At 38.2% G+C, this 72,089-nt stretch overlaps 1 long non-coding RNA gene and 1 pseudogene across 1 annotated transcript; both read left to right on the top strand.

The window, feature by feature from the left end:
• Positions 1-7,069: 7,069 nt before the first annotated feature.
• LOC112418244 (uncharacterized) lies at positions 7,070-11,118 on the top strand. The gene is made up of 3 exons (XR_005643648.1): positions 7,070-7,206; positions 9,630-9,734; positions 10,203-11,118. It is a non-coding gene; the product is annotated as an uncharacterized lncRNA (long non-coding RNA).
• A 27,357-nt stretch (positions 11,119-38,475) lies between these two features.
• LOC120577488 (uncharacterized) lies at positions 38,476-60,631 on the top strand (annotated as a pseudogene).
• The last annotated feature ends 11,458 nt before the right edge of the window (positions 60,632-72,089 follow it).

Genomic DNA, 72,089 nt, shown 5'->3' with positions numbered 1-72,089 from the left:
CTTGAAAATGTTGCTTTTCGTATGAGTAATTTGCAGGTGATCGAGCTTAGAGTGGCGTGTTGCTGTCGTGAGTGACGTGTTCCTCACTGAGTCGTTTTGGTTGCTCTAATACGTAACGGGATGGGGTTTTTGAATGCATGCTTCATTTCCTTACGTATTTGACTATGATATTTATGCTTAAGTTGTTTAACTGAGATATTATGATGAGGCCTGCGTGCCAAACTTATTTATGGTTGATGACATAATTTCGCTGCTATTTTGTTGAAAGTTAAATTGTTATTTGACTATTTACAATTATGTTTAAATGTGATATCCCGTTTATGATGTTTACTCTGATAATTGTTAAGAAATTTTTATGTTGGAAAAACGGGGTGTTACAGTCGTTGGATATAAATATCCTACTTATGAATGCATGAACATATGACTCAATAATGCATACGTTCATACAACAAATCACCAACATAAACACCTTCATTTTTTTATACATGCAGTCACCATCAATTCACCGTCATTTTTGCATGTAAGAATTCACCATCATTAATAAATCATCATCATTAAAATCATCAACATGATCATCATCAACAACTTTCACCTCAATGAAACAACAAAGTTTCAAAATCACATTTTGCATAATAGACAGAATACGATCCACATAATGACATTCAACATATTAGACACCCAATCATCATTGATTCATTCTTACTCTATCATATCATCATAAGCACAAAGCCAATTGCAAGTTATCCAGTTATAAAACCTCATTTCAACAAAGTTCATCTATTTTCACAACTTTCATTATTTTCTAAGTAATTCACCAAAGTCAAGACATACATGTTCAAACACCTCAACAAAGCATATCCACACATCACCTATAATCACAGTGGCATATGCATATCCACTTTACAAGCCAATTCCAAGTAATTCAAAAAATTTCACTAAGTTCATCTCACTTTATCATTTTCCAAAAGAAAACCATTTTTCAAAACAAGACCAAGTTATAGCTCATGTATATCGTTCAAAACCATTTTAAAAATCCTTGTTACACTAAAAAATCCTAACCCTACCCTTTTCCCTTGAGAAAAAAGAGTTTCAGAAAATTTGATGTTCGAACATTTTTCAAAATAATTTCAATTTGATTCACAAAACCAATCCCAATCCAATTTATTTGATGTTTCCAAAGGTTTAGAAAGCATAGCAACAATTGAATACATCAAAAAATCATTTAGGAAAGTCCGGATCGACTTCTAAGTGCCCAAAACGCCCAAAACATGGGTGTTGTCACTGAGAAACTCTCCACTAGCTAGCCATGAGCTCGCTTGGCGAGTTGCACCAGAATAGGGAACCTAGATTTTGGGTTTCTTCACAGGAACCCATCAAATTTTCATCCTTAAAACCCCAATTTTGATCCCATTTGACCTAAATTCGTTCCCCAAATTTGTTTATTAGTTAACTTACATAAAAAGGCAATCAAAACACGTATAAACATGGAATCACAACATTAATTCATGTCAAAATCATCTAGTTCATTTTCACCGATAGTTCATATTTTTTAATTTTCATCCAAACTTCACATAAAACCACACCAATTCAAACCCCAACAACATACCAACATATATAATCATTTATGAAGTGAATTTAAACATGTTCCGACAACAATCACTCATCAATTCATGATTTACACTTAAATAAGCAAAAATCATCAAAACAACTTATCACCAACAACAACTATGAATTTAAGCACATAAACATATCAATTCTATGAAGTTTAACATAGCCATAATTACACACAAATTAAAAGCAAAAAATTCATCATAAAAAATCACAACAAATCATAATTCACAATAATCACTTATGACCCATAATTGAAAAGATGAAGTTATTTTTTAATTGAAAAAAGGAATCTATTTCCCTTACCTCTAGGTCTTGAATCAACTACCTTAAGCTTCAATCTCCCCTTTTTCTCTCAAACCCCAAGCTTTCTTTAGCTTCCTCTTCTTTCCCCTTCTTGAAGTTTGTGATATCCTTTCTCTCTCTACCTCTTAAGTTTGTGAAATTAGATAATGAATGGTTTAACCTAGTTTTTCTCATAAGAGTTAAGTATATATACCACCTTCTAATTGGACTAGGTTTCTAATTGTCTTAATGAGCTTAACATTCTTACCAACTAATTCTCAAAAGTTACTACTCACTTAATCCGCTAAAATACCAAATAATTACAATCTCTAAATAATTACCTCAACTCACTAGTAAATTAGTAAAAATAAGGGTTAATGGTGTTTTACCCCCTGTAATATAGGTCATTTTTTGTTTTCCCCCTGTAAAATATTTTTTTTGATTTACCCCCTGTAATTTATTTTTTTTGTAATACCCCCTAATAGGTCATAAAAAAACGACTTTTTTGCAGAATTTTTTCGTTTTTTTATGACCTATTAGGGGGGTATTCCAAAAAAAAAGTATTTTACAGGGGGTAAATCAAAAAAAATATTTTACATGGGTGAAAATAAAAAATGACCTATATTACAGGGGGGCAAAGCACTATTAACCCTAAAAATAATCATCATCACTAAAACGTCAAAAATAACTTCTTAATAAAAATGACTAATTGACCCCTACTCACCAAATGATCAAAATACCACTTAGTCTAAAAATGACTAAAATACCCGTCTGAGACAAAACTCCACTAATCCCAAATTAAATACACACAAGGACTATTAAGCATACTTAAACACACATAAACACATATAATAAATAATTAAAATAATTATAGCAAAAAACAGGCTCTTATAGAGTTATATATCGTCTTTTATGTAAAATTGTGGTTTGTGAGACGATTGTATTTTAGTTATGGTGAATGAATGTTGATGTTGAATATGTTGATGACTCTTGTTGAATTGTATGGATGTAAATACTTGATGATGCAATGGTGGATTCTTGATGATGCAATGATGGTTTGAGCACTTAGAGAAAAGACATCAACATACAATCATCAAGTCTTGGTGGGAACATAACCAGATGGAGTTATGTTACTACGTAGTTGGAGGGGATTACGTAGTGGATTCAATACGGTAAAATTATCTCCGGAATCCAGTTGGTACCACATGCAGGTAGAAGTGTCTAAGAACATTACATGCACTTGAATTTGGTGAGATGTGTCATAATTGAATATGTGACTTGATGAATATGTGCATTGGTGAAATTTGATGAATGTTGTGATGATGTGAATTGTGGTCTTGTATATGTTGATTGAAATACTATATTGATGATGTGATGATGATTATGTGGAGCTAATATTTTAAGAACGTTGAATATGCACATGTATATGTATTTGGAGATTTGATGCTTTATTTGATTATGTTTATTATGTGGATTAATATCTAACCCCAGTGGTCGTTTGGTTGATCGCCTGCCTATTTGTATGAATGGGTAAATGGCTTGCAGGATTAGTTGCTTTGCTTTGCTTGTGAGTCCACTTGAGGCTATCTTTGGAGCTACCTCATCTCTTTGCTTTGGAGTCTTAGTCTAGGGCTCTGATCAGGGTGTCGGTCTTTTGTCGTTTATTTTCATGTTTTGATGAGATTATCACTTAGTATGTTAAGATTTGAGATTTATTTTTGGTGATATATTATGATACATGTGACATGGCTATTTTGGATATTTTATTATCTGTTGATGATATATTATGATATTATTCCGCTGCGATGTTTTAAAAAATTATTTTTGCATGTTTTGGATTAATTGAAGTTGTAGCATCTAAATCCTTTATATGACTGTATTATTCGTGTGAATCGTATCAACAAAAGTCTCTGACTTGGGGCGAATCGTTTCACGAGTTTTTGAATCTTATCACACTTAATCGATTCAAAATAGCTTGAATCGTACCATGGCAACTCTCTAAATTGTGTTCAATTGATTCAAATGAGTTTGAATTGTTTCAACCTTCATCCTGGGTATTATGATTCAATTCAAAGACTGTCTGATACATATCAATCTTCATAACATCTTGATAGTTCATCTGGCTTGTCTTTTAGCTCATGAATCGATTCACTATGTTGTTTTTGGCCGAAATTTTACACTTTCCATCCTTTCCTATATACGTCACTTCCTCATAACATCCAAAATATTGAATCATTTGCATTTATTATCTCTAGAGTCTCCAAATATCATTATTCATACATTCTTTAAGACTAAACATTTTTTCTTCGAATCATTTTGATCTTTGAGTCATAGATTGCTAGAGTGCTATAAGGATTGTATGTTGATTCATTCCAGGAAATTGATTGGAAAATCAAGGTTCTAAAGTGAAATGAATAGTCTCATTCCACCTCTATGAAGGAAAATCGTATTACATAAATAGGTAGCGGAATAAAATTTTCGATTTTCTTTCCTTGGATCATCACAAATTTGATATGAATCAGTGAATGAATGTTACCTCAAAGTGCAACAAAAGTGAATTACGATCACAAATAAGCAAGCAACAGAGGTTATACTAGTCCACACGAACGGTGCTTCTCCAAGCCCCGGTGCTAGCCAAGCGATCAGAGGTTTGAGAGAATTAGGGTTTCAAAACGTGTAACAAATACTTCAGCACAAGGGTTCTATTTATAGAAATTCTAGTGTGCTCTGCAAGTCAGAGTCACTATTGGGCTTCCGTAAGCCGAATAACGAGTTTAGTCTTTTGCAAACTAATTAGCATTGTTTACTAAACACACCCATCATATAAGTCTTAATTATATTTCTCTTTTGACCATTCTTTTGTGTGTGACCCCATAGGTTTTAGTCACGTTGGCAATAATATTAAATATAATATTTAATATTATAAACAATGAGAGGTATCTAGCAACACATCATTGCTAACCAAGTGACAAGAGTGTCAATTGATTTGAGAGAGTCTTTTCTAGGATAATACTCATGTGTATAATTACTCCTTTGTCTTCATATCTATATTGATCACAAGGCATAGATTTTTTCACCCTTGTATAAATCAATATTTATATTTCTTGATCCCGAAATATACTGAATAACGAATAAGTCAAATATCTCATATTGACTTAGTTCGGCATGACCATGCAACTTTACAGTCATATTTCATCAAGAGGTCTAAAGATATATCTTCTGTTATGAGGAGGGACAAATCTCATCTAGGACACTAATGTCCCTCAACATGATTCATCGAGTACCCATTATCCAACGTTATGGTTATCCTTTTACAGACAACATTAAAATGACAATAAAGCACTCGAGTCCACATATAGGGATCATAGTGGTTTCAGGTCTAAGAGTGATATACACTATTATCACTGTGAGAATATCTTATGACATTTTCATAACATACTATATAGTATTCTCAAGGTGGGTCAATCCAGTATAAATATTACTCCTAATATTTATACCTATGTATAGACTCTTTATTATTATCCCAATTTATATTAAATCTTGTCTACTGATACATTTAAGAATAACGTTCTTTATTATAATGTAATCTCATGATTAAGTCACACTTAATATACGATTACACGAACTATCTATTCTAGGGACTTTATTAACATTACAACGAATATAATAAAGAGTGCCATATATTATTTAATAATAAAATTAAGTTCTTGGGGATTACACCAACACTCCAAGGGTATCGAGGGTTCTTTCTAAAGTTCTTGTGTTCAAGGGGTCCAATTGTCGGACGGAGTATAAAAGAGTTCGAGTGAAGAACTTCAAGGGTTGAACGGGTGATTGAGGATTCAAAGACATCAAGAAGCACCGATTTCAAAGGTTATTTGAAGATTGGTGGAGTGATTGCATAAGAATGGAAGAACTAGGGTAGTTTCAAGGAGTTCTAGTAATCACATTGTAATCAAACATTCATATTCTAGTGGAAGTCCTTGGTGGAGACATTTTCCATCAAGAAGAGTAGACGTAGCCCGAAGCGAGGACGAAAGGGCGAACCACTATAAATCTCAGTGTCTTTTCTCTTCTCTATCCTCTTTAATGATTAATTGTGTATTTGATTGCTTGATAAGTTTCTAGTGTAGAAATTGAGTGTGATCTAGGTTTAAACCGTTAAACTTGAATTTGTTATTTGAATTGGCTTTACCTATCTTTACTATAGATCACACTTAGTTTCAATCTGTTGTCAATTTATCAAACAGTTACACAATTGTGTTCATTGATTAATTGCTCTTAGGTTTGGTTTAAGATTGAACTTGTTTTGTAACTTGTGTGAAATTTATTAATAATAGATTGTGTTAAGATTTTACTTAGAATATCTAAATTCCAAATGAATCTTATTATTTGTGCATAGTCTTAATAAGTTTGTCATAGCCATTGAACCTTGCATAAATCCAATACGTCGTAAATCGTTTTCTTCAAATTGCTTTTGCTACAAACTCGATAAAATTTTCAAACGTTATTCACCCCCTCTAGAAGATATTACCTTGCCATATCGACCAATATTACGTCGATTGAGAATCTTCTTTTATAAGTCACCTCATACCTAATGAACTTTATGTGATGTGACATTTGCTATATTTGGTAAGATTTATCTTTCTACTCGTTGTGAATTAGGGTAACGTAGTACCATGTATTTTGCGTAATTAGCTTGATGACAACGTTTGTGTAGGGGGTGTGTAACAACCCGATTTTCACTAGAATTATTTTAATTATTTATTATGTGTTTTTATATGTGCTTGTATGTGATTAATTGTCTGTGTGTGTATTTTATCCGGGATTAGTAGATTTTGGCTTAAGGAGGGTATTTTAGTCATTTAGGATTCAAGGGTAATTTGGTCATTTGATGAGCAAGGGTAAAATGATCTTTTGGTTGTGAGAATTATTTTTAGTGTTTTGGATGACAATATATATTTTTACTAAGTTACTAGTGAGTTGGGGTAATTAAATAAGATACGGTAACTATTCGTTAATTTTTTATCGGTTAGGCGAGTAGAAACTTGGTGAATTAGTTAGAGAAAACTTTAAGCCCATTAAGACAATTGAGGGTTGAGCCCATTTGTGTAGAGCCTGTATAAACTCTAGTCTTAAGAGAAATTAGGTCTTTTCATACTCATTCATCCATTTTCATAAAATATTGAGGGAGGTAGAGAGAGAAAGAACTAGAGAAAAGGGTTTCGGTAGAAGAAGAGCTTGGAGAGGAAGAAGAGGCTAGAGATTAAAGGAGAAAAAGTGAATCCAAGGCTAAGATTGTGCTTAGTTGAGGTAAGGGGGATGGTGCTCATTCATAATTTAAGCTATAATCACTTTTTCTACTTAATTTCATAAGTGCTTATTTGTGAAATGTGATCTTTGGGAATTTTAATGATGATTTTAGTGCTCCTACTTTGATGCTAAGTTTGGATATGTGAAATTGATGCTAAATAAGTTGTTGTTGTTGAAGTTACATGCTTGAGATGTATTGATATGGGTACTTTGTTGTTTTTGTTCAATTTGGTGGAATATGATGTTGTTGTTGAATTGTGAATGAACTCATGATTATAGGTTATGAATGTTGCTAGGTGTTTTTGATAATGTAAATTCATGGATTAGGTGTTGATAAGTTGAGTTGTTGTTGTTGATTGTGTTGATTTTGAAAGAGGTGAAATGTTGTTGTTGAAATTTTGGTGTTTTAAGAAAAATCATTTCAATTGTTACATAAGTCAAGTGTCGAGAAAAGCGCTTCTTTGATTTGTTTGAGCCTTGGGTTAAGCCTTTAATCACTTTGGGTGAATGGGGGATCTAAACAAGAACTTATGGGAGAAAATTGGCGAGAACCCGTGGCCGAAACACACCAAAAACACAATTTTTGCAGCGCTGCGCCTGAGGTAGGGCGCTAGGCGCCCACTTACAAGGAGCTAATGCTAGGCGCTACACTCCTGGCGCCAAGCGCCCAGACAGGGACAACACCATGTGTTGTTCCGCGTTCGGGTGCTTGGGGGCTGACGTATAGGGGTCCTATGAACTTGTTTAAATGTGTTATTTTGCTGTTTTCAATAATATACTTGCTGAAACATGATTTGCTTGCTCTCACTTTGGATTTCTTAAATGATAAGAGACTTGAATTGAGACGAAATCGGTTTTCGGAAATAATCGAAAAATGGACTTTTTGTGAACAAAGATGATTACATGATTGGTCTACAGTTCTAATGGACTTAGATGAAACATGTAGGTTTGGTGCATAGCCATAATAGCATGAAACTTGGTTTTTGGTAAAAAGGCGGAATAGACGGAACTTAGGATTTTCACAAATGAACTTTGGTGAAAATTTGAACTAAGACTTGATAGTTTGTAAGTAGCCTATGTTCATGATTATATGATAGATTATGATTTAATTGAAGGTTTACATACTTGAAATAAGAGGTCTTGATTGAAAATGTCAAAATGATCGTTTTTGTAAAAATGAGACGAACTTGGCGTGACTTTGTAATTTCTTGGAATTGGTCTAGGATACTTGTATGCTAAAGTTACTATGAACATATGTGAGTAGTGCATATTCTTTGTTGAGGTAATTGGACATGTTTGCTTAATTTTGGTTGAATTTCTATAAATGTTTTAAAGTTGTGAACAATAGATGAACTTGTCGAAAAATGGTGTTTTACGGTTGAGTAACCATAGTAGGCTTTGAATTTATGTTTATATGATGGAATGTGAGTGAATAGTTGATGTTTGGATGTTTTACATGGTGAATGCCATAATGAAGATTGGTGTCCGTTCTTTAGGTGAATTATGAACTTGAAACTTTATTCGTTCTCGAGGTTCTAAATGTTGATGATGACTATGTTAATGTTTGATATTCGTATGATGACTCTTGTTTGAATTATGACTTGTTAGTTATGTGGATTGTAAAACTTGATAGTGCCTATGGTGTTGATTTATGAAGAAATGTAGTTGGAGGTGTACTTTTACATTTATTTGGTGGTTATGTTGTTGGTGTTAGGCGCATTGTCGAGTCTCACTTGTATGTTCATGCATCATAGTCATATTGAGTCATATTGAGTCATGTCGAGTCTCACTTGATGACTCTTGAATGCATTTACTTTCAACTATGTTCTTTTCATAATTCATCGCAAGAGATGCGTCATGTAATATTTCCTCCCCCACTCATAAACCTTATATTTGAAATATCCATTGTTCATATCTCCATGTGCCTCCAAATTAACACTAGGCGTTACATTAATTTTCCCTTCTCTATCATGAAGGGCTAGGAGAGACATAATAAATTATAATTAAAATATTAGTGAACTTTGATTGTCATCAAGTTTTCATATGAAATGTTTTCTAAGGTTTTATATACCCATTAATTCATCATAGAGACATTTAACAAAAATTTCAATTTTGTATTTTCTTTCTTGCAGATCGATAATGCGAAGATATATTTAATTGTAGTTAAAAAACCGTATAACATTTACTTATAAAGTTTTTAAACAATTTTAAATTTATTACATTCAAAGGAGAAACAATATGGTTCAAAATCTTAAATTTGCTTATGCTTTGATAATAGTTCTTTCTTTATTTCTTGTTGAATTCGATTGGAGTAAGTCATATTTTCACACCATTTTCAAATTTTCTTGTATCACCTTTTACTAACAATTATTTATTGTTCTTTCAAAAAAAAAAAACTAACAATTATTTATTGTTGTTACTAGCCTACACACATGTGCAATGTAGAAAAAACGCTGATTGTCCAAAATATTTGTGTATGCTCCCACTAAAACCGAAGTGCAAAGAAACTTTCTGGTGTACGTGCATAGGTAAAAAATAATTATATGTTACTTTTTTTTTGGTTACACTTTTATATATATGTTACTTTTAAGCCTACAGTTTTATTTTTATTCAAAAAAAAAGCCTAAAGTTTTATTTATATGTAACAGTGTTTGTATTTTCTAAAATTTCCCTCACAATTTAGTTTAGGTTGAAGTAACAATTAAAATGAAAAAAGATGTTGGATTTCAAATTTTTATTTACATTATCTCTAGTCTTTGATCTATTTTAGTGTTAGGTTTTGAGTTTTTGACAAAAGGACTAAATTATAAAACTTACAAATTTCAAGAAAAGTTGATTTTAACTTATTGTTTTTATTTAATGCAAGTTGTTAAGACTTTTTTAACTTTGAATTTATTTTTATGAAGAACAACTGAAAAAGAGAATAGTATTCATTGCCTTTGAATACTCAAAGTATTGTCACGAATTAACATGGTTTTCTTTTGCCGATTTTTCAGAAAAAGAGCGGCTATGATGAACATGGATTTTTGTTCAGCCTTGGATTTTTGATGTTCAATCTATCTATCTATATCTATATCTATCAATGTATTTTATTTTTTTACAATAAAAAATCGAATATATTACGACCAAATGAGACTCCTTAAAAGCACAAGTTGCGCGAGAAAGGAGCTCAAAAGTTTACATATATACAACCGATCAAGTAGTAAGGAAACAACAACAAAACAAATTAGTCAATGCTCATACAAACAAACAGGTGACCACTGATGACAGATCATCTTACGATATTCTTACGATGTTTTTCAGTTAATTTCAGTAGGTTTTAGCAGCAAAAAGGATGAGTAGTAGAACAATTGCTTATGATTTCGGGACTTTTGTAATGTTTTCTATATTTGAGTATACAATTCTAGTTTTCCCAAAGCATAGCAATTTTAGGAGGTTTTTGAAGTAATTCACAAAGAAATCATGCAAATTGGAAAGACCAAGAATGAAGATACAAGAGGCCTCAGGAGACTTTACAGTGGGAGGAATTTTGTTCCCAAGTTCTGAGGCAAGTTATTTGAAGACGAAGACCTAAAAACAACGAAAATCGGAGAAACTGGGACAAAGGAGCATAACCATGCACCTTGGGAACATGGGATGCGCCTTGGGCATGGCAAAAACATGCCATGCGCCCGAGCATTTGAAATACGAAGGGCGCATGCGTAATTTTATGCTTTTTTGTGGGTAAAGCCCGCGTTTTTAGCCCAAACTCAGTCAGAAACTCTCACTATAAATACTAGCCTTCCTCATTTATAATTTTTCGTTCAGAACTGTGGCAGTTCAAGAGGAAGGTGTAACACCCCGTTTTCCCAACTTAAAAATTTCACATATAAATCAGTGTATTTCAACATAAACGGAATGTCACACTTCTTTTCATAAAATCATAAACAGAATAAAACAACCATTTATCCTTCAAATTCAACAACATATCAATTATTACATCGCAACGAAATTTATTCAACTTCTAAACATCTTTGGCACCAAGGCCTCAACATAAAATCTCTTAAAGTTATCCCAACAACATGTTCATGAAAGTTCATAAAATAATACGTAAGGAATAGGAAGCAACAACAAAATTCTCATCCCGTTACGTATCAAAGCACCTAAGACACACGTGAGAGAATCGACTCACTTCACAGCTAATCTCGATTACCTGCAAGTTACCAAATTGTGAGGGCAACATTTCCAAGCAGAAGGGGTGAGATTTCACATTCAATAATAATAAGCATATAATTCATCAAAAACATTTAACAACTTAAACTTTATCAATTAATAAAATTAATTCTTCTTATAATACTTCATTAATAACTCAACCAACTTCTAATCATCATTAACTTCATATTCATCACATTATATGCAACATCATATAACACTTAATAATTAGATCATAAACATCATCATGAACATCATCTTATAACAACATAGACAACACATCATAAACATCATCTTATAACAACATAGACAACACATCATAAACATCATCTTATAAAAACATAAACAACACATCATAAACATCATCTTCTAACAACATAAACAACACATCATAATCAATATCATAAACAACATCATAAACAACATAACAACATCATAATCAATATCATAAACAACATCATATAATCTTCATAAGCACTTCATTAACGACACGTGGATAGAAGACAACTCAACAACTTAACAACTCATGGATGACAACTCATCAACAACTTAACAACTCATGGATGACAACTCATCAACAATGACTTTCACTCGACAATGCAACTTCGACTTCTTAATGATGCATGTGGTACCAATCCAGGGCATCAAGCCCCCAACATATTGAGCATAAATACACTCCCAGGGCATCAAGCCCTCAACTTAAAGAGCAAAAGCTCACAGGGCATCAAGCCCTCAACGTATTGAGCATAAATACACTCCTAGGGTATCAAACCCTCAACTTAAAGAGCAAAAGCTCACAGGGCATCAAGCCCTCAACGTAAATGAGTATGCATGGACTCAACAACTAATGCAACGACAACCAACAACTTCAACGACATCGACAACAACTTACAGCTTTAATGACATTGACAACAACTTACAACTTTAACAACTTGACCAACATATGCAACTTAATGATTTAATAATCAATACAGCAGAGACAAGAACATACAACAACTTCACAACATAGCATCATTAATAATAACAACTTGAATGATATAACAACATTATTTTCTATATTATACCTTTTCCACATAAATATATGTAACTCAAATTATTCAACAACAACATTCACATAATATATGTTTCAAATTATCCAACAAAGATATTCACGTCAAACCAAATTAGATCCATCACAACATAGGTTAAATACTCTTAAACACCCTAGTTGAACTCATAGTACTTTTAGTTTTGAGGTTTGAAATTATTCCTTAAGTTTTGGATTAACTTAAAAATGGTTGTGCTGAATTTTCATAAAATTTCACTAAGACCTCCTTGGAGTATTTTCAACATATCTCAGGAACCAAAAATCATTTTCACGTCAAACCAAAACCACTGGAAATCTAACTCAATTATCTACAACTTTCATGTTTACACCAAAGGCCAATTAAAAACAGAATCGTGTGAAAAAGATGCAAGAACATGAAACAGGACGTGCTGTCAGAGAGCAGCTCGCGAAAAACCCACTTTTCACCCCAAAATCCCAATTTTAACTTCCCTATGCCCAAATTTGATCCAAAAACTTGTCTAACAATTTCTATACATGCTAAGGCACTCAAAAGCATATAAAACATTGCACTAAGAATAATCCATGATCTGAACATCAATAATTCTATACAAATTCAACGGATTTTCTACTCTATTAACAACCAATTACAACTTCAAAACCTAATTCCCAAATTCCCATAACTACAACCTAAAACATGCTAAACTCAATTTCAGAATTATACAACTTAGAATTAGAGAAAGTTATTCCCACCCTTACCTTGGATTAGATGATCGGACTCTACAAGATTCTACCGCTTTCTCTTCTCTGACTCTTCTCTTCTCTTGACTTCTCACTTTCTCCCTTTTCTCCCAAAAGCAATTTCACGTAATCCTCTATTCTAATTCTAACTCTCCCTTTTATATAAATCTTTAACCTACTTATTTTCTCTTATTTCCAAATCTGCCTTCCAAGTCTCAATATTCTATTCTAATATATATATATATATATATATATATATATATATATATATAATATAAAATATTTCTATAACAAATAACAAATATATTTCTATAACATATATATTTCTAAACCAGATAAAATATATATTTCTACACCAAATAACATATATTTCTACACCAAATAACAAATATATTTCTACACCACATAACATATATATTGCCACACCAAATAACATAATATTTCAACACCAAATAACGTAATATTTCAACACCAAATAACGTAATATTTTATACTAATATACACCAACATATAACATAACAAAATATCACTCATCAAAATAAATCGACTAAATTATAAAAAGACATCTAAACTCAATTAAAGTAAATAAATAATAAAATAGGGCGTTACAGAAGGCAACTTTGGATCTTCAGGAGAGTTTCTATCTTCTCCTTGATTTTCTAGGGTATGTTTTTATCATTAGTAATTTGTTTTTATTTACAATGCATAACTAATTTTGTTTAAGTTAGAGTTCTAAGATGAACCTCTATTAATTTTTGTTGGATATTTATTTAATTTAATGTCGTTTTTATTTTATTTAACTTTTATTCGGCATTAAGTTTTATTTGGGAATTATTTATTTCAAAGGATCGTAGCCCTAGATTAGGTACTTAGGTTGTGACAAGGCCTAACATTGTTATTACTATTTGGATGCTTATATCTTGATATTTATGTCCTTATATTAATAACTATCTGCTTATGAAGTAATTAGTTAGTAACTAACGAAAGATACCAAAAACGAGTCGACCATAGTAGTAAGTACTTAGGAGGTGACATTATTAATTGTAATGCCCTATTTTAATATTTATTTATTTTATTGAGTTAAGAGACTATTTTTATGACTTATGTGATTTATTTGATTTTTGTTTTATTAAGTGGCTTATTTTATTATTTAATAGAATAAGATTTGAAAATAAAAAAAGATTAAGCTGTGGGGGCTGTTTTGGAAATTAGAAGAGTTTAGTGGAATAAGTGGAAATATTATGTTATTTATTGTAGAATATATGTTATTTGGTGTAGAAATATATGTTATTTGTTGTAGAAATATATGTTATTTGGTGTAGAAATATATTTGTTATAGAGATATAATTTGATATATGTTATAGAGATATATTTGTTATTCGTTATAGAAATATTATATATTATATATATATATATATATATATATATATATATATATATATATATATATATATTAGAATACAATATTGAGACTTGGAGGGCAGATTTGGAAATAAGAGAAAATAAGTAGGTTAAGGATTTATATAAAAGGGGAGAGTTAGAATTAGAAAATAAGGATTTCGTGCAAACTGCTTTTGGGAGATAAAGGGAGAAAGTGAGAAGTCAGAAAAGAGCAAGAGGAAAGAAGAACCAAGAGAGGCTGCCCGATCGATTTGTTAAGGTAAGGGTGGGACAAACTTTCTCTAATTCTAAGTTGTATAATTCTGAAATTAAGTTTAGCATGTTGTAGGTTGTAGTTATGGGAATTTGGGAATTAGGTTTGAAGTCGTACTTGGTTGTTAATAGAGTAGAAAATCCGTTGAATTTGTGTACAATTGATGTTCAGATCATGGGTTATTTTTAGTGCAATGTTTTATATGGTTTTGAGTGCCTTAACATGTATAGAAATGGTTAGACAAGTTTTTAGATCAAATTTGGGCATAGGGAAGTTAAAATTGGGATTTTGGGGTGAAAAGTGGGTTTTTCCCGAATTGCTCTCTCTAACAACACGTCCTGTTTCATGTTCTTGCGTCTTTTTCACACATTTTTGTTTTGAATTGGCCTTTGGTGTAAACATGAAAGTTGTAGATAATTGAGTTAGCTTTCTAGTGGCTTTGGTTTGACGTGAAAATGATTGGTTCTTGAGATATGATGAAAATACTCCAAGCAGGTCTTAGTGAAATTTTATGAAAATTCAGCATAACCGTTTCTAAGTTAATCCAAAACTTATAGAATAATTCCAAACCTCAAAACTAGAAGTACTAGGAGTTTAATTAAGGGGTTTAAGAGTATTTAACCTATGTGGTGATGGATCTAATTTGGTTTGATGTGAATATCCTTGTTGGATGATTTAATATCTATATGAATGTATATGTTGATGAATATGATGTTATATGATGTTTTTAACGCCCACTTTCGTTTAATTAATTATTTACTCGAGTTTATGCCATTATATTATATTTTTATAATATATATGTGAATTTTGTTGAATTAAGAAGATTTAAGTTGATTTGAAAGATTTGACGTGTTTTGACGATTTGATAAGATTATGAGACTTATTTTATTGTTAAATAAAATAAGATTTCAAAAAAAAATAAAAATATTTAGTTGAGGGCTGTTTTGATATTTTAGATAGTTTGGGGGAGGATAGTGAGATAAGAAATAGGAAGAGTTATATAAGATAAAGACCTAGTTTTAGAAAAGTTAGTACGTACGACTGTTTTTGGAAAAAAGGGAGAAAAAGCTAAGAGAAGAGAGAACCAAGAGAAGGGCTGCGATTTTCTTCATACAAGGTAAGGGTGAGACTAATAATTCAGTAATGTTAGTTGTTGTAATTCTGATGATTAATTGATAAAGTTAGGATTGATTTAGAAAAGTTTTGGAATTAGGTCAAAACCCTAAAATTGATGATCAAACGGTAAAACTGTGTTAGATTGATGTAGAAACCGTCCTATAACCTTAGAATATGTTTAGGACGAATTCTGAGATTGAAATTAGACTTAGAACCTTGTTAGATGATGATTTTCGTGTAGAAAGTGCATCATGTCCGAGCCTAAATTCATCGCTCGCCATGGCGAGCTATGAATCTCGCCTCGCGAGTGATGAACTTCATCGCTCGCCATGCGAGCCTTTCCCCTTCGCCTCGCGAGTCCTTTTGGTACAGCTCGCCATAGCGAGTATGACCAGAGAGCATGTTGATTTTCGAGTTTTTGACTTTTGAGTTGAACCTTAGATGCCTTTGAGTACCTTTAGGTGCCTACTAATGATTAGGGAACGAATGGGAATGAGATTGAACCTGGAACAACCTTAGTTGGAAAGTTGGCTTGTACTCGCCATGGCGAGCAGATGCTCTCGCCTCGCGAGCACTTCCAGAATTGAGTGTTTTAGTGGATTGTGAGACCTGAGTTGTTTGGATTGGTTAGAAAGGAACCTTAGGTACATAGTGTGACCTATTAAAGATAATGATCATGAACTATAAAGCTTTATGAATTGTTAAATGATTATGAAGTGAATTATGGATTGAATTATACTTACTAGAATTGTTGTTGAATGATCAAGAAACTATTGAGAATGATTTGTTATTTAACTTGATGTGATTTGATTATGTTGCAATTGTTATTTAACTAAGTTGCATGATTATGAATAAGTTGATGATGAACTCCAAATTATTGGAATTATAAGTGATAAGTTGATTAAGGTGTTTTGTTGTTAAAGTCCATGCATTAGCATTCATTGAGCTTTGTCCTCACCATGATTAGGAGCTTTGTCCTCCGCACGTTTAGGAGCTTTGTCCTCCGCACGATGAAAGTATATTAATACTTATGATGACGATTGATAGCACATGCATATAAAGTCTAAGTTGCATTGTCGCATTGTTGAGTTTAAAGCTGTTTATGCCATTGATGAAGATTGAAGTTATGATTATGTGATAAATGTTTATCAACTATGTTATGTTGGTTAAGACTGATTAAGATGTTGATTATGAATTGAAATTACATTGATTAATGTTATTGTATTATGAAATCTCACCCCTTCTTCTTGAAAATGTTGCTCTTCGTATGAGTAACTTGCAGGTGATCGTGCTTAAGTGTGCAGTTTGCTGTTGTGAGTGGCCTTGCCTCACTGTGTCGTCTAGGTCGCTCTAATACGTAACGGGATGGGGTTTTATGTTATGCATGCTTCATTCTCTTACGTGACTATTATGTTATTTTTATAATATTATGGATTATGATTTGAAATATTTTGATGGGGCCTGCGTGCCAAAACGTTTTATGGATTATGACATAATTTCCGCTGCAATGTTAAGTTATTTGGTTAAATTGTTATTTAACTGGTTTTGATTAAGCTTAATGTGATATCCCGTTTGTTTATGCTGTTTACTCTGATAACTGTTTAAGGAATTTTTATATTGGGAAAACGGGGTGTTACAATGTTGTTCATGGTTGATGAATTATTATATCAATGTATATATTGATGAGTATGATGTTATATGATGTTGTTCATGATTGATGAATTATTATACGAATGTATATGTTGATGAATATGATTTGATGTTGTTAGTAATGTGATATATTTGTATATGCATTATGTGAATTATATAAGATGCTTAAGTTGATGATTGATTATTATTTGACATTGTTATATCTTGATGTTTATGTGCTGCCTATGTTGCTGTTGTATATTAATTAAACTGCATGAGTCGGTCTAAGATGAAAGATGTTGTTTTAAATTATTGGATTTATATAAGAGGTCGATGTTTCTAAGTTGTAAGATGTTGAGTCCATGCATACTCATTCAAGTTGAGGGTTTGATGCCCTGTAAGTTGAGGGCTTGATGCCCTGTGAGCCTATATACGCTTAATACGTTGAGGGCTTGATGCCCTGTAAGTTGAGGGCTTGATGCCCTGTGAGCCTATTTACGCTCAATACGTTGTGGGCTTGATGCCCTGGTTGGTACCACATGCATGATTAAGAGGCCGTAGTTGCATTTTGTCTAGATGGTTTAAGATGTCTAAGTTGCATTGCCGAGTCAAAGTCGTTGTTGATGAGTTGTCATCCATGAGTTGTCTTCTATCCATGTGTTGTTAATGAAGTGCTTATGAAGATTATATGATATTATTTATGATATTAATTATGATGTTGTTATGTTGTTCACGATGTTGTTTATGATATTGATTATGATGTTATGATGTTGTTTATGATGTGTTGTTAATGTTATTATAAGATGATGTATATGATGTGTGATTATGTTGTTACAAAATGATGTTTATGTTGTGAAGTATATGATGTTATAAGATGATGTTTATGATGTGATGTTTATGTTGCTGTATGACATTATGTATAATGTAATGAATATGAAGTTAATGATGATTAGAAGTTGATTGATTTATTAATGAAGTATTATAATAAGAGTAATGTTATTAATTGATGAAGTATAAGTTGTTAAATGCTTTTGATGAATTATATGCTTATTATTATTGAATGTGAAATCTCACCCCTTCTGCTTGGAAATGTTTCCCTTCGTATGGGTAACTTGCAAGTGATCTAGAATAGTTGCAGACGTGAGTGGATCTTCTCTCACGTGTGTCTTAGGTGCTTGATACGTAACGAGATGAAAATTTTGTTGTTGCTTTCTATTCCTTACGTTTTATTTTATGAACTTTGATGAACATGTTGTTGGAATAATTTTATGAGAATTTACATTGAGGCCTTTGTGCCAAGGTTGTTTTAAACGTTGAAATAATTTCCGCTGCGATGTAATAAATGATATGTTCTTGAATTTGAAAGATAAATACTTATTTTATTCTGTTTATGATTTTATGAAAAGAAGTGTGACATTCCGTTTATGTTGAAATACTCTGATTAATATATGAAATTTTCAAGTTGGGAAAACGGGGTGTTACAATTGGTATCAGAGCAGGTTGGTCCGTCCGGCCAAGTAGTTGAGTCGTTTGTGCCGTGTGATAGTTGAATATTGTCGTTGTGTTTTTCTAATTAATGGTTATGTTTTATTATGTGATCATGTTTGACTGACTAACTTTAATGATTATAGTTTAAGATATTTAAGCAATAACTCAATTCATTTTTCTCTTGTGATTTGAATTTTGAGGATGAAATTCTGTTAAGGGGGGTAGAGTTGTAATGCCCTATTTTAATATTTATTTATTTTATTGAGTTTAGAGTCTATTTTTATGACTTATGTGATTTATATGATTTTTGTTTTATTAAGTGGCTTATTTTATTATTTAATTTAATAAGATTTGAAAATAAAATAAGATTAAGTTGTGGGGGCTGTTTTGGAAATTAGAAGAGTTTAGTGGAATAAGTGGAAATATATGTTATTTGGTGTAGAAATATATGTTATTTGTTGTAGAAATATTATGTTATTTGTTGTAGAAATATATGTTATTTGGTGCAGAAATATATTTGTTATAGAGATATAATTGTTATATGTTATAGAAATATATTTGTTATAGAGATATATTTGTTATTCGTTATAGAAATATTTTATATTATATATATTAGAATAGAATATTGAGACTTGGAGGGCAGAGTTGAAAATAAGAGAAAATAAGTAGGTTAAGGATTTATATAAAAGGGGAGAGTTAGAATTAGAAAATAAGGATTTCGTGCAAACTGTTTTTGGGAGATAAAGGGAGAAAGTGAGAAGTCAGAAAAGAGCAAGAGGAGAGAAGAACCAAGAGAGGCTGCCAAATCGATTTGTTACGGTAAGGGTGGGACTAACTTTCTCTAATTCTAAGTTGTATAATTCTGAAATTAAGTTTAGCATGTTGTAGGTTGTAGTTATGGGAATTTGGGAATTAGGTTTTGAAGTCGTAATTGGTTGTTAATAGAGTAGAAAATCCTTTGAATTTGTGTAGAATTGATGTTCAGATCGTGGGTTATTTTTAGTGCAATGTTTTATATGGTTTTGAGTGCCTTAACATGTATAGAAATGGTAAGACAAGTTTTTGGATCAAATTTTGGCATAGGGAAGTTAAAATTGGGATTTTGGGGTGAAAAGTGGGTTTTTCCCGAATTGCTCTCTGACAGCACGTCTTGTTCCTGTTCCATGTTCTTGTTATGTTGTTCATGATGTTGTTTATGTTATTGATTATGATGTTATGATGTTGTTTATGATGTGTTGTTTATGTTATTATAAGATGATGTATATGATGTGTGGTTATTGTGTTACAAAATGATGTTTAAGTATATGATGTTATAAGATGATGTTTATGATGTGATGTTTATGTTGTTGTATGACGTTGTGTATAATGTAATGAATATGAAGTTAATGATGATTAGAAGTTGATTGAGTTATTAATGAAGTATTATAAGAAGAGTGATGTTATTAATTGATGAAGTATAAGTTGTTAAATGCTTTTGATGAATTATATGCTTAATATTATTGAATGTGAAAACTCAACCCTTCTGCTTGGAAATGTTGCCCTTCGTATGGGTAACTTGCAAATGATCTACAATAGTTGCAGTCGTGAGTGGATCTTCTTTCACGTGGGTCTTAGGTGCTCTGATACGTAACGGGATGGAAATTTTGTTGTTGCTTTCTATTCCTTACGTATTATTTTATGAACTTTCATGAACATGTTGTTGGAATAATTTTATGAGAATTTACATTGAGGCCTTTGTGCCAAGGTTGTTTTAAACGTTGAAATAATTTTCGCTGCGATGTAATAAATGATATGTTCTTGAATTTGAAAGATAAATAGTTATTTTATTTTGTTTATGATTTTCTGAAAAGAAGTGTGACATTCCGTTTATGTTGAAATACTCTAATTTATATATGAAATTTTCAAGTTGGGAAAACGGGGTGTTACACTAATACTGAGTAAAATTTGCTGAACCTAGGAGGTAACTAGTGAGTAATTAAGGAAACAAGCGACTTAGGGGAATAAACTTAATAGAACCATTCTCTTTAATCCTTGGTAAGGTAGACGAGATAGGGTTGCCTGTTTGTGGAACTACTAAGTACAAGAGAGAGTGTGTTATGAGTGTCCTAAAATTCATAGATGGGTGGACCTACTAGAACCCTGGCCTTCATTTTCTTGGAAAATCTTGGAAAGACAATATAAAGTCTATGCTTTCAATTACCTTTGAGACGGTGAGACCCTATACATAAGGATCACCGTGTGATCAACAGGTGCAACCAGACTTAGGAGGGATATACCAAGTTAACCGAGATTTATAGACCCCACATATAAGGATCACCGTGTGGGGATCAGCAGGTGCAGTTTTCAACCTTCTAGGTTAGTCACGTCCCAACAACCTCATCACTTGTATAGGGGGATTGGAAGAATCCTAACCGCAGCTTACTTTTCTGCAAACAAAAATAGGTAAACTTTCTATGTTGCGAGCAGATAAAAATTGCAACTCTCTAACCCTTATATTTTATTCCAAAACACAAGCTCTCAACAAATCTTCCAAAGATTTAATTGTCCTCTTGGTTTGACCATCAGTCTGAGGATGATAAGCAAAACTCAGCCTCAACTTAGTTCCCAAAGCTGCTTGCAAACTCTCCCAAAACTTTAAAGTAAACCTCGGATCTCTATCTGACACAATGCTAGATGGAATACCATGCAATCTGACAAGCTTCTCAATATAGATCTCTGTCAACCTCGCCACAGACATACCATTCTTGATAGGAATAAAATGTGCCGACTTCGTCAATAGAAAAACAATCATCCAAATCGAATTACTTGCCTTCACAGTCTTCGGGAATTCTCCAACAAAATCCATATATATACTATCCTACTTCCACTCCGGCACAAACAACGGTTGTGTAACAACCCGTTTTTACCTTGAATTATATTAATTATATGTATTTATGTGGGTTTATATGTGCTTATCTGTCTTTGTGAGTATTTGGATTGGGATCAGTAAATTTTTAGCCTATAAGGGTAATTTAGTTATTTTTAGACTAAGGGTATATTAGTAACTTTATTGGCAAGGTTATTTTTAGTGTTTTGGTGATACTAGTTGATTGTATCTAATCAGAAGGTGATTGTCGGTGCTTTAAATGCAATGGTTTGAGGGGTGGTAGAATGTGTCAAGAGTGCTTCTTGGAACGAGGGGTGTACCTGCAGGCGCTCCGACGCTCAAGTAAGTAGAGATTAGAGAGTGAGGGCTTCGAGAAAGAGTTAGATTCTACCTTCGGGACTGTTATGAGTCCCTATATATAGAGGTGGAGAGCTGCAGAGCTGTTGTAATGGCACACCAGGCTCTGGCGGTTACGAAATCGTGGGAAGTGTAACCGCTAGAGAGATTATTACTGGAACGTGCAGAGAGACATTGTGTTTCGTTTGAACCGGTCTTGTTCGCTCCGTGCACCCCCCCCTCGCAGAGAAGGGTTGTGTAGCAAGTAATGTTGCCAAAGATGGTGTTTGGGCTTTGAATTGTATTAGGCCTATGTAAATGGGCCAAAGCTCCTTTTGGTCGGTCCAAAACAGTAGCCCCCCAAGTCGTTGCTCTTGATGAAGAGTAATGACTTAAGGGCGGGCATGTTTGCTGCTCGTAAACGGTCAAGGAAGAGAAGTTTGCTTCTGGAAAGTCGAGCTGTTCGAGGCGTGTGAGAATGCCTCACATTCTGAAATCGTTTGTCTTGGGTAGCTATAATACTGAAGAGAATTTGGACGAGTGCGTGTAGGGACGTGCTCGTTATTCCTTAAAGCATTTTTGTTTCATAGCCGGACAGATTCGCCAATTGAAATGCTTTGTGTTTGGCAAGCGAGTGCTCGACTATTTCTTGGTTAGATGGAAAGATTCCCTCGTCAAGAAGTTTGGTCGATTATCATTCCACAATTAATGACCATTTCTCGAGGGATAGGTTGAGGAGACATGAACTTTGGTTTCTGAGTGACACGTGTAAAGGCTACAATGGTACTTCAGTACCTAGTGCCTGGAGTGAATTCTTGGTTTGTGTTTCCAAGGTGTCATCAGTACCGTTGATTTGATCCTGACGTTTGAGGAACCACTATTTTTAATCAGGGCCCTTAGATGGGTGATTTGATTTGATCTGGATCGTGGGTAAGCCACTTGAGTGGAGAGTCATATGCGAATGGCTGCACTGGATTGCAGCTTCGTGGCCTTTGAAAGGTTTGTGAAGTGGGTATAAATAGTTCAAATGCTTGTTTGGAACTTTTTATCACTCCATATCTCAGAAACTCAGAGAATTTCTAAGAGCTCTTTCAGAGACGAAGCATATTCGAGCTTTGAACTTCTCATTTGAAGTCTAATTTTCCATCCCTCGTAACATGTAATGTTTTGATGATTCTTCTTCCCTTTATTTTAATGTTTGACTTCTTTAGTTTCCTGTTTAAGGAACCGTCGAAATGCATGTTTTAAGGGTAAAAGTTACTCTGACGCGGTGGTTTCTGCCGTTTGTGACAATGGTTCCCACTGCGTGTAGGGAGACTTAGGAGTTTTGCTGTCTGTTTTCTGCATTTAGAGAGAAACATTGGCGACAGGCTGTAGTTTAACTCACAAGCTGCAGTCCTGTTGCCTTAGAACGGATTCTCCGACGTCAGAGGTGTAGTCCTGCCGTCGGTTTCTTTCTTTCGCTTGATAGGAGCTCCTGTCGAGTTGGTGACCCTTTTGCGTTTTTTCTTTCTGGGTTTTAACGGTGATGTTCGATCCCTTCCTCGCCGTGGTTGATCTGATGGGTGAAGGAATGGTTAATCTGAATGTTGGGTTCACTTTTGCCTTGCTCTTTCAGGTTTTCCATGGTGGAAGAAGAAATTGTCGTGCCTGCCCTTACTTGGCCGGGAGAGGATCCCCTGGAGACAGAATCGTCGTTCGCCTTGGACGGAACGGGAGAAATCCCTTTTACCTCTGTTGGTAAAATCGAAGATTTGGCGGTTGTAGTTCCGAGCACTTCTGATAGAGTGTGTTCGGAATATGACAACCATGTCTTTCCCGTGTATGAAGTGGTTTTCGAGGACATGGGTTTTCAACTCCCCTTTTTTGATTTTCAACGAGAGGCTCTCCGTTGGACCAAGCTATCTCCATCTCAAATTAACCCCCAACTCCAATACTTTCATGATTATGTTTGAACTGGTGTGCCAATATCTCAGGATTCCTCCTCTAAAAAACATCTTTTACACCATCTTCACCGTCCAACGGGGCGCCGACTGGGTTTATGAACTAAAGGATTTCTGTTGGACCATTCCTAGTTTGATGGAAGAGAAAATAGACGTGCACCAGGTACTTTGGGCGTTTGTTTAGTCTTTCTCGCGGAAGATGATCTCCGACAAACGGGGAAACCTATTGATGAATGCGGACAGGACGCTAGTAACAGAGCCCCACTTCATCAATACCCATGAGTTGGTGGTGTCTCAAGACCTAAATGACTGTCTTGGTAGCTGCATTCTTCTTTGTTTTTTTTTTCATTCTTGTTTTTGTGTATTATCTTCCATGTTTGATAAGTTTTCTCTGCTTTTTGTGCTTGCAGGAAAAATGAAATATCTACATGCCCTTGTGAATGAAGCGAACAAGAAGGTCGCCGCCAAGAAACAGGGTAAGAACTTTCAATCCCTATACCATCTCATAGCTGGATTTGGTATTGGCTTAACCTCTGGTCCTATGGCGTACTTGGAAGGTGATGGCCGTCCTGATGAGCTTGTGCAGGAATCTGTGAAGAGGAGGAAGGTGGAGACACCTTCAAAAGAGCCCACCACGCCTATTAGGGTTGTTCCCCTTCGTTCTGAAAGTGGGGATTTCCTCCAGCTTCTCAGAGTATGGTCCGAGCCTGATCGTTGTGGCCCTCATTCGACCCTTTTCTTGGATGTTATACCTTGTTTTTGGACCTAAAAATACTGGGCCCAATTTCATTTCAAACTTTGTCAATTATCAAATTTTCAACTGCACAGTTCAAATTGTCTCTGCTACGCAGTGTTTTCAATCACAATTTTACCTATGTTTTTTTTGCATAAAATCTTTCGAAATGTCTTTACTTGTCTTGTAAGTCATTCAAAAGTGTCTCTGAATCGTTACATTGCTTTTACCACAGTTTATTTCAAAATTTGCAAGAAAGTCATACAGAAGGGTATTTTGGTCATTTCCTGCAGCGGGACCCATTTTCATCCTTGTGACTGTCTCTGAGTCTTTTCAAATTCATTTTTAACATTTCATCTCAAGTTTGCATCTGAGTCAGTGTCAGAGTCTGTTTGAGTCAGTTTAGGTCATTTTTAGCCCTAGGGGCATTTTGGTCATTTCACCCAAAATTTTGGCATAGAGAGGTTACTTTGAAGTACCTCATTTAGGCCATTGGTTCGTTTTAGTCCGTTTGTTGATTTTATTTTAGGTTCACTTTACGTTTGGTCAAAATTACAAATTTTAATTCATTTTATTTTTACTTTGCATTTTAGTCCCTTAATTTTGTTAAAATTGCATTTAAGTCCAAATTGTCCAATTTTTATATTTTTTAGTTCTGTTTTTAAAATTGCAGTCCAGTTCCATATTTTACAAAATTGCAGGGAGGTCCTCAAAGTCCAAAATTACAAGGCAGCGCCCAAATCACAAGTCCAGGACATGTGTCAGTTTTCCATTGGCCAGACAGTACACTTGTCAGCTATAAAAGCAACACAGTGGCAATGAATTTCACAGGTTTTCCATTCACCAAGCGCCAACTCACCAAAACAGAATCCAACTTTCTCTCTCTTTTCTGTTAGATCAAAACAGAATCAACAAAAAAGCTTCAAAGGTTCATCAATGGCAGAAACCCTAACCACCTCAATCCACCATTGATTTCCACCGAATCAACACAAAAACACCAAATTCAACAGAATTCAACAAAGTTTCTTTGATTACTCATTGATTCTCAGAGATTCAATACGGAATCATCATCACAGAACCAATTTCCTCGCAATTCAAAGTGCGAGTTCATCACTGAAACGCGACGAACTCAAGCACTGATCACGAGGAAGCAGTGAAGAGAAAGAAGAGGGAAGAAGCTAGGTTTAAACCGGGGAAGAAGATGAAGATTCGCGTGCAAAAATACTGATTTATTTTCAGTGGCTCAACAACAAAAATCATCAAAAACGCAGCAAGCAGATCACGGTTTTCTGAAGAAAATCAACCAAAATCTCCATTAAAACCTCAGGTATAACTTCAAACATCTCGTTTTCCTCATAAAGAAGTTCAATCACTGGAGAACGATGTAGAGCTTAGTGATAAAAAATGTTTTGGTTTAAGAAAATTCGAAAACCAAAAAACACCTTTGAAACCGAAACTGAAATCAATAAGATCTACATCGTAAAAAACGTTTCCTCTCAGTTTTTCTTCATCAAGAACAGTGGCGAGGCCAATGTGATGTGGATTTGTACGAATCAAAACATTTCAATTCGAAAAAGATGAAAAAAACCTCAAAACAGTTTCACATCGCGTCAAAGTTCTAGATCCACATCGCTTAGAGCCTCTGTTCACTTCATCTCTTTCGAAAAACATCAATCCAAGTGAATCAACGAAGATCTGTGCCAAATCCATAGAATCTTATCAAGAAAAAAAAACGAAAACCCAACCTTCCGAAGCCGTAAAAGAAAACATCAGATCTGCGTTGATTCACGATTCGAATACAAAAACAGATTATGGATTCATGTTTAGAAGAAGAAGGCGAAGGATTTGATGCAATTTTCGTTGGTTTCTGGGCACTGGTTCACCGGAGAAGATGAAGCTTCCGGCGAACCACTTAGGTTTCCGCCGTGGCTTCATCAACTCCGGTGAGGAGGCCTGATGAGAGAAGAGAGGAGGTTTTGTGTGAAGAGGGAGAAGGGAACCAGTAAAATGAAAATAAACCGGTGTGGAACATATTTATAGACAGGGTGAACCAGAGCCGTTTATTTCGGTTTTACTCTGGATGAATATGAGCCCTTGGATCTAGGGTTTCAGCACTTTGGATCAATCCAAGGGCTCCTGTGCATCCAGACCCCTTTGTGTGTTTGGGCCTTGGTTTGGGCCTCGTTCAGTTTATTTTCTTGTTTTTTTTGCTACTTGCACCATACTTGCCTGCTGTTTGCACCCTTTGTTCATGTTAATTTTTATCAATAAATTCCAAGAAATTTACCATGTCATTTTACTATTTTTCTTGATAATTTTCAGTGGTATTTTGCTTGGAAAAGTTGGTAAAAATTTTAGTGTTGTTTTGTCAAGGGTTTTTACTATTTTAAGTCACTTTTCTCGCATTTTTACCTGTTACTTCATGTGCATAATGTTCGTGTTCGTCATGTTTGATTTGCATACTATTCCATATGAATTTTGCTACTGTTTGCTATGCATATGTCACTGTTTTGATGTGTTGAGTTTTGTTCTTGCATCATGTGCATTATTCATTACATGTTTCCGGCTTATTTTCATCGTCACTTTACCGTTTTATGCCGTACTTTCTTCCATCGCTTCATGCCATATTCTTTCTTTTTTTTTACCATTTTCTACTAACATTCCCTTTCATATTGATCACTTCATAGCACTTCACCATCTTCACTATTGTCTCCATTAGTTTAGTTTTCTTTTTTTTGCAAATTGTAATTCATCCGGTGATGTAATATTTTACCATTGGTTTGTAGCTTGGCAAAGGGGCCATAGAATGTATTTAGGGAATTTTTGTAATATGGACTATGGACACTATGACGCACCGGCACGCACACACTCACCTTAGATGTATGCATAGGATTGTATGGTTAGATAAGCGCTTAGGCTTAAACACTTAGAAAAAAATCAACTTTTCCAAGACATGCAAATAACCTCACTTGAAAACTTTTTAAAAAATAAAATGGAGTCAAAACTCCTTATTTCCCTTTATTTTCTTAAGTAAATTTTTCAATAAATCTTAATCCTCCTTGGACTTTATTTTTGCAAGATGACTAATTCCACCTCACACTTTCCAAATCTTATGCCCTTGAGGCCTCTCATCTCCTTTCTTCAAAATCTCTTTTCAAACTTAAAATCAACCAACGAAAACAAAAACTATTTTTTTGAGAATGAACTACGATCGGTTTTGATCCCTTAAAAGGGTACGTAGGCAATGAGTCAAAACTCCTCCAAGCCGAAATAAAAATCAAATTCTACTTCTTCTCACCCCCTATTCTTAACTAATCACACCTTCCTTTTTTACAAATAAGCAATAAAACTAAAGCGTAGAAATCAACTTAGGAGAGCGGCTCTTATGGAGTACCATAATCGCTCCGGGTGCCTAACACCTTCCCGTAGCGAAAACGACCCCCGAACTTAGAATCTAAGGGTTTTTCTCAATTTTGCCCTTCCCAAGAAAAAATAGAGAATATCAACGGTCAAAAGGTTCAAGTCCAATTAATGGCTTGGCACCCATAAACCATGATAACAGAAATGGCGACTTCACTGGGGATTTTTTTAGCGGGTCGCGCCTAGTTTTCCTTAGTTTATATTTACACTTTGTTTTATTGCTTACATATGTGAATACTTGTTTACTTTCATTTAACGTGTGGGGTGAGAATATCAAAAGTCCTACACCCGGGCTGAGTGAACTTATGTTTAGGTAGAGATATAATCGACAATTCGATCCGGGGGTTGCCTCGTGTATTGGATTATGCGATCAATCTCACATAGCTGAGGCATTTTGAAGGTGATATTGTCGGCGTGTGTTGTCATGCTTAGGCACTTCACTTTCAATTGTTCGACGAAGCTATGAACCGTAGTTACCAAACCCATCCTAGCCTTTTTAGGACGTAGTGCGGTGGCTAAATTGAGTGTTGTCTCAAACTTTAGTCGTCACACGATACTACACTCAAACCAGACCTTCTCACAAATAATCATGGAACAGGTGTCGTCCTGTACTACCATGATATATGTGAGAGAGGTTGCAGTTTGGGAACTGTGTTAGAACCTTGGTTACTACTATCCAAAGCCTTAGTTCACCGGACGCCGTGTCCATCCATGGCCCTGTTACTTTGAAACTCAACCCACCTTGTAACTAAACAACACAAATCATGCATACATGCATTCATGCATAAACATTTTTCATGCATTCATCGAAGGGTTTAAACAAATGGAAATTCTTGTAAATAATCACAGGTATGAAGAAGACTAAGTGCTACAAGTTCAAGGAAGTGGATTTGGTTAGTTTGAGAGAGTTGGCACTCAAGGTCAAGAGTCAAACAGGGTTCCGACTCCGGTATGGGGGATTGCTTACTTTGCTCCGAACTGATGTGGACGAGAAGCTAGTGCACACTCTAGTGCAATTTTATGATCCGAGCTTCCGTTGTTTCACTTTCCCGGACTTCCAGTTGGTTCCTACTCTCGAGGCTTACTCCAATCTAGTGGGTTTACCTATAGCCGAGAAGACACCTTTCACCGGTCCCGGAACTTCTCTTACTCCTCTGGTTATTGCTAAGGATCTCTACCTCAAGACTTCCGACGTCTCCAACCATCTTATTACCAAGTCTCACATCCGGGGGTTCACTTCGAAGTATCTTCTTGATCAGGCTAATCTCAGTACTACTCGTCAGGATACACTCGAGGCTATTCTTGCTTTGCTTATCTACGGGCTCATTCTCTTTCCGAACCTCGACAACTTCGTGGACATGAATGCTATTGAGATCTTCCATTCCAAGAATCCGGTTCCTACTTTGCTAGCGGATACCTACCACGCCATTCATGACAGGACTCTCAAGGGCCGTGGGTATATTCTTTGCTGCATATCTCTTTTGTATAGGTGGTTTATTTCGCACCTTCCGAGTTCCTTCCATGACAACTCGGAGAATTGGTCCTACTCGCAGCGGATTATGGCCCTCACTCCTAATGAGGTGGTTTGGATCACTCCCGCCGCTCAAGCCAAAGAAATTATTATGGGTTGTGGAGACTTTCTCAATGTACCTCTTCTTGGTACCCGTGGAGGAATCAACTACAATCCCGAGCTTGCTATGAGACAGTTTGGGTTCCCTATGAAGTCGAAGCCCATCAATCTTGCTACATCTCCAGAGTTCTTCTTCTACACGAATGCTCCTATCGGACAAAGGAAAGCTTTCATGGATGCTTGGTCCAAGGTTCGAAGGAAAAGTGTGAAGCATCTAGGTGTGAGATCCGGTGTCGCTCATGAGGCCTATACTCAGTGGGTGATAGATCGAGCTGAGGAGATTGGTATGCCTTATCCAGCTATGAGATACGTGTCTTCATCCGCTCCATCTATGCCTCTACCTCTACTCCCCACGACTCAGGATATGTATCAGGAGCATCTAGCTATGGAGAGTCGTGAGAAGCAAGTATGGAAAGCTCGGTACAATCAAGCTGAGAATCTAATCATGACTTTGGATGGTAGAGATGAGCAGAAGACTCATGAGAATCTGATGTTGAAGAAAGAACTAGCTAAGGCCCGGAGGGAATTGGAAGAGAAAGACGAGCTGCTTATGAGGGACTCCAAGAAAGCTCGAGGACGACGAGATTTCTTTGCCAGATACTGTGATTCAGATTCCGAGTCCGATGATCCTCCGACTACTTCCTATGCTTGAGGGCTTCATTTGTTTATCTTGTTGAAATTTCAAAGTCTTCCTTTTGAAAATGCTATGTAGTTTAGATTATTTGCAAGATTTCTAATTTGTTTAAAAACCCTTCGATGAAAAATAAGTCTTTCGCATTTGCATTTGCATATCATGCATCATATGCATCATGCATCGGTCACAAAGGCTTCCAAGTGCTTACCACCTCCTGGTTTCTCTGCCTCAGTGTGAAAAGTGGCTCGTACTCAGAGGGTCTACGAACCTGATAGAATTGATCGAACCAGAGAATACAGAAGAAAGAAAAGGGCTATGGAAGAAGAGAACACACAGCTCCGTACCGAATTGGCAGCTCTAAAGGAGGAATTGGCCAAAGCTCATGATGCTATGACTGCTCTGTTGGCTGCTCAGGAACAACCAGTTCCTGTAGTTTCTGCAGCTGCAAATGTGACTCCTACCGTAACAACTGATCCCCGCTTTATCATGCCATCTGGGTATCCTTACGGACTTCCGCCGTACTATACTACTAATACAGGGGCAGGCACCTCTGGTACTACCAACAGTGGCCCAATCTCAGGGGCAAACTTAACTCCTGTTAGTACCGCCTTGACTCAAGCTGCAACAACTGTTACCGAACCCATTGTGAATACGGTGCCTCATTTTGTCCATGCTAATGCGCACCGCGGGAGTATTGCCACAACCGGAACTATGGAAGAGAGAATGGAAGAACTTGCCAAAGAGCTCCGACGGGAACTTAAGGCCAACAGGGGAAACGGAGACTCCATTAAAACCCAGGATCTTTGCTTGGTATCGAAGGTAGATGTTCCAAAAAAGTTCAAAGTCCCGGAGTTCGACAAGTATAACGGGCTGACTTGTCCTCAAAATCATATTGTCAAATATGTCCGGAAGATGGGCAACTACAAGGACATTGATTCCCTTATGATCCATTACTTCCAAGACAGTCTGATGGAAGATGCCGCAGAGTGGTATACTAGTCTGAGCAAAGATGATGTCCATACTTTTGATGAACTAGCCGCTGCTTTCAAGAGCCACTACGGGTTTAACACTCGATTGAAGCCGAACAGGGAGTTCCTCAGGTCCCTATCTCAGAAAAAGGAGGAAAGTTTCCGTGAATATGCGCAAAGGTGGAGAGGGGCAGCTGCCCGTATCACTCCTGCTTTAGATGAAGAAGAAATGACCCAGACGTTCTTAAAGACCTTGAAAAAAGATTATGTTGAGAGGATGATCATCGCTGCCCCGAACAACTTTTCGGAGATGGTCACCATGGGAACCCGTCTTGAGGAAGCCGTCAGGGATGGAATCATTGTGTTTGAGAAAGCTGAATCTTCTACGAGTGCACCGAAGAGATATGGTAATGGACACCACAAGAAGAAAGAAACGGAAGTGGGGATGGTGTCAGCGGGAGCCGGTCAATCCATGGCCACTGTTGCTCCTATCAGTGCAGCTCAAATGCCTCCGTCATACCCATATATGCCGTATTCTCAGCATCCTTTCTTTCCGCCATTTTACCATCAGTACCCCCTGCCACCGGGTCAACCTCCAGTGCCCGTCAATGCAGTTGCTCAACAGATGAAACAACAGTTGCCGGTCCAACAACAACAACAAAATCAGCAAGCTAGACCAACTTTTCCTCCTATACCGATGTTATATGCTGAGTTGCTTCCAACTTTACTCCAGAGAGGACATTGTACAACTAGGCAGGGCAAGCCCCCACCTGACCCGTTGCCTCCAAGGTTCAGGTCTGATCTCAAATGTGATTTTCATCAAGGTGCCTTAGGTCATGATGTCGAGGGGTGTTATGCTTTGAAGTACATCGTGAAGAAGCTCATTGATCAAGGGAAGCTGACTTTTGAGAATAATGTTCCACATGTCCTCGACAATCCGCTACCAAATCATGCCGCTGTAAATATGATCGAAGTGTGTGAGGAAGCTCCTAGACTTGATGTCCGCAATGTTGCCACTCCTCTGGTGCCTCTACACATCAAGCTGTGCAAAGCTTCTCTGTTCAGCCATGATCATGCCAAGTGTCTAGGATGCCTTTGTAATCCCTTGGGTTGCCATACTGTTCAGGACGACATCCAAAGCTTGATGAATGATAATCTTCTGACTGTCAGTGATGTTTGCGTGATTGTGCCAGTTTTTCACGATCCGCCTGTCAAGAGTGTACCTTTGAAGAAGTGTGCTGAGCCTTTGGTGATAAGGTTGCCAGGACCAATTCCTTATGTTTCGGACAAGGCTGTTCCATACAAATACAATGCTACCATGATAGAAAATGGAGTAGAGGTGCCTCTAGCCTCCTTTGCCACAATAAGCAATATTGCCGAAGGGACTTCTGCAGCGCTAAGAAGCGGGAAAGTCCGTCCGCCGTTATTTCAGAAGAAGGTAGCTACGCCGACCATTCCACCAGTTGAAGAAGCAACTCCAACCGTTGTTTCACCCATTGCTACAGATGTGAATCAGTCAGGCAAATCTATAGAGGATTCAAATTTAGATGAGATTCTGAGGATAATAAAGAGGAGCGACTACAAGATCGTTGATCAGTTGCTGCAGACTCCTTCGAAGATATCCGTCTTGTCATTACTCTTGAGCTCTGAGGCTCACAGGAATACCTTGTTGAAAGTGCTGGAGCAGGCTTATGTTGACCACGAAGTTACGGTAGATCGTTTCGGTGGCATAGTGGGAAATATTACTGCTTGTAACAACCTCTGGTTTAGTGAAGAAGAGTTGCCGGAAGCGGGAAAGAGTCACAATCTGGCTTTGCACATCTCGGTGAATTGTAAATCAGACATGATATCAAATGTGTTGGTGGATACCGGTTCCTCTCTCAATGTAATGCCCAAGACAACTCTAGATCAGTTGAGCTACCGAGGGACCCCTTTGAGGAGAAGTACTTTCTTGGTCAAAGCTTTTGACGGATCTCGAAAGAATGTGTTGGGGGAGATAGACTTGCCGATAACCATTGGCCCTGAGAATTTCTTGGTTACTGTCATACCCCAATTTTTGACCTAAGGCAGCTTGACACGTGTCATTTAACTCCGACCGGTCTCAGCCTTTCGAGCAAAAATTTCGGCAGGGAGGTATTTTAAAATACCTCATAGTTGATTCCGAGTCGGGCCCTCTTCTCTCAATTTTCATTTAATTTTAATTTCCATCTTTTATTAATTTTAAATTCATTTTTTTTAACCTTTATTTTATCTTATTTTTGTTTTATTTATCCTTAGTCCTTTAATTTCATTTTTTTAATGTCCAAAAATAAATCAAAATTTGGTCCGATAATGTCCCAAACACAGCTCACAAACAACTAAAAACAGGCTGTAATGTCTCCTCTCCAAGCAACAAAAATTTTGCTCATTTCAAGCTCTATATATACAAACACAGATGCAGCCAAGAAAAAGTGGGCCCAACAAGAGAAACATTCCACGGCTAAGCACACAGACACAACATTTCTCACCTGCAAGAAATCAACAGAGTCCAGTAACACAAAAATTCCAAACACCAAAACCATAGTTCAACACCGTACCGCCATACCAAACACTGTCAGCGCTATAACATCAGTTACCAACACAAGCCACAAACAAATCTCAAAAACAGCCGTAACTCAACACCAATCAACCCACAAACACGTAATAACCAAAATCAAACTCAGTAACCATCACCAAACCGTCATAAAACATAACTCTAGCACAACAAACAATCAAATCCAAACCATACCACTTCCGGTTTCGAATTCAAACCGGATCTACCAAAAAAGTAATATTTCTTTCCTTTTAGATCTAGGTCAAACCGTTGGGTTTTGAGCATTTTTGAGTTAAAAATCGGAAAGAAGGAGAGAAAAGAAGGAGAGAGGACGAAAAAATAAAAAAAAAGGACACGTTTTTAACTCCGGCGCGGTGGCGCCGCCGCGAGGACTCGCCGGCCGCCGCGCCGGAAGGCCCAACCTGGCCGGAGAAGGTGAAGAAAGGGAAGAGAGAGAAGAGAGAATACGTGAGAGTGAGAGAAGAAGAGAGAGAGAAAGAAAGAAAAAATGAAGAAAAAAGGAAAGAATGGGTATTTATACCCCTCTTCTTCAACAGATCCAATCAAGGCCGTTGATCAAATCAACGGCCGAGATTTGTTCCCCAAGGCCCAATCCTCCTCATTTTATTTCCTGCACCCTCTTTTACTGCTCACACACCCCAGCATCTCATTTTTCTAATTTCTTTTTCATGCATTTTAATTCTCGCTCTATCTGTTAATCCAGAGTACTCTGGTCCTAAACTAACTATTAATATTATATTTTTGTTAATCCAGAGTGCTCTGGTCCTATATTAACTGTTAATATTATATTTTTATTTAATTATTCTCCAGAGTGCTCTGGTCATTGTTAATTAAATTAATCCAGAGTGCTCTGGTCCTATATTAACTATTAATATTATATTTTTTGTTAATCCAGAGTGCTCTGGTCCAAACTTAAATGTTAATATTTATTTATTTTTGTTTAACTTAATTATTCTCCAGAATATTCTGGTCCATGTTAAAATAATTTCACAATTTAGCTTAACTTCATTTTTCTCATTCTGCTTATTTAATTTTCATATCTTTATTCAAAAACAACAAAAACATTCAAATATCAAAAATTCATAAAAAGAACTTTTCACAGTAAACCTTGATCTTAAATCAAGTGACCGTCTTTTTATTTTATTTTTCTTAATCAAATTTCAAATCAATTCTAATTCAACTTCAAGTCAATTTTCTTCAATCTAAAAAACACAAATCAATTCTCACTTGCCATTTGGCTTTTTATTTCAAAACCTTTTTCAAAACATATAAAAAACACCAAACAAATCAAACGTCAATTTCTACCCCGAACTACGAGGTTTTGATCCCTCACGGGTACGTAGGCAGAGGACCTTGTCCTTCCAAATCAATTAAAAAACAATTTTCTTTTTTTCTCTTTTCAATCATCAACTAAAAAACATTTTTCTTTTTTCTCTTCAATTAAAATCAATTTTCTTTTCTTTATCAACTCATAATTCAATTTCATTTTCATCTCTTTAAAAGCAAGCAAGTTTAAGCACAAAAAGTTAAATAAAAATCAAGAGGTTCTCGTAGAGTACTACGAATATTTAGGGTGCTAATACCTTCCCTAAATATAACCAACCCCCGAACCCTAAATCTTTTCAAAATGGGTGGTTTGGAACTTTTTCCCCTAAAAAAAAAATTTGTTCAGTCGTGAGATAAAAAGTGAGTCAAGAGTCAATCAAATGGCCTTGACGTCCGAAAAATGGCGCGACAGAAATGGCGACTTCACTGGGGACCGAACTTAGGAGGGTTGAGCCTAACTTGACTTTATTTAATTCTTTGTGCTCTAACTTGCTTAAAACAAAAACAAAATAAAGGATGGAAATACTGGTATATATGTTCTCTTTTCTTCTTTCTTTTTTCCTTAACGTGAGTGGTGAGATAAGTCCTACACCCGGGCTTGAGGGAAACATAAGATAAGATGGTGGTATAACCAAAGTGCCATTCCGAGAGTCAAGTCTCGTGTTTTGGTTCATGTGGTATAACCCCGCTCAATGGAGGAATCTTGGAAGTAATTTATGTTGGCATGAGTAGTCGTGTTGGCATTTTATTTTCAAGTGACCGTCGAAGTTGAGGACCTTTAGTTACCATTAACCCATCTTGGCCTTTTAGGACGTAGTGCGGTGGCTAATCAAGAGTAGTTTTGGTTTAGTTGATACGCGATACTACACTCAGGCGAGACTTTCTTACGAACGTTGTTGGACCGGAAGTATTTCCGCAACCCAATGACATTCGGAAGCGGTTAAAGACTCTGAGAACTTGGTAGAACCCGTGATACAGGTACAAATGAGACCATAGTCCTTACCAAATGACGTGTTTACCCTTTGACTCCATCATTGTGGACCTAAAACCTCACCATGTTTTCACCATTTGTGCAGCATAATCATGCATACATGCATTCAACCATAAAAACTTCTTTCATCAAAATATCGAAGGGCTTATATAGTTTTTTTTGTAAATATCAAAGGGATGGAGAGAAGAAACACTAGGAAGTTCACTTTCAAGAAATTGGATTTGATGAACTTAAGGGATCTTGCAGTTAAGGTAGCCAGTCCGGAAGACTTTCATGATCGTCATGGGAGGCTGCTTGGTATCCTTTGGACAAATGTTGAGAAAGGATGTTTGGAAACCTTGGTCCAATTCTATGACCCTGCTTACCATTGTTTTACTTTCCCCGACTACCAACTTGCTCCCACCCTCGAGGAATACTCCTACTTAGTTGGCCTACCAGTGCTTGACGAAGTACCATTTACCGGCCTTGAACCCATTCCAAAAGCCGCCACTATAGCAGATGCTCTCCATCTTGAAACCTCTCTCATAAAAACAAAACTCACCATCAAAGGAAATCTTCCAAGCCTACCCGCCAAATTCCTTTACCAGCAAGCCTCTGATTTCGCCGAAGTAAACAATGTCAACGCCTTTTACTCCATCCTAGCCTTACTCATTTACGGCCTTGTACTGTTCCCAAATGTTGATAATTATGTTGACATCCATGCCATTCAAATCTTCCTCACAAAGAACCCTGTCCCCACATTGTTAGCCGATATGTACCATTCCATACACGATCGGAACCAGGTAGGTCGTGGGGCTATCCTCGGTTGTGCACCTTTACTATACAAATGGTTTACCTCTCATTTACCCCAAACCCATTCCTTTCAAGCCAATCCAAGAAATCTCTCTTGGTCTAAAAGAATCATGTCCCTCACTCCATCTGACATAGCCTGGTACCACGCCACCCATAACTTCAGAAATATCATTGTCAGTTGTGGAGAATACTCAAACGTACCCCTTCTCGGTATGCAAGGAGGAATCAGTTACAACCCTATCCTTGCCAAACGTCAATTTGGATGCCCAATGGAAACTAAACCGGATAGCATCTACTTAGAGGGTGAATTCTACTTTAACCATGAAGATCCCACAAACAAGAGAGGAAAATTTGTTCAGGCTTGGCGTGCTATTCGCAGACTTAGCAGAAGCCAATTGGCGAAGAGATCAGACTTTTCACAAGGATCTCACACTCAATGGGTCATTAATAGAGCTTCAAGTCTAGTCCTACCCTATCACCTCCCAAGATACCTATCTTCAACTACCCCAGCACCATCCTTACCCTTGGCTCCTGAAACGGTGGGAGAGTGCCAAGAGGAATTGGCCGAGTCAAGCTGTGTAGGTGCCATTTGGAAAAGAAAGTATGATGAGGCTATGCTCAAGATGGAAACTATGAGTGGTAAAATAGAACAACAGGATCATGAGATTCGCAAGCAAAAGCAACAAATAGTAAAAAAAGATGCTCAGATCCAAGCTCAGAGCACAAGGCTCGCACAATTTATCAGCGCAAAGGAGCGTTGGGACTTTTTCAAGGACGCGCATTCAGATTCCGAGGAGTAGTCTACTTCAGGGGCTCAAGAATTTCCCAAAATGTTCTTATCTTTTATGTTTTCGCTTTCTTTTATGAACTTTGGAGTCTATCCCTTGGCTCAGTTTGTAAAAAGGGAATTATCTTTATAAGTCTATCCTCTATCTCTTTATAATGTTTACAAAATAGCTTTTATAAGTCCTTCGATAAAAAAAAATAAAAAAATAAAATGTGTCTATTTTTGCATAAGCATATCATGCATCATCTTGCATTTCATAGTCTCAAATCCAAGTCTCACACAAATTTTCTTCTCCAATCAAAGGTCAGCTCGTTTCAAAGGTGGCACCGCGCATCCACTACAAGTCTACTCGTACTCATTACACTCGTGCAACTGTTAAAAGAAAGATGGATTTTCTCGAGCAAGAGAATCGGGCGCTCCGTGAAGAAGTGGCAGCCATGCAGACTAAGATGGACGAAATGGTTGAAATGATGAAGACGATGGCAGATATGCGGACCCAAGAGCAAGCTCAGGCTCAGGCTCAAGCTCATGCTCTAGCACAAGCTCAAGCACAAATTCATGCACAAACACAAGCTCCTCCACCGCCCACCAATACTCAGGCTGAAGCATCTTCCTCTGCCATCCCTGAATGGACAATATGTGCTGACACTCCGACACACTCTGCTCCACAACTCTCCGTGCCTTGGTTCCCGCCTTTTACTGCTGGCGAAATACTTCGTCCCATTGCTTGTGAAGCTCAGATGCCTACTCATCAGGTGACTCATGTCCCTCCGCCTCCTGTAAGAGCTCCCCCAGTTGTCATGACTTACTCAGCACCTATGATTCACACTGCTCCACAAAATGAAGAACCCATCTTCCATTCAAGGAGTATGAAGGCCTATGGTCAAGTGGAGGATTTACAAGAGAAGTATGATGAGATGTACCGTGAGATGAAAGCTCTCCGCGGAAAAGAAAGATTTGGAAAAACTGCTTATGACCTCTGTTTGGTGCCAAACGTCCAGATACCTCATAAGTTCAAGGTCCCAGATTTTGAGAAGTATAAAGGGAACTCCTGCCCTGAGGAACATCTAACAATGTATGCAAGAAGGATGTCCGCGTATGCTAAGGACGATCAGGTCTTTATTTATTACTTCCAGGAGAGCTTGGCTAGTCCCGCCTCAAAGTGGTACATGAATCTGGACAAAACAAAGATCCAAACTTTCCATGATCTGTGTGAAGCTTTTGTGGAACAATACAATTACAATGTAGATATGGCTCCAGACCGAAGTGATCTTCAGGCCATGACTCAGGGGGTCAAAGAAACATTCAAAGAGTATGCTCAGCGGTGGAGAGATGTTGCTGCCCAAGTCAGCCCACGTATAGAAGAGAAGGAAATGACCAAACTTTTCTTAAAAACTCTCAGTCAGTTCTACTACGAGAAGATGGTCGGAAGTACGCCCAAAAACTTTGCTGAAATGGTTGGCATGGGTGTGCAGTTGGAAGAAGGAGTCCGAGAAGGACGTTTAGTAAAAGATGGAGTTTCTACCAGTGGAACCAAGAAATATGGCAACCACATCCCGAGAAAGAAAGAACATGAGGTTAGTATGGTGGCCCAAGGAAGGCCTCAGCAAACTTATCCAACCTATCAACACATTGCTGCCATCGCACCTGCTGCCAATATTATTCATCCCCCAAATAGCCAGCCTCAATTCCCACAATATCCTCAACACCCTCAACAATATCCCCAACAACCATACCAGCAACGTCCATACCAACAACAACCATATCAACAAAATCCCCCACATCCCTATCAACAACAGCAACCTCGACCACAAAGAATGCAATTTGACCCAATTCCCGTCACCTATGCGGAGTTACTTCCAGGATTACTCAGAAATAACTTGGTTCAAACCAGGCCTCCTCCTCCAGTACCAGAAAGACTGCCAGCATGGTACAGACCTGATCAGACTTGTGATTTCCATCAAGGGGCCCCAGGTCATAATATTGAAAGTTGTTATGCCTTTAAGTATGCAGTACAGAGGCTAATCAAAGAAAAGAAGATAACCTTCACAGACTCAGCGCCAAATATTCAAACCAATCCATTACCAAACCATGGTGCTGCAACTGTCAACATGGTCGAAGATTGCCAAGAGACTCACCATATTCTCGACGTTCAACAAATCCGAACACCTTTGGTCCCATTACATGCCAAGTTATGCAAAGTAAACCTCTTTAAACATGATCATGATGGCTGCAACGAGTGCCTTCTGAACCCCTGGGGTTGTCAGAAAGTGAAAGATGATATTCAAGGACTGCTGAACCAAGGAGAACTGGTTGTTGAAAGAAAATGTGACAATGTATGTGTTATAACCCCTGAAGAGCCTTTGGAGATATTTTACGACAGTCGGAAGTCAGTTGCTGCTCCTTTAGTGATTTGCTTGCCTGGTCCAATACCTTATACTTCTGAGAAGGCAATTCCTTACAAGTACAATGCCACTATGATAGAAGGTGGTCGTGAAGTTCCAATACCACCTTTGCCTTCTGTGGAAAATATTGCCGAAGATAGTAGAGTATTGAGGAATGGGCGTGTTATCCCTATAGTGTTTCCAAAGAAAGTTGACGCTCCGGTAACGGAAGAAACTCGGACTAAAGATTCCGGTGCAATCAAAGATGTGGGTCAGACTAGCGGGACCAAGGCATGTTCTGATTTTGATGAGATTCTCAAGCTGATAAAGAAAAGTGAGTACAAAGTGGTTGATCAACTGATGCAGACTCCGTCAAAAATATCCATAATGTCTTTGTTACTAAATTCTGAGGCTCATAAGGAAGCTTTGATGAAAGTCTTGGAGCAAGCTTTTGTAGACCATGATGTGACTGTGAGACAATTCGATGGAATAGTGGGGAATATCACTGCATGCAACAATCTGAGTTTCAGTGACGAAGAGCTCCCAGAGGAAGGAAGGAACCATAATTTGGCATTACATATATCTGTGAACTGCAAGACTGATGCTTTGTCAAATGTGTTGGTAGATACCGGGTCATCGTTAAATGTAATGGCCAAAACAACCTATGATCAGCTTACTTACAAGGGTACACCTTTGAGACAAAGTGGAGTAATGGTAAAAGCTTTTGATGGTTCGAGGAAGAATGTTCTCGGAGAGGTGATTCTGCCTATTACAATTGGGCCACAGGATTTCCAGATTACTTTTCAAGTGATGGACATCCAAGCATCCTACAGCTGTCTACTAGGCCGACCCTGGATTCATGAAGCGGGGGCAGTAACGTCTACCTTGCATCAGAAGTTAAAGTTTGTGAAGAATGGGAAGCTGGTAACGGTAAATGGTGAAGAAGCTTTATTAGTAAGTCATTTATCGTCTTTCTCCTTCATCGAAGCCGATAGCATTGAAGGGACATCTTTTCAAGGACTTGCCATAGAAGAAGAGAATACCAAGAGGAGTGAGTCATCTATCTCTTCTCTAAAAGACGCTCAAAAAGTGATACAAGCTGGAGGCTCTCCCAGCTGGGGAAAGTTGATAGAACTGCCAGAGAACAAGCGCCGAGAAGGACTGGGTTTCTGCCCATCAGCTGATTTGTCCAAGCCTAAAATCATTGTCGAACCAATCAGAGGTACTTTCCACAGCTCTGGGTTCATTCATGCAATCATTGAAGATAATCCCGAAAGAGTGCCACGAAGCTTTGTGACACAAGGAGGGTCTAGCCACAATTGGGTTGCTGTAGATGTTCCTTTTATTGCTCATTCATCCAAGTAATGCACTTTGTTTCGTCTTTTATGTTTTTTTAAAGAAAATCCTTTCGCCCCGCCCCAAGCGAGAGTGAATCTATCTAGGGCTTTTTGCTTCAAGAATTTATCATCAATCAAATAAAAATGTCGTTTTGTTCCCGACTTTTTGCCTTGTTTTCTTTTATGATTTTAGAAAAAATGGTAATACAAAAAACAAAAAATATAATCACCTTCTAAAAATCTGCACTTACTTATTTTCTAAAATCATCAATCATATATGCAGATTAAAAACCAATGAACCCGTTGAACAACATAACCCTATGATCTCTCCCAACTTTGAGTTCCCTGTGTATGAGGCGGAAGAAGAAGAGAACGAAGAGATTCCCGACGAAATCTCTCGGCTACTTGAACAAGAAAGAAAGATCATTCAGCCCTATAGGGAAGAATTAGAAGCCATCAACTTGGGTACCGAAGAAGACAAGAAGGAGATCAAGATTGGGGCATCACTTGAGGCAAGTGTCAAGAAGCGAGTGATAGAGCTTCTCAAAGAATATGTTGATGTGTTCGCTTGGTCGTACCGAGATATGCCGGGTCTGGATACTGATATCGTGGTACACCATTTACCTTTGAAACCCGAGTGTCCGCCGGTCAAGCAGAAATTAAGAAGAACCCGCCCTGATATGGCCCTCAAGATTAAAGAGGAAGTGCAGAAACAGATCGATGCAGGTTTCCTCGTTACATCAAAATACCCTCAATGGCTAGCCAACATAGTGCCTGTTCCGAAGAAGGATGGCAAAGTCAGAATGTGTGTTGATTACCGTGACCTTAACAAAGCTAGTCCCAAAGATGATTTTCCATTACCTCATATTGATGTACTAGTTGACAGCACTGCAAAATCCAAAGTGTTCTCCTTCATGGATGGTTTCTCCGGTTACAATCAGATCAAGATGGCGCCCGAAGACAAAGAGAAGACGTCTTTCATCACACCTTGGGGCACTTTCTGTTACAGAGTAATGCCGTTCGGTTTGATCAATGCAGGAGCTACTTATCAAAGGGGTATGACTACTATCTTTCACGGCATGATACACAAAGAGATTGAGGTTTATGTGGATGACATGATCGTCAAGTCAATCACTGAAGAACAACATGTTGAGTATTTGCTAAAGATGTTCCAACGGCTAAGAAAGTACAGACTTCGTCTGAATCCCAACAAATGTACTTTTGGTGTTAGATCCGGAAAGCTTCTGGGCTTCATTGTTAGTCAGAAAGGTATTGAAGTAGATCCAGACAAGGTCAAAGCCATCAGAGAAATGCCAGCTCCGCAAACAGAAAAACAAGTAAGGGGGTTTCTCGGACGACTGAATTACATCTCCCGTTTCATCTCTCATATGACTGCAACATGTGGGCCGATATTCAAACTCCTCCGCAAGGATCAAGGGATTGATTGGACAGAAGATTGCCAGAAAGCTTTTGATAGCATCAAAGCGTACTTACTAGAACCTCCGATTCTCATCCCTCTAGTTGAAGGAAGACCACTAATCATGTACCTGACTGTACTAGAAGATTCCATGGGTTGTGTGCTCGGACAACAAGACGAAACTGGAAGAAAGGAGCATGCCATTTATTATTTGAGCAAGAAGTTTACTGACTGTGAATCTCGCTATTCCATGCTCGAGAAGACTTGTTGCGCACTAGCCTGGGCTGCTAAACGTCTCCGTCACTATATGATTAGTCATACTACTTGGTTGATATCTAAGATGGATCCGATCAAGTACATCTTTGAGAAACCTGCTTTGACAGGAAGAATTGCCCGGTGGCAGATGTTATTATCCGAATATGATATTGAGTATCGTACCCAGAAAGCAATCAAAGGCAGTATCCTTGCTGATCACTTGGCTCACCAACCAATTGAAGACTATCAGCCCATCAAGTTCGACTTTCCTGATGAAGAGATTATGTATTTGAAGATGAAAGATTGTGACGAACCGCTACTCGGGGAAGGTCCAGAGCCTGAATCAAAATGGGGTCTAATATTCGACGGAGCTGTTAATGCTTATGGTAGCGGAATTGGGGCAATCATTGTCACTCCTAAAGGTGCACACATCCCTTTCACGGCCAGGCTAACGTTCAACTGTACAAACAACATGGCAGAGTACGAAGCGTGTATCATGGGTATCGAAGAAGCCATCGATCTGAGAATTAAGAACCTCGACATTTATGGTGACTCAACCCTTGTAATCAATCAAATCACAGGAGAATGGGAGACTCGTCACCCCGGCTTGGTTCCCTACAAAGACTATGCAAGACGATTACTGACCTTCTTCAACAAAGTCGAGCTACACCATATTCCTCGTGATGAGAACCAGATGGCGGATGCTCTGGCTACTTTGTCTTCAATGTACCAAGTAAATCGTCGGAATGAAGTACCACTGATCCATATCAGACGTCTTGAGAGACCCGCTCATGTATTCGCCACTGAAGAAGTTGTTGATGACAAGCCATGGTTCCACGATATCAAATGTTTCCTTCAAAGGCAAGAGTATCCACTTGGAGCATCCAGTAAAGACAAGAAGACTCTAAGAAGATTGTCTGTCAATTTCTTCCTGAACGGGGACATTTTATATAAAAGAAACTTCGATATGGTGTTGCTCAGATGTGTTGACAAACATGAGGCAGACTTATTGATGCATGAAATACACGAAGGATCCTTTGGGACTCATTCTAGCGGACATACAATGGCCAAGAAGATATTGAGAGCAGGTTATTACTGGATGACAATGGAAGCCGATTGTTACAAGCATGCCAGGAAGTGTTATAAGTGTCAAATCTATGCCGATAAGATTCATGTGCCGCCGACTGCACTCAATGTTCTTTCCTCCCCGTGGCCATTCTCTATGTGGGGCATTGACATGATTGGAAGAATTGAACCCAAAGCTTCAAATGGACACCGCTTCATTCTAGTGGCTATTGACTATTTCACCAAATGGGTTGAAGCTGCATCTTATGCTAATGTGACCAAGCAGGTGGTAGTCAAGTTTATCAAGAATCATATTATTTGCCGCTATGGTGTCCCTAGCCGGATCATTACAGATAATGGGACGAATCTGAACAACAAGATGATGAAAGAATTGTGTGATGACTTCAAGATCGAACACCATAATTCTTCGCCTTACAGACCTCAGATGAATGGTGCTGTTGAAGCTGCAAACAAAAATATAAAGAAGATCATCCAGAAGATGGTGGTGACTTATAAAGATTGGCATGAGATGCTTCCCTTTGCATTACATGGATATCGTACTTCTGTACGCACATCAACAGGGGCAACCCCTTTCTCTTTGGTATATGGCATGGAGGCAGTACTTCCCATAGAAGTTGAGATTCCTTCAATACGAGTTTTAATGGAGGCTGAATTATCAGAGGCTGAGTGGGTTCAAAGTAGGTATGACCAATTGAATCTGATCGAAGAAAAGCGCATGTCTGCTCTTTGTCATGGTCAGCTGTATCAAAAGAGGATGAAGCAGGCTTTTGACAAGAAAGTTCATCCCCGTGAATTCAAAGAAGGTGATCTTGTGCTCAAAAGGATCTTGACTTTCCAACCCGACTCTAGGGGCAAGTGGACGCCTAACTATGAAGGCCCGTATGTTGTCAAGAAAGCTTACTCAGGCGGTGCCATGACTCTTCAAACCATGGATGGTGAAGAACTTCCACGTCCTGTGAACACAGATGCAGTCAAGAAATACTTTGTCTAAAAGTTATAAGAACAGCTCGGTAAGTCGAAAACCCGAAAAGGGCGGCTTAGGCAAAAATGAGCGTCTCAGTGGGCTGAAAACCCGAAAGGGCGGCTCAAGCAAAAATTAGAGACATTAAACAGAAATCATTATCCTGATAGGCTGGAAACCCGAAAGGGCGGTCTATGCAAAAGTTAAGGATAAAAAAGAAAAAGACAAAGTAACTGCGTCCAGTCAGGCACAATCCACTTGGGGCATGTCTACTATCAAAGAATCTCCAAATTTGAAGCATCAAAAGCAGTAGAATTCAAGAGTTCTAAGGGGGAATGGGGTTATGAAATTCAATGTACCTTCCCATTTTAAAATTACCATTTTTTTTCAAATTTTGTAAAAAAAATCCATGAAGTCATGCCATCTGCAGGCTGTCATTCAATCAATAATATTTGAGCCTATGGCCCTTCTGTTTAAAATTCCCCTTTTATTCTATTTTTAAAGTTCTTTCCATTGTTTGATGATAATATTTCGAAGTAGAATTCTAAAAAAAAAAAAAAAAAAAAAAAAACTTTTTTCCATGTCTTTTTAAAAAAGGGGCATAAATGCACAAGTACATATTAGGACTTGAGAGTGAAGGAAGCATGCGTCAGCACGTTCCTCAAAGAATGATTAGACCCCACCAGACAAGCATGATTGGACGCTGTTGAAAATTCAAAAAAATGGGCACAACGACGGAAGTGTGTCAATAGAAGAACATTATGTATCAGCTTACAAATGGCGACTTTTTCCAGACTTTTAATGGGTTTCGTCCCCATAAGGCATATGTTTGATATTTTGTCCCCAATGAGGTCATTTCCAAGGAAGTTCGCCTAGTGTATAGTACTGTGATGTCAGTCCAATTTCCACCTTACCAAGTCTTGTCTTGTCTCATCGAGTCTATCTATCATATACAATAAATACATTCATGCTTTCGGACGTTAATACATTCATACACCCAGACATCCATGCATCAACACTTTCATACATTCTTATACAACATATGCACCGCATCATTCGTACATGGTTGCATCAATCGCACAAAGTTTTGTTTGATAATATCCCCTCAGTTCGGTCCTCGTTTCATCATTATGTCAAGTGGCAAGTTCTAACAAATGAACAGCTTGTAATCATCATTTACATCAAAGGTGTCATCCCCAGTGTGTCAGGTCAAGAGATGTCACGAATCAATCAATTTCAAGCGGCAAGTTTCCGACAAAAGGACAGCTTGAATCTATTTTCATTCAATTTCAAGCGGCAAGTTTCCGACAAAAGGACAGCTTGAATTTATTTTCATTCAATTTCAAGCGGCAAGTTTCCGACAAAAGGACAACTTGAATTTATTTTCATTCAATTTCAAGCGGCAAGTTTCCGACAAAAGGACAGCTTGAATCTATTTTCATTCAATTTCAAGCGGCAAGTTTCCGACAAAAGGACAGCTTGAATTTATTTTCATTCAATTTCAAGCGGCAAGTTTCCGACAAAAGGACAGCTTGAATCTATTTTCATTCAATTTCAAGCGGCAAGTTTCCGACAAAAGGACAGCTTGAATCTATTTTTCAGTCAATTTCAAGCGGCAAGTTTCTGACAAAAGGACAGCTTGAATCTATTTTCAGTCAATTTCAAGCGGCAAGTTTCCGACAAAAGGACAGCTTGAACCTATTTTCATTCAATTTCAAGCGGCAAGTTTCCTACAAAAGGACAGCTTGAACCCGTTTCCAGTCAATTTCAATTTTCAATTACAAAAGTGTCATTCCCGGCGTAAAGCCGTTCTAGTCATGACACTAGTCAATTTCCATTTCAAATTTCAATTTCAAAGTGTCATCCCTGGCGTGAAGCTATGCGAGTGATGTCACTAGGTAATTTCAATCACCTATCATACAGGTAGTAGACAATCATTTTCCCCAGTGAAACTACATTCCCCTAGCGGAGTCAGGATCCCTTTCTCTAGCGAGTGTTGGGTATCTTATTGTTGTTTCTCATTCCAGTCGAGTCACCTATGTCATCATGCACTCATTCTTGCATCAAATGCATTCATAGCATCTTAGGTCAAAAAATGGTGTACTCTGTATTTAAGTCTCTTCGACCTGTCAATTCAAAGATTCCATCTTCGAATCTTCGGACGAAGAAACTTAAATAGGGGCATCTGTCATACCCCAATTTTTGACCTAAGGCAGCTTGACACGTGTCATTTAACTCCGACCGGTCTCAGCCTTTCGAGCAAAAATTTCGGCAGGGAGGTATTTTAAAATACCTCATAGTTGATTCCGAGTCGGGCCCTCTTCTCTCAATTTTCATTTAATTTTAATTTCCATCTTTTATTAATTTTAAATTCATTTTTTTTAACCTTTATTTTATCTTATTTTTGTTTTATTTATCCTTAGTCCTTTAATTTCATTTTTTTAATGTCCAAAAATAAATCAAAATTTGGTCCGATAATGTCCCAAACACAGCTCACAAACAACTAAAAACAGGCTGTAATGTCTCCTCTCCAAGCAACAAAAATTTTGCTCATTTCAAGCTCTATATATACAAACACAGATGCAGCCAAGAAAAAGTGGGCCCAACAAGAGAAACATTCCACGGCTAAGCACACAGACACAACATTTCTCACCTGCAAGAAATCAACAGAGTCCAGTAACACAAAAATTCCAAACACCAAAACCATAGTTCAACACCGTACCGCCATACCAAACACTGTCAGCGCTATAACATCAGTTACCAACACAAGCCACAAACAAATCTCAAAAACAGCCGTAACTCAACACCAATCAACCCACAAACACGTAATAACCAAAATCAAACTCAGTAACCATCACCAAACCGTCATAAAACATAACTCTAGCACAACAAACAATCAAATCCAAACCATACCACTTCCGGTTTCGAATTCAAACCGGATCTACCAAAAAAGTAATATTTCTTTCCTTTTAGATCTAGGTCAAACCGTTGGGTTTTGAGCATTTTTGAGTTAAAAATCGGAAAGAAGGAGAGAAAAGAAGGAGAGAGGACGAAAAAATAAAAAAAAAGGACACGTTTTTAACTCCGGCGCGGTGGCGCCGCCGCGAGGACTCGCCGGCCGCCGCGCCGGAAGGCCCAACCTGGCCGGAGAAGGTGAAGAAAGGGAAGAGAGAGAAGAGAGAATACGTGAGAGTGAGAGAAGAAGAGAGAGAGAAAGAAAGAAAAAATGAAGAAAAAAGGAAAGAATGGGTATTTATACCCCTCTTCTTCAACAGATCCAATCAAGGCCGTTGATCAAATCAACGGCCGAGATTTGTTCCCCAAGGCCCAATCCTCCTCATTTTATTTCCTGCACCCTCTTTTACTGCTCACACACCCCAGCATCTCATTTTTCTAATTTCTTTTTCATGCATTTTAATTCTCGCTCTATCTGTTAATCCAGAGTACTCTGGTCCTAAACTAACTATTAATATTATATTTTTGTTAATCCAGAGTGCTCTGGTCCTATATTAACTGTTAATATTATATTTTTATTTAATTATTCTCCAGAGTGCTCTGGTCATTGTTAATTAAATTAATCCAGAGTGCTCTGGTCCTATATTAACTATTAATATTATATTTTTTGTTAATCCAGAGTGCTCTGGTCCAAACTTAAATGTTAATATTTATTTATTTTTGTTTAACTTAATTATTCTCCAGAATATTCTGGTCCATGTTAAAATAATTTCACAATTTAGCTTAACTTCATTTTTCTCATTCTGCTTATTTAATTTTCATATCTTTATTCAAAAACAACAAAAACATTCAAATATCAAAAATTCATAAAAAGAACTTTTCACAGTAAACCTTGATCTTAAATCAAGTGACCGTCTTTTTATTTTATTTTTCTTAATCAAATTTCAAATCAATTCTAATTCAACTTCAAGTCAATTTTCTTCAATCTAAAAAACACAAATCAATTCTCACTTGCCATTTGGCTTTTTATTTCAAAACCTTTTTCAAAACATATAAAAAACACCAAACAAATCAAACGTCAATTTCTACCCCGAACTACGAGGTTTTGATCCCTCACGGGTACGTAGGCAGAGGACCTTGTCCTTCCAAATCAATTAAAAAACAATTTTCTTTTTTTCTCTTTTCAATCATCAACTAAAAAACATTTTTCTTTTTTCTCTTCAATTAAAATCAATTTTCTTTTCTTTATCAACTCATAATTCAATTTCATTTTCATCTCTTTAAAAGCAAGCAAGTTTAAGCACAAAAAGTTAAATAAAAATCAAGAGGTTCTCGTAGAGTACTACGAATATTTAGGGTGCTAATACCTTCCCTAAATATAACCAACCCCCGAACCCTAAATCTTTTCAAAATGGGTGGTTTGGAACTTTTTCCCCTAAAAAAAAAATTTGTTCGGTCGTGAGATAAAAAGTGAGTCAAGAGTCAATCAAATGGCCTTGACGTCCGAAAAATGGCGCGACAGTTACCTTCCAGGTGATGGACATTAATGCATCCTACAGTTGTCTGCTGGGAAGACCGTGGATACACGATGCGGGTGCGGTTACTTCCACCTTACATCAGAAGTTGAAATTTGTGAAGAATGGAAAACTCGTTACAATCCATGGTGAAGAAGCATACTTAGTCAGCCAGTTGTCTTCCTTCTCTTGTGTTGAAGCAGGGTCTGCTGAAGGGACTGCTTTCCAAGGTTTGACCATTGAAGATGCAGAGCCTAAGAAAGCTGGGGCTGCTATGGCTTCATTGAAAGATGCTCAGAGGGTTATCCAGGAAGGTCAGACTGCCGGTTGGGGCAAGGTGATACAGCTCTGTGAGAACAAGCGTAAAGAAGGTCTCGGGTTCTCCCCGTCATCAAGGGTTTCCTCGGGAGTCTTCCACAGTGCAGGGTTTGTTAATGCCATCTCTGAAGAAGCCACTGGATCTGGTCTCAGGCCTATATTTGTTACACCAGGAGGCATTGCGACAGATTGGGATGCCATTGATATTCCTTCAATCATGCATGTTTCTGAGTAATGTGTCTTGTTGCTTTAGTGCTTTGTTTTCAAAATAACAATCCTCTCGCTCTGCCCAAAGCGAGAGTGATATTTCCTATAAGAGCATGTTTGTTTCGGCATTGCCGTTGATTAATAAAATTTTGTCGTTTCTTCCACGACTACTTTTTTTTTTTAGTGCTTTTTCCCTTGGAAACAATGGTAATGCCAGAAAAAACCAAAACGTCTGTATTTTCTTATTAATTTCAAAAATCTGCATGAAAAAAAAACTCTTTCTAAAATCATCCAATCATTATATGCAGGTTGAACCATAGTAAACCCGTTGAACACAGTAATCCTACGGTTCCTCCAAGTCTTGATTTCCCTGTGTATGAAGCCGAAGATGAGGAAGGTGATGACATACCATATGAGATCACTCGGCTACTTGAGCAAGAAAAGAAAGCCATTCAGCCTCACCAAGAAGAGATTGAGCTTATCAACATAGGTACCGAGGAGAACAAGCGAGAAATCAAGATTGGTGCTACTCTAGAGGAAGGGGTTAAAAAGAGGATCATCCAACTCCTCCGGGAATATCCGGATATTTTTGCATGGTCGTATGAAGATATGCCAGGTCTAGATCCTATGATTGTGGAGCATCGGATCCCCACCAAGCCTGAATGTCCTCCCGTCAGGCAGAAATTGAGAAGGACTCATCCAGATATGGCCCTCAAGATCAAGAGTGAAGTTCAAAAGCAGATTGATGCGGGTTTCCTCATGACAGTTGAGTATCCTGAATGGGTTGCCAATATTGTACCTGTGCCAAAGAAGGATGGTAAGGTCCGGATGTGTGTTGACTTCAGGGACCTGAACAAAGCCAGTCCAAAAGACAACTTTCCATTACCTCATATTGATGTGCTTGTTGATAATACTGCTCAGTCTAAGGTGTTCTCCTTCATGGACGGTTTCTCCGGTTACAATCAGATCAAAATGTCTCCTGAAGATAGAGAAAAGACGTCTTTTATCACTCCATGGGGTACTTTCTGCTACAAAGTGATGCCGTTCGGCCTAATCAATGCTGGTGCTACCTACCAAAGGGGAATGACTACTCTGTTTCATGACATGATTCACAAAGAAGTCGAAGTATATGTGGATGATATGATTGTGAAGTCAACAGATGAGGAGCAACATGTTGAGTATTTGACAAAGATGTTTGAAAGGTTAAGAAGATACAAGCTTCGATTGAATCCCAACAAATGTACATTCGGCGTCAGATCCGGGAAGTTATTAGGCTTCATTGTCAGCCAAAAGGGCATTGAAGTCGATCCTGATAAAGTCCGGGCTATCCAAGAAATGCCAGTTCCACAGACCGAGAAGCAAGTTAGAGGTTTCCTCGGGCGTTTGAATTACATCTCCCGATTCATATCTCACATGACCGCAACTTGCGGGCCGATCTTCAAGCTACTCAGAAAGAATCAGCCTATTGTATGGAATGATGAATGCCAAGAAGCTTTTGATAGCATCAAGAATTACCTGCTGGAACCACCTATCCTTGTCCCACCCGTGGAAGGAAGGCCTTTGATTATGTATTTGGCAGTATTTGATGAATCCATGGGATGCGTACTTGGTCAACAAGATGAAACTGGAAAGAAAGAACATGCTATCTACTATCTAAGCAAGAAGTTCACCGATTGCGAAACTCGGTATACAATGCTTGAGAAGACTTGTTGTGCTCTGGCCTGGGCCGCTAAACGCCTGCGTCATTATTTGGTGAATCATACAACTTGGTTGATATCCAGAATGGATCCGATAAAGTATATCTTTGAGAAAGCTGCTGTTACTGGGAAGATTGCACGCTGGCAGATGCTTTTGTCTGAATATGATATTGTGTTCAAAACTCAAAAGGCAATCAAAGGTAGCATTCTTGCCGATCACCTTGCTTACCAACCTCTTGATGATTATCAACCAATTGAGTTCGATTTCCCCGATGAAGAGATCATGTATTTAAAATCAAAAGACTGCGAAGAACCATTGATTGATGAAGGTCCAGATCCCAATAGCAAGTGGGGTTTAGTCTTTGATGGTGCTGTCAATGCTTATGGTAAAGGAATTGGGGCAGTCATTGTATCCCCGCAGGGGCATCACATTCCTTTTACCGCCCGAATTCTGTTTGAATGTACCAACAACATGGCTGAGTATGAAGCATGTATTTTTGGGATCGAGGAAGCAATTGACATGAGAATCAAACACCTCGACATCTATGGAGATTCCGCGCTCGTCATCAATCAGATAAAGGGTGAATGGGAGACCCATCATGCTAAGTTGATTCCTTATCGTGATTATGCGAGACGTTTGCTGACATATTTTACAAAGGTTGAGCTGCATCATATCCCTCGTGATGAGAACCAAATGGCTGATGCTCTTGCTACTCTATCCTCCATGTTTCGAGTAAACCATTGGAATGATGTGCCAGTAATTAAAGTGCAACGCCTTGAAAGACCTTCACATGTGTTTGCTATTGGAGATGTGATCGATCAGGTTGGTGAAAATGTGGTTGGCTATAAACCCTGGTACTACGACATCAAACAGTTCTTGCTAAGCCGTGAGTATCCGCCGGGTGCTTCCAAACAAGACAAGAAGACCCTGAGAAGATTGGCCAGTAGATTCCTGTTAGATGGAGAGATTCTATACAAGAGAAATTATGACATGGTATTGTTAAGATGTGTTGATGAACATGAAGCGGAACAGTTAATGCATGATGTACATGACGGTACCTTCGGGACCCATGCTACAGGGCATACTATGTCAAGGAAGTTGTTACGAGCAAGTTACTACTGGATGGCCATGGAGCATGATTGCTACCAGTACGCCAGAAAATGCCACAAATGTCAAATCTATGCTGATAAGATTCATGTGCCTCCGCATGCTCTCAATGTTATTTCATCCCCATGGCCGTTCTCAATGTGGGGCATCGACATGATTGGAAGAATTGAACCGAAGGCTTCAAATGGTCATCGTTTCATCTTAGTGGCAATTGACTACTTCACCAAGTGGGTCGAAGCAGCATCTTATACCAACGTGACCAAGCAAGTGGTAGCTAAGTTCATCAAGAACAACATCATCTGTCGATATGGTGTTCCCAGCAAGATTATTACCGACAATGGTACCAACCTGAACAACAATGTGGTGCAAGCTCTTTGTGAAGAATTCAAAATTGAGCATCATAACTCTTCTCCCTATAGACCTCAGATGAATGGTGCAGTTGAGGCCGCCAACAAGAACATCAAGAGAGTTGTCCAGAAGATGGTAACCACTTACAAGGACTGGCATGAGATGTTACCCTATGCTCTGCATGGCTACCGTACTACCGTGCGCAGTTCAACCGGGGCAACCCCTTTCTCTCTTGTATATGGTATGGAAGCAGTTCTTCCTTTGGAAGTGGAGATCCCATCTCTCCGTGTGATCATGGAAGCAAAGTTATCCGAGGCTGAATGGTGCCAAAGCCGGTATGATCAGTTGAATTTGATTGAGGAAAAACGTATGGATGCCATGGCTCGTGGACAGTCATATCAAGCAAGAATGAAGACTGCTTTTGACAAGAAAGTTCATCCTCGAGAATTCAAGGTAGGGGAACTTGTATTGAAAAGGAGAATAAGCCAGCAACCCGACCCAAGGGGCAAGTGGACGCCTAACTATGAAGGTCCTTATGTTGTCAAGAAGGTCTTCTCCGGTGGTGCTTTAATCCTTACACACATGGATGGTGTAGAGCTTCCAAATCCAGTGAATGCCGATATAGTCAAGAAATACTTTGCCTAGAAATATGAAAAGAACAGCGTGGTAGGTCGAAAACCCGAAAGGGCGGCCTAGGCAAAAATGCGCTTCCCGGTGGATTGAAAACCCGAAAGGGCGGTCCAGGCAAAAATAAGGGACAAAAAATAATATATATGAAAAAGCTCGCTGAGGTTGTGCGCAACTCAGGCAAGAATGAGCGTCTCGATGAGCCGAAAACCCGGAAGGGCGGTTCATGCAAAAATGAGATTGAAACAAAAGGCAAGTAACTATATCTGACCAACCACCGTCCCCCTTGGGGCATCTGCTGCTGTTAATGACTATCTTCATCTAAAGCTTCTGTGCTTGTGAATTCAAAATTTCCAGGAAATGTAGTGATTACTGTGTTCAATATACCACCAACCGATAAAATTACCATTTTCCAAGCTTTGTAAATCCGCGGAGTCATGCCTTTGGCTGACCACCACTCTTATACATCAATTTGAGCCTTTGCTTTTGTTTGAAAACTCTATTTTCTTCTACTTTCAAAGTTATATACAAAAATATTTTCTTTCTATTTTTGATAATGACAATGCTTGAAACAAACATTTTGAAAATTGAAAACTTTTTGTCTATTTTGAAAAGCAAACCTGAGCAACAGGGTACATTCAAATGAAACATGCATGAACGAGAGTATGTTGATGTCTATTTCAATGTATGTTACAAGCAGGTTCCCCTCCAGGATAGTCTGTGGTCAATGGCAAGAATGAAAAAACAGAATAAAAATGCATGAAAATAAATGAGCTCGCTAAGTTGAAAACCCGAAAGGGCGGCTTAGGCAAAAATGAGCACCCCGCTGGATTGATAACCCGAAAGGGCAATTCAGGCAAAAATGGGGCATTGAAAAGAATTTATTGTCCCGGTGGATTGAAAACCCGAAAGGGCGATCCAGGCAAAAATGGGATGCAAAAAAAAAATGATGAATGAAAATGAGAATATAACATGCAAAAAGCATTGACCACAGATGCAATGTCTACAACGTACCCAGCGCTGAAATGCCCAGCACAACGGCGTTTTCCCCAGTCGGGTCTTCCAAGATTCTGTCTCCAGCAAGTTGCATACCTACCTGCCCTCAGCCATGGTTCCGAAACGTCTCCCAACGACGTCATCTCCAAAGAGGATTTCCAGGAATGTGTAATATAGCACGAGCCACTACGTGCCCAATACTCTGATGTCTTGTCTTCCCCGTGAAGTCGTGCCTACAAACTGCCAACAGTCATGCATTACAAGCATTCATACATGCATAATCATGCATATTACGTGCCCATGCATTTAATGAAACTGTTATATCATCCATGCATATTGCATTTCCAATGTCAACATCAGTCTCAATTCAATACTCATGTCAGGTTCTCTGTCAAAACCTTGTGAGCCAATAATATCGGTCAATTTCTACCTTTCAATTCAAATCGACGTCAAGTCAATCTCAATCTATATTTTGTCAAAACAAACCAATCCCCAGTGAATATGTTTCTGTTTGGTCAAGTGGCTAGTTCAAGTCCAAGAACAGCTTGTACCTATCAATTTGCTTATATTATCGGTCGAGTGACCAGTTCGAATCCAAGAACAACTCGTACCTATCTACTTTTCCATGACCCCGGTCGAGTTACCAGTTCGAATCTAAGAACAACTCGTACCTGCCAATTTTACATGTTTTCAGCCGAGTCACCAGTTCGAATCCATAAGAACAACTCGTACTTGCCAATTTTCTCTTTTTCCCAGTCGGGTCACCAGTTCGAATCCATAAGAACAACTCGCACTTTCCAATATCCCCAAGTGAGTTATCAGTTCGAATCCATAAGAACAACTCATGTTTGTCCAGTAACCTCTATCCCCTGTGAAGTGACCAGTTCGAATCCATAAGAACAACTCGCAGCTGTCTGTTTATTTCATCCCCGGTCAAGTGGCTAGTTTGAATCCAAGAACAGCTTGTACCTGTCCAACTTGTTTCCAGTTTCCCGTTACTCTGCTATTCACTATCTTTGTCAATGTCTACCAATCCCGCAATGGATACGACATATTTTGTTAATTCCAATCCCCATGAGGTCTTGCATTCATAATCCAAATGATGCATGGCATGCATATTATTTGAAAATGGGTAGGCGTATTTTTACGTCCAAACACAGTGCAAATGCTAATATTTAAGTATCTTCGTCCTGTCAAGCCAAAGACTCCGTCTCTTAACTCTCCAGACAAAGAAACTTAAATAGGGGCAGCTGTTATACCCTGTTTTTGGACCTAAAAATACTGGGCCCAATTTCATTTCAAACTTTGTCAATTATCAAATTTTCAACTGCACAGTTCAAATTGTCTCTGCTACGCAGTGTTTTCAATCACAATTTTACCTATGTTTTTTTTGCATAAAATCTTTCGAAATGTCTTTACTTGTCTTGTAAGTCATTCAAAAGTGTCTCTGAATCGTTACATTGCTTTTACCACAGTTTATTTCAAAATTTGCAAGAAAGTCATACAGAAGGGTATTTTGGTCATTTCCTGCAGCGGGACCCATTTTCATCCTTGTGACTGTCTCTGAGTCTTTTCAAATTCATTTTTAACATTTCATCTCAAGTTTGCATCTGAGTCAGTGTCAGAGTCTGTTTGAGTCAGTTTAGGTCATTTTTAGCCCTAGGGGCATTTTGGTCATTTCACCCAAAATTTTGGCATAGAGAGGTTACTTTGAAGTACCTCATTTAGGCCATTGGTTCGTTTTAGTCCGTTTGTTGATTTTATTTTAGGTTCACTTTACGTTTGGTCAAAATTACAAATTTTAATTCATTTTATTTTTACTTTGCATTTTAGTCCCTTAATTTTGTTAAAATTGCATTTAAGTCCAAATTGTCCAATTTTTATATTTTTTAGTTCTGTTTTTAAAATTGCAGTCCAGTTCCATATTTTACAAAATTGCAGGGAGGTCCTCAAAGTCCAAAATTACAAGGCAGCGCCCAAATCACAAGTCCAGGACATGTGTCAGTTTTCCATTGGCCAGACAGTACACTTGTCAGCTATAAAAGCAACACAGTGGCAATGAATTTCACAGGTTTTCCATTCACCAAGCGCCAACTCACCAAAACAGAATCCAACTTTCTCTCTCTTTTCTGTTAGATCAAAACAGAATCAACAAAAAAGCTTCAAAGGTTCATCAATGGCAGAAACCCTAACCACCTCAATCCACCATTGATTTCCACCGAATCAACACAAAAACACCAAATTCAACAGAATTCAACAAAGTTTCTTTGATTACTCATTGATTCTCAGAGATTCAATACGGAATCATCATCACAGAACCAATTTCCTCGCAATTCAAAGTGCGAGTTCATCACTGAAACGCGACGAACTCAAGCACTGATCACGAGGAAGCAGTGAAGAGAAAGAAGAGGGAAGAAGCTAGGTTTAAACCGGGGAAGAAGATGAAGATTCGCGTGCAAAAATACTGATTTATTTTCAGTGGCTCAACAACAAAAATCATCAAAAACGCAGCAAGCAGATCACGGTTTTCTGAAGAAAATCAACCAAAATCTCCATTAAAACCTCAGGTATAACTTCAAACATCTCGTTTTCCTCATAAAGAAGTTCAATCACTGGAGAACGATGTAGAGCTTAGTGATAAAAAACGTTTTGGTTTAAGAAAATTCGAAAACCAAAAAACACCTTTGAAACCGAAACTGAAATCAATAAGATCTACATCGTAAAAAACGTTTCCTCTCAGTTTTTCTTCATCAAGAACAGTGGCGAGGCCAATGTGATGTGGATTTGTACGAATCAAAACATTTCAATTCGAAAAAGATGAAAAAAACCTCAAAACAGTTTCACATCGCGTCAAAGTTCTAGATCCACATCGCTTAGAGCCTCTGTTCACTTCATCTCTTTCGAAAAACATCAATCCAAGTGAATCAACGAAGATCTGTGCCAAATCCATAGAATCTTATCAAGAAAAAAAACGAAAACCCAACCTTCCGAAGCCGTAAAAGAAAACATCAGATCTGCGTTGATTCACGATTCGAATACAAAAACAGATTATGGATTCATGTTTAGAAGAAGAAGGCGAAGGATTTGATGCAATTTTCGTTGGTTTCTGGGCACTGGTTCACCGGAGAAGATGAAGCTTCCGGCGAACCACTTAGGTTTCCGCCGTGGCTTCATCAACTCCGGTGAGGAGGCCTGATGAGAGAAGAGAGGAGGTTTTGTGTGAAGAGGGAGAAGGGAACTAGTAAAATGAAAATAAACCGGTGTGGAACATATTTATAGACAGGGTGAACCAGAGCGGTTTATTTCGGTTTTACTCTGGATGAATATGAGCCCTTGGATCTAGGGTTTCAGCACTTTGGATCAATCCAAGGGCTCCTGTGCATCCAGACCCCTTTGTGTGTTTGGGCCTTGGTTTGGGCCTCGTTCAGTTTATTTTGTTGTTTTTTTTGCTACTTGCACCATACTTGCCTGTTGTTTGCACCCTTTGTTCATGTTAATTTTTATCAATAAATTCCAAGAAATTTACCATGTCATTTTACTATTTTTCTTGATAATTTTCAGTGGTATTTTGCTTGGAAAAGTTGGTAAAAATTTTAGTGTTGTTTTGTCAAGGGTTTTTACTATTTTAAGTCACTTTTCTCGCATTTTTACCTGTTACTTCATGTGCATAATGTTCGTGTTCGTCATGTTTGATTTGCATACTATTCCATATGAATTTTGCTACTGTTTGCTATGCATATGTCACTGTTTTGATGTGTTGAGTTTTGTTCTTGCATCATGTGCATTATTCATTACATGTTTCCGGCTTATTTTCATCGTCACTTTACCGTTTTATGCCGTACTTTCTTCCATCGCTTCATGCCATATTCTTTCTTTTTTTTTACCATTTTCTACTAACATTCCCTTTCATATTGATCACTTCATAGCACTTCACCATCTTCACTATTGTCTCCATTAGTTTAGTTTTCTTTTTTTTGCAAATTGTAATTCATCCGGTGATGTAATATTTTACCATTGGTTTGTAGCTTGGCAAAGGGGCCATAGAATGTATTTAGGGAATTTTTGTAATATGGACTATGGACACTATGACGCACCGGCACGCACACACTCACCTTAGATGTATGCATAGGATTGTATGGTTAGATAAGCGCTTAGGCTTAAACACTTAGAAAAAAATCAACTTTTCCAAGACATGCAAATAACCTCACTTGAAAACTTTTTAAAAAATAAAATGGAGTCAAAACTCCTTATTTCCCTTTATTTTCTTAAGTAAATTTTTCAATAAATCTTAATCCTCCTTGGACTTTATTTTTGCAAGATGACTAATTCCACCTCACACTTTCCAAATCTTATGCCCTTGAGGCCTCTCATCTCCTTTCTTCAAAATCTCTTTTCAAACTTAAAATCAACCAACAAAAACAAAAACTATTTTTTTTGAGAATGAACTACGATCGGTTTTGATCCCTTAAAAGGGTACGTAGGCAATGAGTCAAAACTCCTCCAAGCCGAAATAAAAATCAAATTCTACTTCTTCTCACCCCCTATTCTTAACTAATCACACCTTCCTTTTTTACAAATAAGCAATAAAACTAAAGCGTAGAAATCAACTTAGGAGAGCGGCTCTTATGGAGTACCATAATCGCTCCGGGTGCCTAACACCTTCCCGTAGCGAAAACGACCCCCGAACTTAGAATCTAAGGGTTTTTCTCAATTTTGCCCTTCCCAAGAAAAAATAGAGAATATCAACGGTCAAAAGGTTCAAGTCCAATTAATGGCTTGGCACCCATAAACCATGATAACATTGGATGACCCTGAGCTATGGGTTATTCATGACCTTGGTCCTGCTGGCCGGAGCAAGGCAATAATTGAATGAGTTATTGCTACTATGAAGGAGAGGGACCCTTTAGTTGCCCAGGTCTCCCAGCTTGAAGGCGAGGTCGCTGACAAGAGGTCAATTGCTGAGGAGCGTGGTCGCCAAGTTTCTGTTGTAGAAAAGTAATTGGCGGATGCTAGAACCGCCATTAAGCAGGTGACCGAGTCTTCCCGGAAGCTGGCTGAGGAGAGGTTGCCTTTGGAGGAGTCTCTGAAGAAGGCGGACTTTCATGGGGAGGAAGAGACCGAGGACATTGCTACCCTAATTAGGCGTGCTGACATGGTTGAAAGGGTGAGTGTGCTGGAAGGAGGCTTGGTGGATGCCGTCAAGCTTAGTTTTGATCGCGGAGTGGCTCAGCGGAAGGTGGTGAACTCTAGCATCAATTTGTGTGTCGAGGGAATTCACCATCTTAGTGATGTTGAAGATGGGGTGATCAAACCTCCCCCAGACTTTGAGTAGGATTTGGGGCATGTTGATGAAGCCCAGGCCGATGAGGCCTTGTAATTTTAATCATTCTTCTTTAACAAGCATGCTTGTAATGACATTGTGGGCCCTTCGTGGTTTTAACACTTTTATTATAATTTGTTGTTTTTGGTTCTCATCATACTTAATGAAAATGTTTGCTTTATTTTCAAATATGACGTTCGAACTGAATGCTCGTTGCGTGAGGATTTTGATACTGTTTAAAGTATTCTTGAGAGCGAACTGTTGGTCTTGTATGTTTATAAAGTAACAATTCGTATACTTTGATGACCTTTGTTCTTTCGGTGCTTGTTCTTTCTGATAAGTTAAGCGAGCTTCGAAGCAAAGATGAGTTCGCTGAGGCGATATAGTCTATCCCCCGCAGTTGTTTGTTTCGATGAAATGAATCAACAACTAAAGAGTTTTATATATTCGTCGACGATTTAGGAATTTAACTCGTTGTTTTGAATTAAAGTTTTGCCTTTCTTCCCTAGGTATCGTTGCTCGGTTGGAATGTATACCTTCTGTGTTGATTCCAAAGGGGAATTTGGGCATGAGAGTTCTAACTTATACGCGGGGTATTTGTTAGAAGCATTTTACATCCAAGATATTTTTTTATCTGAACGTGTGTCCAAAGTTGTTTTTGGACATGAAACAGCGGATGAACGAAAATCCCAATTTAAGTTCAACGCACTGAGGCGTGAATCACCCATCGGGAGCTGGGGTTCTACCTAACATGCCGAGTAGTGATGTCACAATTGGTAGCGAACATACTGAGGGATACATGTATCTATTGTATAGATTTCGCTTATCCTTTATGTTTTTTGGATTTGGAGTGGCACGATTTTCCTCCTCCGTTGTAGTTGCTCGTTTTTGGAGAGCATGAAGTTTGTTGTATTGAACTATGTATGTACATTAGAGCAGGTTGGCTTAGTTTTGCCATCTAAGTGTAATACTTTTTGAGTTTTTCGGCATTCCAAGTTCTCAGAATTGTGCCTTTATGAAGGTCTTCGAGTATGCAGGCTCCCGTTTCGGTTTTCATTCAGAATTTGTACGGTCCCTCCTAATTGGCGACGAGTTTTCCCTCTTCAGAGTCCTTCTGGTTCCACCAGAGGACGAGATCTCCTACTTCGAATTCTCGTCTTATGACCTTTTTGTTGTGGCGATTGGCTATTTTTTGTTTTAGCGCTGTTTCTCGCAAAGCTGCTTCACTCTTGACTTCATCGATGAATTCGAGCTTTTCACATAAGTTAGTCACTTTGGCAGGGAAGTCAGTGTCGACGCTAGTTCTCCAAGTGAGTTCAGTTAACTCAATGGAATAACCGCGTATGTCCCGTACATGAGTCGAAATGGTGACTCGCTAGTAGTAGAGTGCAGAGTAGTTCTATACACCCAGAGGACCGTATGTAACTCCTCTGCCCACCTGGTTTTGGCTGCGTCCAGCCTTATTCGTATTCCCTGTAAGATGACCCTGTTTGCTGCTTCGGCGAGGTCGTTAGCTTGAGGGTGTTCAACGGAGGTGAAGCTTTGTTTGATGCCAATGTTTATTAGGTAGTCCTGGAATCTCTGATCGGTGAATTGAGTCCCATTGTCGGATATCACCAGGGCCGGTACTCAAAATCTTGCTAGGATGTTCCTTTTGAAGAAACGAAGTACGTTCTTGGCTGTGATTTTCCCTAATGGTTCGGCCTCGATCCACTTGGTTGAGTAGTCGATTTCAACGACCAAATATTTGAGTTGTCCGGAAGCTTTAGGGAATGGTCCCAGAAGGTCGATGCCCCACCATGCAAAAGGCCAAGGAGAGACCAGAGATGTCAGTTCAGCGGGGGGTGCGAGGTGCATGTCCCTGTGTCGTTGATACTTGTCACACAGGTTGACATAGTTTTTCGCATCTTTTAGCATGGTAGGCCAAAAGTATCATGCTCGTAGGACCTTTTTAGCAAGAGCTTTGGCACGAAGATGTTGTCTACATATGCCGTAGTGGATCTCGGCAAGGACTTCTTGGGTCTCTTTAGGTCCCATACACTTAAAGTGAATGAGCAGGCCCTTCTTTTCAACTTCGTTCTTTCATGAGGATCGGATAGGAGTTCCCCGCTGGTTATGTGGCGTGTAATGTGTCCTCTGCAGTCCTCCATCCCAATGATTGCGTTGACTTCGTGTAGTAGAGTTTTATGTCTCTAAACGCTGGGTTCGTTGAGGACTTCTTGAATCTCTGTTTTGTTTCCTTTTGCAGTCTGTGTACTAACGAGTTTTGAGAGAATGTCTGCTCAGGTGTTCTGTTTGCGGGAAACCTGAGTTACCTCTACAGCTTCAAATTCTTTCATTTTCTCGAGTATTAGCTGGACATACTGTTGTAAATGCTCTTCTCGGACCTGGTAATCGCCAGTCACTTACGAAGCCACTAATTGGGAAACAACAAAGATTTTTACCTTTCGGGCTCCTAGATCCAGACTGCAGGCCGGCTAAGAAGGCTTCGTACTCTGCAGTGTTGTTAGTTATAGGGAAAGACAAACCAAGGGAGATTTCAACGACACTACCTTCTCTGTTTTCTACAATTACCCCTGCTCCACTTCCTTTAGAATTGGATGATCCATCTACGAAGACGGTCCATTCTTCTGTGCTTTCTTCCACGGGGAAGGTCATTTCAGTTATGAAGTCGACGAACACATGTGCCTTCAGTGATTTTCGGGATTCGTAGTGTATGTCGAACTCGGATAGCTCGAGTGACCACTTCATCATCCATCCAACGACGTCAGGGCGACCCAAAATTTGTCTAATGGGCTGGTTCGTTCGGACTATCACAGTGTGGGCAAAGAAATACTGCCTCAACTTTCATGTTGCCGTGAGGAGAGCGAGATCTACCTTTTCAATCTTTTGATACCTAGTCTCCGGCCCTAGCAAAGCTTTGCTGGTGAAGTAGACTGATTTCTGACCTTCCGGGGTTTCTCTGACTAGAACGTACTAACCGCGTCGGAAGAAACGGAAAGGTAGAGGTACAATATTTCACCTTGATTGGGGCGCGAGAGGTACAATATCTCGTTAGGTCCCATACCTAGTCTCCTTGAGATGCTTTAAAGCGGCTTCACACTCATCAGTCCATTCGAACTTTGTCTCCTTGCTCAATAACTTGAAGAAGGGGAGAGCATGTTAAGCGGACTTAGCCACGAACCTTGAGAGAGCAGTTAGCATGTCGTTGAGTGTTTGGATGCATTTTTTGGAGTGGGGTGTGGGGAGTTCCGTAAATGCGCGACATTTATCTGGATCCGCCTCAATTCCTCTTTCTGTTAAGTAGAAACCGAGGAACTTACCCGCATGAACTCTGATGAGTCATTTATTATCTATTTTAATATGTTATTTAGTTTTGTTTTAATTAGATTTAAGTTTATTTTATTTTAATATTATTTCCTTTTTGAGCTATTTTACTACAATTGCATATTGTTATATTTCAGAAACGAATATTTGATGGATTGAGTCTTGGAGCAAAAGAAAGGGGTTTTGGAGCTGATTCGGTACGAAAATACGAAGATTCAGAGACAAAAATATATCTCCCTCAAGTCAGAAACTTGGCACGGCCCGTGCTAGGCATGGCACAGCCGTGCCACCCTCCAGAACTACTTTTGCTGCTTTTGCTTAGATTTTAAGCTACTCTATTTTAGTTTACTTGTGGAACATTCTAGTGATTGCTTAGATTTTAAGTCGAATGTAAACTATAAATAGAGTAGATAGCCATCACAAATATTCATCTTTTCTTGGAATTCAATAAGTGACAATTGTCTTTCTAATAAAAGTTATTTTCTTTTCTTTTACTTTCTTTTCATTTACTTTTATGTTTTCTCTGTTCTTCTCCATGTCTACGATGACCATGAGTGAGTAGACTTCTTTTGACTTGGGATTGTTGGATAAGTCTAATGATGTAATCCTAATCAAGTCAAGCCTTAAACCTTAGTATTATATAACCCTAGTATCTCTTCTAGTATTATATAACCTTGAGATGGGCGGCATGATCAACCTCTTGTAAGGATTTGACGATCATGTCCTCCATGTAGATCTCGACGATGTCGCCCAGAAGATTCTTGTCATAGACTTTGTTCGTCATTTGTTGATAAGTGGCCCTTGCATTTCATAGACCGAAAAATATTACGTTGTAGTAATCGTTCCCTGATTCGGTCATGAAGGCTGTTTTTTTTATCTTCTTCGACCATGTGTATCTAGTTGTAGCTAGAATGGGCATCCATGAAAGATAAAAGTTTGTAGCCGGAGGAATTATCTACGAGATTATCTAAGTTAGGAAGAGGATATGCGTCTTTAGGGAAAGCCCTATTGAGATCGGTATAATAACCAAACATACGCCATTTTCCATTAGATTTCTTGACAAGTACAACATTGGAGAGCCATGTAGTGTATTTGGCCTCAGAAATAAAATTTTCCTCTAGGAGGTCTTTTAAAGCTTTTTCCGCAACCTCTGACTTTTCATGAGACTGCTTTCTACGTCGTTGGGCTACAACGCTAACACCGGGGTCGACTGTCAGCTGGTGAGAGGCGACACTTTGGTCGATTCTGGGCATGTTGGCTGCGCTCTAGGCGAACAGGTTAGCATTTTCCCTTAAGCAAACGACTAGTTGTGCTTTGACAAGTTCAGGGAGATCCTTGCCGATTTTGAAGTTTCTTGAGGGGTCGTTCCCAAAAGGGACCAACTCGAATTCTCCATTAGAAATAGGTCTAAGAAGTTTCGCGTTGAGGGGATCCTTCTTTTCCCTTTTTTGTTCCTAGAGGTCCTCCTTGGAGAACCTGGGATCAAGCTCGACCAAGTTTGCATCCAGAGTACTTGCAGCAGCTTTCCCCTTGCTTCAGCGGATTTGCGGGACTGCAAAACCGAGTTCTGGGTTTTGATTGCCTGAAGAAAACATCTTTTTGCAGCTTCGATGTCTCCATTCAGGGAGGCGATGATGCCATCCTTTGCACGGTACTTCAACTTCAGATGAGCGGTTGAACATGCGGCGCCTAGCTAGGCAAGTCGATCACCAGGAATGGGATCTTAATTGTTTTCTTGGCCTCCTTTTCGCCGAAGGTGACCAACAAATCAACGTATCCCCAGGGTTTAGTGGACGAACTGTTGAAGCGGAAAAGCTCATTTCAAACATATGGAGAAAGGTTTTTCTCCATCAGCTATAGAGTTTTGAACAGGTTGGTGTACATTGTAACACCCCGTTACCCAAAAACAATTAAATAATAATGAAACATACAATCAGAGTAAATCCCTAACGGGCATGTCACACTTCTTTTTTAAATTTTCTTAAATAGAATATAAAAACTATTTAATTAAACATTTTTCATAAACTTCAATAATATGTAGTGAAATATTTGCATCAAAAGCAACAACAACAATTGTTTAATTCTCCATAATGTAATCTTGGCATAAAAGCCTCATCAATTATTTCAACAACCAAATAAAGGGCCACATCAGCTTAATACAAAAATGTGATACATAAGGAATGAAAAACAATAAGAAATCCCATCCCGTACGTATCAGAGCCCTAGACATTGAGCCACCACCTACTACTCAGGATCACCTGCAAGTTACCCATAGGAAGGGCAACATTTTCAAGCAGAAGGGGTGAGATTCACAACAATAAATATAGATAATAAATTCATCAATTGAATCTAACACCCTAACATAATAATAATTCATCAATATAAAAATATATCACCTTTATCAACATCAACAATAAATGGAATTATAACCAACAACATCGACTCATGCAACACTCAACAATTCCACTAAGACTCCTCTACAATGCACATGCATGTGGTACCATATTCAGGGCCGGAGCCCTCACCGCTAATTGAATGGTTAAAGCATTCATTCAGGACATAAGTCTTCACCGCTTTGAAAGGTTAAAGCATTCATTCAGGACATAAGTCCTCACCGCTTTGAACAACAAAGTGTTCTAGGACATGAGTCCTCCCGCTTTGAACGACAAGGCGTTCCAGGGCCAGAGCCCTCCCGCTTTTATGCTTATGCAACTGACTCCACTTGTGTATATCTACATACAACTTGACAATGCATATATGTACATATGACTTACAACCTCATAATTTCATCAACATGTATGATTTAATTAAATAAAGCATACATCCCAATCAACAACAGATCATCATAATCAATTCAGTAATTCCAGAAAAATGCACAATTAATCATAATCATGCTTAAACATCAATATCATCCAACATTCTTCAATTAAATAACAAACAGCTCTGAAACTGGACAAGAAAACGGGTTGCTCACCGTGGCGAACTCAAAACAGGTGCTCTCGGGAGTTTTGACATTTATCTCACTAAATCTTCATTTTTAAATTCCCTATTCATCTTTTTAATCTGAAAATTGTCCCAGACCTCTTTAAAATCATCTACGCACTTAAAACTATCCATTTTACAGCTTATAACAACACTTCAAAAATCATGATCTCTCAGGTACATACTCGCCATGGCGAGTGGTTCTGCTCGCGAGGCGAGCCATGAAGTTGCTCACTCGCGAGGCGGGAAAGGTCTACTCGCCTAGGCGAGCGATGAATGTCAGCACGACCAGAATGCATGTTTTTCCCCAAAAATCCATTTTTCTCACTTTCACTCTCCAAATTGGTTTACAGATGTGTAATAACTTGCTGTATGAACTCATAACCTATTTCTAACATCAGAACAACAATTTCTATACTCCAAACCCAATAATTCACCATAAACCTAAAATTCCCAATTCTAACATAAACCTGTTAAAATCAAAATCAGAATTAAGCATCTACACTATTGAAGTAAACCTCACCCTTACCGTAGTTTTGCAGAAAAAAATGCACAGCAATTTGATTCCTTGGCTCTACTTGCTCTTCTCTCCCTTTTCTCCCAAAAGCTTGGTTGTACGTAAAAACGTTTCTCTGACTTCTCTTTTCTTAACTCCCAAAATAATAACTCCCCTTAATTCTATTAAACTCCCCTTAATTCTATTAATTCCTAAATAACTCCCCAACCTCCAAAATAATATTAATTTCTCACTTATTCTAATTATTATTAAAATATACTATATAATAAAATAATACACACCACATAAATCACAAATATTATTTAAAATCACATAAAAGACTCTAAATAATTCCTAAATAAATAAAATAACGACTAGGGCGTTACATACATGATGTCGCACGAGGCCCTTGTCTTAATAAGGACTCGACAGATGTCGGTGTTGGCCATCGATGCTCGCACGAGCAAATGAATGGCTGAATTTGAACCCCCACTAGGCAGTTCAGAGTCGTAGAATGCCAAGGGTGGTCTTCCTCCGATGTTGGAATCAAAAGGGACCAGCAAATTGACACTCATGAGCTCCTCAAATTTTCTATTCATGCTTCCTATAGAGATATTTACTGTTCCTCCCGTGATGACGTTGGCAGAAGGGAACTGTTCCCAGGTGCATGAGTAAGGTACGATTTCCACATTGTCAGGGAAATCGCCCAACCGCTTCACGGATATGGCGACTATCTAGTCCGCTTCATTGCCATTGAATATGACCTCAATGGTCTTTCTTTCCGACTCGGGGTTCTTGACGAACTGTTTGAGCCATCCTCTTTGGATGAGGAGTTCGATTGCATATTTCAGGTGGATGCAGTCGTCAGTAACATGCCCGTGGCACTTGTGGAACCGACGATATTTTGTTTTGTCGACCCCTTTCCTCTCCTATGATGAAGCCTTTGGTGGCTTGACGCCAACTTCCGTCAGATCAGCTACTGCGATCTCGGCGAGGATTTTCTCCTTGGACATGGCTAAGGGTGTGTTCTCGGTAAAGCGACCGGTCGGTACTTTGCCTTCATGAGCTACTTTTCCTTCCCTCTTTTTCTCATGGAAGGGCTTTTTGGAGGATACAGCAGTAGGCTCCTCCTTCTTGGACTTCTTGAGGCTGTAACACCCCGTTTTCCCAACTTAAAAATTTCATAAATATCTATCAGAGTAAACAACATATCACGGAATGTTACACTTCTAAAATATAATAGATGAAATAATTACCTAATTATCTTTCCAAAAATCATCAACATATTAATTCAAACTTTGCAGCGGATTAAATTCATTAACATAGATAAATCTTTGGCACGCAGGCCTTATTAAAACATAAACAATAAGTAAAGGAATAGAAAATAGCCACAAAAGATCCCATTCCGTTACATATCAGAGCACCTACAAGACACAGTGAGGGATAACCACTCACAACAGCAAACCCAGCGACCAACTCTCGTTCACCTGCAAGTTACTCATACGAAGAGCAACATTTCCAAGCAGAAGGGGTGAGATTTCACAAAACAATAATATTCAACATATAATTCAACAATTATATTTAACAACATTGTAAACTAATCATAGCTGGTAATATAATCATATAGTACTGCATTAACAATTCAAATCAATTTCGATTCATCATTAACTCCCTATTCATCATGTTTTATACATCAACATTTAGCACATAATAATCAAATCATAACCAACATAAATCATCACATCATAAATATCAACTTTGTCATACAACATAATCATCATTTCATAATTACATAACAACACAACTTGATCATCACTTATAATGATGTAAGCAACACATATTCATCATAAAAATAACAACGCATGTTCATCATAAGACAATAACACATATTCATAATTATTATCATGGTCACATTCACAAACAACATCACAATAACATCTTAACTCAACATCATGGAACATCAAATAATCTTTCCTCAACAACTCAAGGATAGAGAACGGCTTAATCGACTACGACACAACTTCAACTTAACAATGCAGCTTAGACCTCTTATTCATCTTAGACCCTCTTGAAAAAAATGCAACTACAACCTCTTAATCATGCATGTGGTACCAATCATATTGAGCGTAAATAGGCTCTCAGAGCATCAAGCCCTCTCCCATCTCGTATTATGTATAAATATTCATTACAGAGCATCAAGCCCTCTCCCATCACGTATTATTAGACATCTCTTATGACTCCAATAAGTTGGACCGACATCTTATAATATTCACAATATATAATATTCTCTCATTAATCATCAAAGTAAATCATATTCATCACAACAAGACAGCATCATTCAATAATAATAATCATCATATATAACAATTACAAATGCACGTCACCAACATCTCACTCATCAAACATAATTCATGCAATATATATATATATATATATATATATATATATATATATATATATATATTTAATTATATAACATTATAAATATCATAAAATCATCATATATCAACTTCACAGATCACCATTAATATCATACATATTCCTCATTACTATCCCAAGGTTCAACTCATAACAACTCGTACGACAAAGATCGCATTTAACCTAAACAAGGCATTCTGTAACACAAGTGCTCGCGAGGCGAGAGCCTCTGCTCGCCATGGCGAGTTCAGTCAGATTCTCCAAAGTTTCCTTCTAAGTCTTTCCAGGTTCAATCTCATCCTACATTCTTTCCTAATCAATAATAGACATGTTTAGGCACTCAAAGGCATCTAAGGTTCAACTCAAAAGTCAAAATCACAAAATCTTACATGCTCTCTAGTCAGGCTCGCGAGGCGAGTTCAACTACTCGCTATGGCAAGCTGCAACGTGCAACTCGTGAGGCGAGGAAAGGTTGCTCGCGTGGCAAGCGATGAAGTTCATCACTCGCCGTGGCGAGGATCATAGCTCGAGAGGCGAGCGATGAATGTTGCTACGGGCAGAAGTGCAGTTTTGCCTAAAAATCATCAACTCTCATGGTTTTAAGCCTAATCTCGATTCCAGAATTCATCTTAATCATTATTTAAGGTCTAAGGACAGTTTCTACATCTTTTTAACAAGTTTTCACCGTTTAATCTTCAATTCTCTCTCAAAACCCTAATTTTCCAACTTCTCTAATCCAATCCTACAACTTGTTAATTACAACCAATTGAATTACAGAATCAATAGAATTGAATGCTAGTCTCACCCTTACCTTAGAATCAAAAATCGCAGCCTCTATGTTGTTCTCCCACTTCTCTTGGCTTTTTCTCCCTTTTTTTTCCAAAAACGATCGTACGTACTACCTTTTTCTAAAACTAGGTCTTCTCCTATTTATATCTCCTCCCATCTATTTTATCTTATTCCACTTATACCACTAAACTCTCTAAATTCACAAAACAGCCCCCATCTCAATATTTATTCTATTTTCAAATCTTATTTTATTAAACAATAAAATAAATCACTACACCTCAATCTTATAAATCATCTCAATTCACCATAAACCACTTATATATTATATAATTATAATATAACTAACCTAAATAGCTCTCAGACTCAATTAAATAATTAATAATTTGAAACGGACGTTACAGAGGCTGTCCGCATACAGCTCATCTTCGTATCTGATGTAGATCTTTGCGATCGCTAGGAACTCGTTGAGAGTCCTTGGGCGATCTAGGTGGACCACCTTCTTGACGTCTGAGCCTTCACACAAACCTTTGGCAATGAGGTACTGCTTCATCTTTTCGTCGGCACCTCTTACCTGCACAACTTCTTTGTTGAACCTCTCGATGTAATCTCGGAGAAGTTACATCAAGAGGTTCGCTCTTTACTTGAACAATGGCTTCAAAGGATTCCACCGTGTTTGGTTGTGACCTTGAAGCTGTGAAGTGGGTTGTGAACTCATCACAGAGGTCGCTCCATGAGTCGATGGAGTTTCTCCGCAAGTTCTTGAACCAGGTAACGACTCTTCGTCGTAGTGTAGTGACAAAGTGTTTGCACTTAACGACACATTGGACCGATCGATACGTGGGAACTGCCTCAATGTTCTCGATGTGACCTCCTTCTGGTTGATCTCCTGATGTAACTAGGAGATTTGATGCTTACTGAGTGCCGATGAGATCTAGAACGTGAGGGGAGAGGGCTCATTTCTCTTCTGATAGGTCTTGGGGAAGGTGTCCATTTCGGTCGGACTAATGGACGCGTGTGCTCTAGATCTATCAGGCGTCGGTTCTTATCCTCTATTAACGATGTCTGTCGTTGGGCCGTGCGGTGCAGGTTATTGACGAGGGCACTAGTTGGTGTAGCATCTTTAGGCATTTCTGTAGGTCGCGGAGGACCTTGCATAGGCCTCTCTTAGAGAGGAACTATTTGTACTGGTTCCTCTCTAGGTGTATCCCCAGGAGAAGGTGAAGATGTCATACTATCACGTTGAGGGATATGAATCTCACTTCGTATCTAGGAGTTGGCACTGTTGGAAGCCATGGTAAATTTTTGGAAATCTTTGGTTTCTAGAAAGGTAAAAACGGGGAGAGCTTATATTTTTTCCCATAGACAGCGCCACTGATCGTACCTGATTAGAAGATGATTGCCGGTGCTTTAAATGCGGTGGTTTGAGTGATGGTAGAATGCGTAAAGAGTGCTTCTTGG

This window comes from Medicago truncatula, chromosome 8, assembly GCF_003473485.1.
Source record: "Medicago truncatula cultivar Jemalong A17 chromosome 8, MtrunA17r5.0-ANR, whole genome shotgun sequence".
Classification (NCBI taxonomy): domain Eukaryota; kingdom Viridiplantae; phylum Streptophyta; class Magnoliopsida; order Fabales; family Fabaceae; genus Medicago; species Medicago truncatula.
Note: the sequence above shows the minus strand (reverse complement) of the source record. Positions and strands in the feature narration are given on the sequence as shown.